This window comes from Cimex lectularius, unplaced genomic scaffold (assembly GCF_000648675.2).
Source record: "Cimex lectularius strain Harlan isolate CLEC.00 unplaced genomic scaffold, Clec_2.1 scaffold370, whole genome shotgun sequence".
Taxonomy (NCBI): Eukaryota; Metazoa; Arthropoda; class Insecta; order Hemiptera; family Cimicidae; genus Cimex; species Cimex lectularius.
Genome location: NW_019392885.1, coordinates 41,121 through 113,209, shown reverse-complemented (window position 1 = coordinate 113,209; position 72,089 = coordinate 41,121). Strand labels below are relative to the sequence as shown.

The following is a 72,089-nucleotide window of genomic DNA, read 5'->3' as shown; positions in this document are numbered from 1 at the left end:
TGAGAGAGAGAGAGTGAGAGAGAGGAGGGAGATATTGAGAAAGCAAGAGTGAGAGAGTTATGAAATGATATGTAAACCATGAAAAAAGCATCAGAAAAAATTTCATTTATTCTGTACGTTGAACTTATAAAGAGACAAATATAAAAACAAGTAATCATACAACTATTGTAGATATTGATAAAGGTGAAGTTAAAAAAATGTGTTATTACTGTTTTCTCCCTTACCTCCACAAATCCTTTGGCGGAATATTCATATCAATGCCATTGTTGACGGGTGAATTCAAATAAGGATAGTCAGTACAAGCTCCTAATGCCCTTTCTATTTTTAATGTAAATTCCCATTATATTCGTGGAACGATTCGCTTCGTCCCAATAGGCGAATTGTGTTCTCCGTTCATGTCTGAAATCCGTATCGGGACGTAATGGATAATGGAAAGCTTACGCGAATTCTTTGGCCCTAATACTCGAACCGTATAGTCAGTCAGTTTATGATTCAATTGTAACTAAGCTTCTAGGGTATTAACGAGGAAATCTAGTTTGATTTAAACCCTATGGTAAGGTCCATTATAACAACAACGATATAATAGAATCTTTTCATTTTGACATAAACGATGTGTTATTGGCCAACAATATTTTTAAAAACTGACGGGAAATATTAATGCAATAATACAATATTACGTTTTAACGATCATTTCAACAGTACATTCATTGTTTTACTTACATTTATGGAAATCGGAGGGGCGTCGGTGGCCGCAACGGTTTAGGCGTAGACACGGCGCTCGTTACTATAAGGTAAAGGTCGCGGGTTCGAATCCAGCGGCCCTGCATTCGAACCCGACATACTTACAAATGGGCTTTTTTCAAAAACATCAGCACCCCGAGGGTTGCTATAACCTCTGCTGTTGCAAACCATCGTAAAATAAATAAATATAATAAAATTTATGAAAATCAACCTGTACCAGCTGCAAGTAAAAATAATTTTTATAAAAAAATAAATAAAAAAAAATTACAAATTATATTTTGCCTTTTTCTCCACCACGTATCTTCTAGTTTCAGCTAATATTGGAACTAAATAACTATTGCATTATATTAAGATAAAAAATTTCCGTACCTTCTTGTTTTCAATTAGTACATTTTGAAGTAGTACATAGTACATTTGTACATTTTTTAGTACAACACTTTAAAAAATAAACTGCGCAAAAATGAATAGGGTTATTTGTAATTTATTCTTATTCTATTAATTTTAAATAAATTACCCGATATATTCTTGTTAGTTGGATAAAGCAAAATAGAAATACAAACCAAAAAAAGTTAATTCTTATTTTTAATAACGAATTTACTTTAGAATAGTAAACATGAAGATTAGTTGTTTTGTAAGCAACCATGCTCTTTAACCATGGAAAAACATTATCTTGATTCAGAAATTCGCAATATTATTTGAGAATGATTCATCGAGGTCACCGGCAAGTGGATATCGCAGATGCAGTTGGCGTTTCTCAGGGAGGAGTCTGTGAGTTCCAGTTTCTTCTGCTATCACTATACAGACAGAAACGCGACTCATCAGTAAACATAAAGGATTACAAATGGTGTTCTCTTCCAGGCGCTCGCTCCTCATATTCTCCTGAGTGGTATCCGATGTGAGTCCAACTTCTTACAAACTATTACGAATCGTTTGTGTTGATAAAGGCCTTGCAGGAACATCTTGTACTTCATTTAGTATTTGGCGGCACTATGGAAATGGTTCCGTCTGTCAGCAATGAAAATATTTCTCTCTCCCTTGGTGTCGTATTGCGCTGAGATCCACTACCAGGCCTCTTATTGGCACTTCCAGACGCTCTGAATCGGGCTGAAGCCCGGGAGACCACGTTCTGAGAAACGCCAACTGCCTCTGCGCTATCAACTTGCCGGTGACCTCGATGATTCGTTCTCAAATAATATTGCGAACTTCTGGTTAAAGATGCTGTCTTTATATGGTTTAAGTGAATCTGTTATTAAAAATGAGGATTAACAAATTTTTTGTTTTTGGTTTGTATTTTCTGTTTTGTTTTATCCAAATTACAAGAATATATTTGTTAATTTATTTAAAATTAATAGAATAAGAATAAACTGCAAATACATATCTCTATTCATTTTTACGCAGTTTATATCATTGACTGGTGGTTAGGTGAGGTCGCTTACTTGTTCTCCAATCGGTTGGTCATCAGAAATAAGTTGAAAGTGACATTCTTAGATATGTCAAGCTGTAGTTTCTACGTAGCACTAAACAAACGAATGTTTTTGTTTTTCAGCCTTACAAAAAAATGATTGATGGATCGCTTGAAATTTCATTCATTTTTGCCTTAGCAATTTTTTTAATTTTTAACTAGAACTGGATAGTTTGCTCTTAATATTAACGTTTTATTTTACATATAATTTCGGGCTTTTCATGTACTGAAAATAGGGATATTTTGAAATACTTCATCTGAACTATTCCTGAACCCGGTTTTGGCTACAGCTAGATAAACACAAAGCTATCCACTTCGTTCTTCATTCATCGTTCATGTAGTATCCAACATTATTTGTGATGCGAGGTCTCAGTCCCCCATTGATTAAGTTATTTTCTCACGTAATAAATTATGGAAATAAAAAGCTTTAATATATACTGAGCAATACAGAAATAGAATAATAGAAATTAATATATTTTCATGACCGATTTACAAATTTTTAATAAAAGGGAAAAATCAGGAAGGTGTGAGGTGAAGACTGGACGAAATCTACTCAAGGAAAATACAATAAAGATAAAACCCTTTTCAGTAAGCAAATACTCCCATCCTTGAATCTCCTAATTGGTTATAACTAACCCAGCCAACCAATTTGGATTGCACCATCAGTTCCCTGTGCAACAGTGTCATTGTGCTGTGGACATCATCCCATCCTGTCTTGATCGGGGAACTGGGTTTTGTCGAGTTTAGCACCTGGGTTTACTCTAGAAACTCAAAAGCGTCCTACTATCCTAGACAACACCAACCCCCCCAGTCATGCCCAGTAGACAGATAGTTTAGAGTAAAGAAATGATCCGATGTTACTTCAAAGACTACCAGAAACAGATTTAAACCCTTCTTTCACAAAAACTCTCAATAATGATGAGTGAAATCAATATGGGCATACGGTATAGAACTACGGGGTACAAAAACCAACTTAAAAGTATGTCATGCCATCCACCTTTGTACATGGAGGACGCGGGTGTCCCTCAGAGTAGCACCCAAGGCCCGTCACGGTACTCATTATACACTGCTAATATCCCTTCCCATCCCGAAACCTTTATCCTAACTTTCTGTAATGTCACTGCCATTCTATACTCCAACTGCAAGTCCGTTATTGCTCACTGAACCCCCAGAACTATATTCCATTGAATAATGGTACAAAATCTGGTTCACAGTATTACAAAATTCTGTCAAATTATAAACTTCACCTCTAAATCTAAATTCTCCCTCGACAACAAATTACTCAATACTGAAACCATTGACATACGGCATAGAATATGGGGTTCAACCAAATCTTCCAATCTCTGCAAAATACAGACTACAATCACGAACCTTCAGATCCATTGTCGACACTTATGTTTCCAGCCGCCCATCCACAATGATCTTAATTTCCCCTTCATAAAAGATGTTGCAAAATCTAGCTACAAAAAAATCCATACTAACCTCCAATCCCAATCTTTTCCTCACGTACAACAATTGTCCTTCCTATCTCTCCACAATAATCGTCCTAGACGTCTAGATAGAAAGTGGTCCCGTGTTCTTAGATAGTTTTTGGAGTCCTACCAACCATAGCTTAACTATCATTGGATAGTTTAAAAATCTGCCTCTTTGTCCATAATTTCATTTTGAATGTAAAGTACATTTGAACACACGAACACAAATTTCTCCTAATAACCTGTAATGGCCCTAAATTAATTATGTTGAATAATTTTAGTAGGTATTCTACTGAGTACTATTGTATTCAGTTGTATAACTTCAAATTAATAAAACTGTAGGAATTATTTATTAATTGACGTCTTTTATATTGTCAGGCATGCTGAGTTTGATACAATCTCGACCTCGAGGTACATTACGGTTTAATTACGTCAACATTAGAACTCCAACTATTCTCGTACAAAGCCACTCCCATTAATGGTTCACCACACTTCCAAGAACTTTGAGTTCACCTATCCTGATTTCCATTAACTCCTTCCTAAGTATTATAATTACCGTAGGCAATCAGAGGTTGGGTATTGGATGAAGCAACAATTCAAACGGCATTGCATTCAGGTATCAAATGTAGTGTTTGCTATAAAGCAAATAACAATATTGTGAAACACACACAAAAACAATAAAATTATAATTGTTCTAAGTTTTTGTCTTCTCACGAACATATAAACGGGACTCGAACGAAGGGAAATCTGATACTGCAATAATTCTGCTACTCCTTGTTACTTTTTCTGTTATTTTTCTCAATTTACATATTATACTGTTATTTTTGTACAATTTGTTTTTTTGATAGCCCAATATCAGAAAATACAGGCCATGTAAAAATGGTACAATATTTTTGGTAAATATATGTGTCAAGCCGCCTGGCTTGCGTACAATATTTGGCATTGAATAACCACTTGCTGCAATGTTACAATCCAGTTTTGCAATGAAAATACTTAGGACAAAGACCTAACGGGGCAAACTCCAATAAAACGGTATATGTCCTCTACTTCATGTAGTTTACAGGACGAACAACTTTATTGGATTTTTCTGACTTGCCAGGCGGAACATTTAGAGCAGGGGTGCTCAAACTTGAACTGCTGGCGATCTACCTCAATATTTTTAGACTACTTACGATCGACTCTGAGAGGCTGCAAGTGTGTGTGATGCAGGGTTGTCGTACATACACGATACACCCTACCTACCTAGGTAGGGTGTACCGTAGCATATATAGATATTAGCTTTCTGCACAATATAGGTACATTATTTTAGTCAAGGTTTGGGTTAGGTTTAGTTAGGTTCTTCTCTACAATATCAATGAAAAAACTCATAGTTATTCAAAATTGCGAGTTTATTGGTTGTTACAAAACAAAAGAGTTACATATGGTGTTAAACTTAACTAAGGAGTGGCTTTGGATGTTGAAGCGTGGCACTGCATGTCCTCAGCATACTTTTCATAAGATGGTACGTAACCACTGAGTGCTAATCGCAAGCATGATGACATATGATCGTCAGTTAGTCGATTGCGATATTTTGACTTAATTATCTTCATTTCAGAAAATGCAGACTCGCACAAGTAAGTTGACCCAAAAAATGCCGTCAGTTGAAGGGCGATTTGCCTTACATTCGGATATTTATCTTCAGATATAAAACACCAGAAATTTGTATCAGATGCTGTAGCTTTGAGATGTATATCTGATATAATCTGCACCAACTCATTTTCAACAGAACATGAGTTCATATTAAACTGACTTGCTATTTCAGTAGCTAATTCCTCAATGTTTTTACATGAAAAAGGATAACTCATAAATGATGCTATATTTTCCAATTTACTGCAATCATAAAAACGCATTTCGAATTGTCCCAAAATATTTGATAATTCAGCCTCATACGTATCATAATTCAACTGAGGAATCCTTGCTTTCAAAGACGGAAAATGTTTCAGATCCTTTCTTTTCAGTTGATCTATCATAAGTTGCAATTTACTTTTGAATGCGTTTACTGCGCTAATCATCTCAATAATAGTTTTTCCTTTACCTTGAAGCTCCAAGTTAACGGTGTTTAAGTGCATTGTGATGTCAGTCAAAAATGCCAAATCAGTCAGCCATTTTTCGTAGACTGTACTGTCTACTAGTCTAGAAACAACGCGGCTTTTCTTTGACAAGTGCCGCGCGTTCCTTTGATAAAGCCACCTTTTGCCGCAAGCAGTGTTATTTTATTACGTAATACATTTTTGTAGTTTAGTTACCTACCTACTTATTAAAAAATTTTTTCTTCTCGAGATCTACTCAAAAAGCACTCGCGATCGACTGGTCGATCGCGATCGACCGTTTGAGCACCCCTGATTTAGAGGAATATTCTCACCTCTTGTCCTAATTATTGAACTAATAAAATATTTTCAATTAACCTTTTTTTTTTTAATTTTGTACAATGTTTGCATGTATTGTTTATGTAATTCCTACCTTATTGCGAAGTTCTTCCTTTCCGTACAATTCCGGGATAGAACGTTTTTCAGGTTTTTAATTTTTTTATTTTGAGGACTGTCATAAAATAACAATAAATGAATATAAGGATTAACAAGCATAGGTTACAGGCCGGTTTCCAAGAAAACCGCTTAATTGAGACAGTTCTTTTAGGGAGTAAAAGACTCTTTGATAATTTTTTAAAATATTTTTCACCTCCTAAATCCCCACAATTGACTACGAAGTTGAATTGAACAGCTTCTTAGATGCTAATTCTGAATAAATGTATTTCACATGTTTGCACGCTATGTTCAACGTTCGTTCCTGGCCAATCCTCCTTTTAATAAACCCTATTATTGTGGATTTAGACAGGTTAACAAAATTCCAATGTCACAATTATTTAACCTATCATTCTTTGTAGCATTTTTAGGTTCTAGGTTGACTATGTCATCCGTATACTTGAGAACTCTTATAATCAATTTGCCTGTACAAATAACGTCTACTATAAAATCATGCAACTCATTAAAAAAGTGAAAATAAAAGCGGTATAAGAGCTCTTCGTAAACACTTTGAGTGAAAAGAAATACTTTGATTGAATATAAAAAATATTTTTTTGCATTGTATAAATTCACTTTTTTCCACATCCTACATGTATTTGTTAAATTTAAACAATGTTTGTAAATCCCACCCTGAAGATGATCTCAATAAAGATCGAAACGTTGGCACGATAAAGAAAATGTTTTTCTGAAACCTACGTCACACCGACCGCATCTCACGATTTCCGAATAATCATAAACTAACGGTCACTAATCACCACACATTCTTACAGATAGTGTTATTTATATAAGGTCAAATCTTTTACGCGCATGTAGATTTGAGTTGAGCCTATCACTTCTTCAGGACACCGGAAATTCCAGCTTTTGTACTTTACAATAAACTAATGGCAAGCTTCGAGAATCATCCATCCCGGGTGTTGGCAGTCCTGGGTCAGACCTGTCTTATCCGTCCCGCCCCCGAGGTTGGGCTCTAGGGGCTATCGACAGTATGGTCATTTCAGCAACCAAGTACCTAAAACCATTCTCACTCTCACTCACCCTTAAATACATTCTTCCTTATTTACATACCATTCACTGACTAATGGTGGTGGAGTACTTGATATTCCTCCATCACCCTTTACAACTACTTTGTAATTGACCTAATTGAGGTTCACTTTTCCGCTATTGGTGCTACATTACACATTGACGTCAATAAATACATTCACTATCAATACATGCTACTAGGGATTCAAAACTAACATTTCTATATACAATAAAACAACCCTGTTTCCTCCAGACCCGTCTGTGCCTTTTGTTTTGCCGCTCCTAAGCCATATCTAGCTTTTTGCGGCTTCTTGGCTTGCATTTCTATAAAGCTTTTTGGTTTATAGACGGAAGCTATGTTCTTTCTTTTGTCAATTAGCCGGTCGCATCTCTCTACACCTGGCTCCCCATGTTGTATGATGCACATTGAAGTCTCCTCCAATGTTAGCTCTGTTCCCTCTGTATCATGTAACAGGCGATGTCCTCCTCAATGTCCCGGCTACGTTCACAGTATACCAAGGCCACCAAGATTCAATGAAGCAGTATGCCATGTTGCCTTCACACTCCGGGAGGGCAATTGCCCTGACTTCACTGTCTAAAATGTAGATCACTGAGCTCACACGTGTTGCAACACGCGATTTCACCACTCTTGCCTGGTTTCCAAAGCTCTTGCGCCAAGAATAAGGCAACTCGTTGTTGGTGCGCCAGAACGCGGCCCTCATCAACGACCGCATGGGAACCATGGCAGTTGACCAATGCAATCTTCGTGTCTCTCCCTGATGTGGCACGTTAGTGAGTCATCATGGTGCTGTCGGTGCGTTGCTGTCTATCTCTACAGTCTGCATGACACTAACATTTGCTTCCATAAGTGGAATGTGTTGCTATCTAGCCCCGCTCGCTTCTTCCAGTGAAATTGACTCAGGCTGTGCGCCGACGTAGTCCGTCACGCATCTGGCCCTGGCCATGGCTAGCATGTGAGCCTCGCAATGTTGTGATCCAGCATGATGATTCTAATCTCTGGCAATTGATGCATTTCATGCTTTCCCGCTTGCGTTGTCGCGTGTGATGAGTGCCAGCGCATATCCCACATGTGCTCTTGTTTGGGACTGCTTGCAGATATATGCCCATAAGCTTTACAGTTGTAACATCTAGTGACACCATGANCCGCTGCTCCAAGGCGGCCGAAGTTTATTAGGAGGAGTCATGCCATGTTTCAAGTTGAGTTGACGTAACTTCGTGATTTAAATTAATTTGGCTTTATTTATTTATTTTTTTAAACAAAATTATTTAAATTTATTGAAGTAGGTAGGAGGGAAAAATTCTCTCAATTTTCGTACAGTAAAATCAGCTGGCACGGAAAAAGGGGAAAAATAGGAATTATTCCCTCAAAATTTCCAGCTGCGCGAGAAAATTTCTCTTAATGTACACTAAATATAAGCGACCAGCGGGGAGGGAAAAAGAGAAAAGGTAGGAAATATTCCCTCTTTTCTCCGTTGCTACGAGGTTTGTTGTTAAAAACAAACAAAATAAAATGACACTAAATCAAAATACAAATACAAATAAAACAAGGGCGTACCTGACATTTCCTTGTTGCGCGATGCACTGTCGCGAATGAATGGGGAACAATTCTCACCAACTAAAACGCTGAAAAGACTCCTTCAACCCATTAAAAATCTAGTCAAATGGAGAGCGACAAATGGAAATGCACCCTTCAATTAAGGCTGCTCCAGACATGCGTCGCCGAATGCCGATTGCCGCCGGAAATGCGTCCAATTCCCGAGATGCTCGTCTTTGCATCGCCAAATAGCGTGCCTACGTATATGCACATGCGGGTTTTGTAAACCTCCTAGTTGTTGCGGAAACAGGGAATACGCATTTTCCAAATGCCGTGGGAGTCCTCAACTTACTACAAATCGTGATAGACAACAGTGAAACTGTTATTGCTGCAGCTGCGGTTACTATTTTGTGCAGTGGCAACAAACTAATTGAAAAAATATATTTAATTATATTTTTTATATTTTTAATTATTGCTTTATTTATGAAACCATTTATGTTCTGTAGGAGAAGCTTCTCAAATTTTTGGTTCTGTTTTGTAAACATTGGGTCAATCCATTCCTAATAAGAAAAAACAATTGTTATTATGTAAATTAAAACATCTACACTAGTTAGCAATCGTTTATCAATGAAAAATAAATAGTATTACATAGGAGTATACGCTTACTGTTGATTTTGATAACAGTTGACAGTAGGATAAAGGTATGTACAGTTATAGTTGATTCCCGAATGTGTGGATGGTTTGAGTGCGTTTACTTCACGAATATTCGTGCCCTTTGAAGCGGACAAGAAAACCGACAAAAAGACGAGCACGGCGAGTACCGGATGCTGTTATTCGGCGAATAGCCGAGCGCCCATCCACACTAGTCGGGATTCAGCGAAAATTTGCGCTGCGTTCGGCGAATACCGCATGTCTGGAGCCGCCTTCAGGTTGGACACATACACGGGCTTTGGCCCAAAAGTAAGTATTCGTGTGTCAACCTCGCATGGCCTAGTCTTAATCGAGTGAGGATGACCGTTTAGGATCAACCCAAAATATGTTTTAATTCTGGAATAAATAACAACCGGAACAGGGGGACCTAGATACTCGCTGCCGTGCTCAAGAACAATTCTCATATTGGGTCGCATTCCTATGCGCTCTCTATATGGAGCCAAGGAGTTGTATAGATTATTTTGTGAGGATTACAATTAATAAATAAATTCCCCTTTTAATAAAAATTATTTCAAAAAAATCTGATTTTATGAAACTCATATTTGGATTTTGGAATTGAAACCTAATTAAACCGTTTAAAAATCAAAATTAAAAAAAAAATAAAAAGAAGATGCTTTTTACTTGAAACATACCTAAAATAATATAAATTATTAATTGAATGAAGCAAGAAGAGCCTTAAATTATAATAGCTGCGGGGTGATGCTCATAAAATATTGAAAGAAGCCATAAGAGCTAAGCTGTTAAAATAGAAGAATATATTTATTGTCATAATATTTCAGTAATATTAAAACCAACTTTGATCAAATATTTGTTATCGCGTTTATTACATTTTTGGCTTTTTATGTTACAGGTAAAATAAAGTATTCAATACCGTGTTGTCAGACGGTGGCAGCAATGGGATTTGATCTTTGAAATTTAATAATTCAGGAGGAAGGCGTAATGGTGAAGCAGGGCCTAGGCCGTGGGGTGGTTCTGTTGAAAGTCTGACGTCTATGAATCGATATTGCCTCATTCATCTGTTGGTCTTCATTCATGATTTCGCTGCAGATATATAGGTCACTGGTTTTCAAAGGACGTTTCGTATAAGAAGGATGCTCCTTCGATTTTCCCATTAACCCCTCGTAAACAACTTCCCTGCATAAATTGATAATTTCGTTTGTGGTTTTTTTCCCCGCCCACCGGTTATTTATATTATTTGCACGATAAACCCCTGCATATTTAAAAAGTACGGATATTATAAAAAAATGGATGATTTGTAGAAATGAAATGAGATAGAGTGGGAGACTGATCATACCTGAATGATACTACGTTGCCGTGGGTTTGTGATTCGTACTGAAATGAAAGATGACTGAACGTTTTTTAAAAGATATTATCTCGAAGTTATTAGATGATTTTGATAATTTTTTACACTGCTTTCATCTTTCAGTGATTAAAACCCTGTGATTTCGTCGGTTTTAAAAGGTTTAAAAAAAATTTTTTTTACTTGTTTTGTTTGATAAAATCGCGAAATCGAGAGTAGTTTTCGATGATTCGAGTCGAACTAAAATGAGCTCCTTACAGCATCAACTGTTACTTGACACAAAATTACAAAATGACATTGCTGACGTCTTGACTAAGTTCAGAATTTTTCTTATAGTGTTCACTGCTAATATCATTGAAATGTATGATCCTGTAACTCATATTTGGCGAGTATTACATCAGTTGAACAAAAATGACGGCTCTCGTTACCCCGTCGTAGCTGACAGTCTATTTCTCTCAGACATGTACGTCGTTGATGTAGGAACAGGAGCATGGACGGAGGAGGAAGCAAAAGAACTCGGAACTCGACTTATCCTATTATCTAAGGCTGGATGTTTCGAATTGTGCAAATAGTCAAACCGCGAGTTACTATCCGGTTTAAAAGATGTTGCCACGGAACCTTTCATGATTTCTCTTGAAGACATTTATTCGGCAAAGGTGAATCATGAATCCTAAAAAAGATTTATTTATTATCAAGTTTATATACTAACAGAGGCAATCATTTATCTTCGCCCCTTCATCAAAAAACTGTATTGGCAGGGTATATTATTTTTGTAAACCAAAAACCAGATTTTTTCCGTTTGTACTAATTGATTTTTTCATTGCCGGCTTAGTATTGTTCATTTTTGTTATAAAAAAAAGTGTTTATTTTGTATTGTAGCTAGTGTCATATTGTAACAACGTAATTTCTATTAATTTGTTATTCTTCTTCTTCTTTCAAACAACAACTCTCCTGATTCATTCCTCTACCTTATTATACGGGTGAGACTACTTCTTCGACGACATCACACCTTCAGAATCAAGATGACATCGCCCCCGTGAGACTGCTGCTTCGACCACATCATGCCTTCAGAATCGATAGGACATCGCCTGCATGAGACTTTGCTTCTACAAAGTAAAGCCATTAAAAACCAAGTGTCACCGCCTGCATGAAAGTACTGCTTCTAGACGGCACTCCTTCAGAATGGAGATGACATTGCCCCCACGAAACCGCTGCTTCTACAAGGTAACTCCATGATAATCGATGCGACATCGCTCCCACGAAACCCCCGTTTTGACTACGACACACGATCAGAGTTAAAAAGACATCACCCTCACGAGACTGCTATTTCGACTGCTACGTGTACGGAAACCATCACAAGACTGCTTTTTTTGCCATGCCATGCCTTCTGACTCTGAACGAGATCGCCTGCTGGAGACTTTAGCTTCTACAAAATAACGCCATTAAAACTAGATAACACAGCCAGCACGAAACTACTGCTTTTACGATGGCACCCTTCAGAATGAGACGCCATCACCACCAGAAACTGCTGCTTAGTCCACGTCACCCCCTTCAGAATCGCACATATTAGTCTCAAGTAATCAAGATGACATCTCCCGGATGAGACTCGTCTTCGGACATATTACGACTTCAGAATCAAAATGGCATCGCCCTTGTGAAACTGCTGCTTCGACCACATCATACCGTCAGAATCGATAGGACATCGCCTGCATGAGATTTTGGTTCTACAAAGTAAAGCCNACTGCTGCTTAGTCCACGTCCCCCCTTCAGAATCACACATCTCCAGTAATCAAGATGACATCTCCCGGATGAGACTCGTCTTCGGACATATTACGACTTCAGAATCAAAATGGCATCGCCCTTGTGAAACTGCTGCTTCGACCACATCATACCGTCAGAATCGATAGGACATCGCCTGCATGAGATTTTGGTTCTACAAAGTAACACATCTCCAGTAATCAAGATGACATCTCCCGGATGAGACTCGTCTTCGGACATATCACGACTTCAGAATCAAGATGGCATCGCCCTTGTGAAACTGCTGCTTCGACCACCTCATACCGTCAGAATCGATAGGACATCGCCTGCATGAGATTTTGGTTGGCTTCTACGATAGCACGCCTTCGGAATAGAGACGACATCGCCAGTTCGTTTTCGGAATCATCCCCGGACGAGGCCACTTTTCGTAGAACGCCACGCATTCAGAATCGATACCACAGCGAAAGCATGAAAGTATTGCTTCTACGACGGCACTCCTTCAGAATTGAGATGACATTGCTCCCACGATACCTCTGCTTCTACAACGTCACCTCTTCAGAATCGCCCCTACTCGTCTGCTGCATTCAAGATGACATCTCCTGATTAGCCTACTACTTAGATTACATCACGTCTTTTGAATCAAGACGACAGTATCACACTGACAGGAGCTACTGCTTATACAAGAACGCATTCAGAATCGCTTCCAAAAGCCAGCACGAATGTACTGTTTCTACAAAGACACGCCTTCAGAATTGAAATTGCATTCCCACGACGAAACCGCTGCTTGGACTATCTCAGGCCCTCAGGATCAACGGCATGTGACTGCGGTAGTACAACGCCACACCTTCCACACATTGCCCGTACATTATATTGCTGCTTTATTTCGACAAGTAATATCTGTATTCCTTCGGTCTGCGTATTCTGCCGTCTATATTCCTAGAAGATATCCTTCATCAAATATTGAAGTGTTTTATTATTATATGTTTTAGTTTTGATTTCACTTTTTTGATGGTAAGAAAAGTGGTTTGTGTTAATTAATTATATGTAGATTAGGTTAATAAAACTTTTTCTGCTTTTCAACACTGGCCATGATTTTTTTGCAATATGTGTGTGATGCATGTTTGTTTTTTGTGTGTTTAATCATGTCGAAGAAATTGTGCAAAGGAGTAGGGCAGATTCCGCCAAACCTATTATCCTGGAATGTAAGGAGCGTATTTTCCATTGAGATAAGTTTTTCCGAACTCCCAGATTGTGAGCTTTAAAAAAAAAAGAAATACGTTATCTTGGGGTTCTTGATAAAATGGGATATAATACAATATCATCTTTTCAATGCGTCGGTAAATTACATGTAACTTGAACTTAAAAATGTACAAAAATATTCGCGCAATGTTCTTTTCGCTAATATTGTTTTTATTGGTGCAAATTATCATATAAGCCAGGATTAATTAATCAAAGAAGAAAAAGGGACAATGCTAATCGCATTTACGTAACATCACGGTTTATTGGAATGTATACAGCCCAGGTTGAAATTCGACATTCTTGGAACGTAGGTTCATAAAACGAATGTAACACTTTCGTTGTACTTTTATTGGAATATTTGGAAGTTTCGAAATACGAAAGATTTTATTTGTTATTATTCATCTGGTAAATTTACTGACTTAATCGAATGAGTGGAAAACAGATTGAATGTTCCCTTCTACTTAGGCTGGCCGAAAACATCTTGCACTTTATTTACTTACAATATTTTTTATCTCCTTTCGACTGTTTAAATTTCATGAAAAAAAACCTATGTCCTTTCTTGAATAAATCCATCCCTCAGCTTGCTGGAATATGTAAATCAAGCTTCTCGTTTCATATATTGTAGAGGTAGGATAATAATATGAAAATCTAGTTCCTTTTATGCAATTAAAAAACATGTATAAAACAAGTGCTGTGGAATAAATAGTACACAATTTTTGGGTTCTTGTCAATAATCCATGTTTTGTTAAGACTGTTAACATGGTAGCGAAAATTAACTAAAACTTTCTAATCTATGGTACTAACCACTATATCCATACACTCTGAGGCACGGACTAATTAGGGTTAATTCCACAACAGTTCAATTAGGTTGCAGTAGAGAAGGACGAAGATAACTATCACCATAATCCTGGAAAAAATTTCCAATTTCTTTCTTTTTCCCCCTTATCTTTCTCGATCAGTCGCTCACTAATTATTTCTACCCATTCTTCTCTTACCCTCTCCACACGATCTCTCTCTTACACTCTCTCATTACTATCTCCAGCTCTCTTTCTCTCCTTTTTACCACAGCAAAACGTTTCATTTATGCAAAATGATTATTTATACGCAATATCTCTTCATCTTATGCGTCTTTTAAAATGAGGAATGTAACAGTTTGTGAAAACTTCATTCCTTTGTCATTATAATTGTAACTTATATTTGAAAATTGTACAAAGGATTGATAAATAAATAAGATAAATATGATTAACATTTAAATTCCATCCACCAAACAGGTTTACAAATGATATAAAATAGTGGATTCGTCTCATTTTATCGGAGTTGAGTCATGGAGAAGGAGATCTGTTGTTCTCCATTCCCTTCTAGCATCATAATCTGTAGGCAAGAGGTTCTAAATGTAAATGGAAAAACAGATTGGTTTACGTGCCTGATCTTGTTATGCGATTCGAGCTAAATAAGGCCCTTAAGCCCGGCTAATTGATCTACCCGGGAGATCCTTTCGTGTCTCTCAAATCGACTGCGGACGTACGTGATGGAAGTACTTAATCAATTTAGGATGTAATTTGGTCACACGGCTAGGCTTAAACAGGTATTTCCGATTGCCATTTTTCTTTCCAAGATGTTCCACCTGGTGGTCTTTGAGTACTTTATAGAAAAACTGTACAGTGACAGGAATTTGGATGAGCTGCTTGCTGGAAAAATTTTCTACATAGTTAAGCCATTTTATTTATCCAAATGAAGACTCGCTTCGTCAACGTTTTTGCTGAAGAATATTAAAGCGTTCTAGCTTCACCAACACCTATAATAAAGAAATCACAAACCCTATCACTTCGCCAACATCCGCTGAAGTATTATTATCAGCTTTTCAGTCAGTGTCTATACTGAAGAGTAATACTAGCGCCCAGCTTCGACAACGCTTTTACTAAAAAAAAATTGCTAGCTCCTCGCTTCCCAAACATCTGTACTGAAGCCTAAGTTCGTCAACATCTTTGCTGAAGTCTCTTACTAGTACCTTCGAAGTCTAACGTGTTTCCCTCTTCAATAGCATGTAGAATATTATTTCTAACGATTTTCGATAGGCCGTGTCTTCTGAAGAATATTACTAGATTACTACACCACTATACTCAAGAAATAATAGTTTCTTCCTTAGCCAACATCCATGCTGAAGACTGTTACAAGCTCCTTGCTTTCCTACTGTCAGAATTGAAGATTGTCACTAGCGTTCTAAGGTTCACCAACGTCTATGCTAACGATTTTTACTCCAGCCTAATATGTCAATGCTGAAGAATATTAGTCGGCGTAGCTCAGCCAATGGTAAGGAATAATATTAAGGAATATTGCATTTCGAACGTCGCCAAGCAGTTTTTTTGTGTAGCCAACATCCATGCTGAAGACTAATACAAGCTCCTTGCTTTCCTACCATCTGAATTGAAGATTATCACTAGCGTTTTAAGGTTCACTAACGTCTATGTTAAAGATTTTTACTAGAGCCTAACTCCATCCATGTCTATGCTGAAGAATATTACGAGGGGTAGCTCAGCGAATGGAAAAGAATAATTAAAGAAAAACACTAAATAATATTAATGAATTTCGTGCGTTACCAACCAGTTTTTTGCTTACCCAACATCCATGCTGAAAAGTAATACAAGCTCCTAGCTTTCCTACTGTCAGAATTGAAGATTGCCACTAGCGTTGTAAAGTTCACCAACGACAATGCTAACGATTTTTACTCGAGCCTAACATGTCAATGCTGAAGAATATTAGTCGGCGTAGCTCAGCCAATGGTAAGGAATAATACTAAAGACTATTGCATTTCGAACGACGCCAAGCAGTTTTTTGTATAGCCAGCATCCATGCTGAAGACTAATACAAGCTCCATGCTTTCCTACCATCTAGATTGAAGAATTTCACTAGCGTGTTAAGGTTCACTAACGTCTATGTTAACGATTTTTACTAGAGCCTAATCCCATCCATGTCTATGCTGAAGAATATTACGAGGGGTAGCTCAGCGAATGGAAAAGAATAATACTAAAGAATATTACTGAATTTCGTGCGTCACCAACCAGTTTTTTGTTTACCCAACATCCATGCTGAAAAATAATACAAGCTCCTTGCTTTCCTGCCATCTGAATTGAGAATCAGCTAGCGCTTTAAGGTTCACTAACGTCAATGCTAAAGATTTTTACTAGAGTTTACTTCATCCATATTTGTACTGAAGAATATTACTAGTGCTTAACTTCCCCAATGGTAAAGAACCGACGAAACGAAAAGGGCACTGTAAGTGTCAATCCAAGTAAATGGAACTATAATTCCCTACTCAAAAGGTTGAACTATACGCATCATCTGTAACCAAATAATTTCTTAAAATAATCCAATGAGAATCACACAACGAGTGCAAAATGCGTGGGAAGATATGTGGACTTAATCCAACCAAGTCCCCGAGATCGTTAAACCCACGATAAGCTATACGAATCGGTTTTTGCTGAGAGCTGTCAGGTTCCTCAGTACTAATTAGAGGCTAGCGCGCATGGGCATTACTGTAACAATGGGAAAAATTTCACTGCTGCCTTGGAAGCCCTATATCTACCACCAGTAAAGAATATTGCTAGCTCCTCGCTTCCTCGTACTGAAGCCTAAGTTTGTCAACATCATTGCTGAAGTCTCTTACTAGTACCTTCGAAGTCTAACGTGTTTCCCTCTTCAATAGCATGTAGAATATTATTTCTAACGATTTTCGATAGGCCGTGTCTTCTGAAGAATATTACTAGATTACTACACTACTATACTCAAGAAATAATAGTTTCTTCCTTAGCCAACATCCATGCTGAAGACTGTTACAAGCTCCTTGCTTTCCTACTGTCAGAATTGAAGATTGTCACTAGCGTTCTAAGGTTCACCAACGTCTATGCTAACGATTTTTACTCCAGCCTAACATGTCAATGCTGAAGAATATTAGTCGGCGTAGCTCAGCCAATGGTAAGGAATAATACTAAAGACTATTGCATTTCGAACGTCGCCAAGTAGTTTTTTTGTATAGCCAACATCCATGCTGAAGACTGATACAAGCTTTTTCCTTTCCTACTATCAGAATTGAAGATTATCAGTAGCGTTCTAAGGTTCACCGACGTCTATGCTAACGATCTTTACTCCAGCCTAACATGTCAGTGCTGAAGAATATTACTCGTCGTAACTCAGCCAATCGTAAGGAATAATACTAAAGAATATTGCATTTCGAACTTCGCCAAGCAGTTTTTTTGTGTAGCCAACATCCATGCTGAAGACTAATACAAGCTGCATGCTTTCCTACCATCTGGATTGAAGATTATCTCTAGCGATTTAAGTTTCACTAACGTCTATGTTAACGATTTTTACTAGAGCCTAACTCCATCCATATCTATGTTGAAGAATATTACGAGGGGGTAGCTCAGCGAATGGAAAAGAATAATACTAAAAAATATTGCATTTCGAACTTCGCCAAGCAGTTTTTTTGTATAGCCAACATCCATGCTGAAGACTAATACAAGCTCTTTGCTTTCCTGCCATCTGAAGTAAGAATCAGCTAGCGTTTTAAGGTTCACTAACGTCATGCTAAAGATTTTTACTAGAGTCTACTTCATCCATATTTGTAGTGAAGAATATTACTAGTGCTTAGCTTATCCAATGGTAAAAAGCCTTCAAGAATAAGAATCAAAGAATGCTAAAGTATATTATTGAGTTTCGAGTGTCGCCCACATCTATACTAAAGAATATGACTAGCTCCTCGTTTCGCCAATGTCTGTACTGAAAATCTCGTTAGCGTGCCTAGGTTCGTCAATATTGATACTGAAGCTTCTTACTAGCACTTCATCTTCACACTGAAGTCTCACACACGCGTCTTGCTCATCATTGTCTATATTTAAGAATTACTATTGAGTCTTGCTTTGTTAATGTTTATACTAAAGACTGTCTTCTGCGTCTCGCTTAGTCATCGTACATGCCGAATGGTCTTTCAACTCGAGTCCTGCTTGAGTACCTAGGTTCTTCACCGTCGATACTGAAGAATAATATCACTTTACGTGAACGGGCTGGAAAAGGCATTCCATATCCACATTTTGGCAATGCAAAAATATTCCGACAATTTGAGAAAACCCTTTTCTAAATATATGTAAATCCGTGGACTAATATCAATGTTTAAGTTTTGAAAATAATCTTGTTAATTAGTACGGACTAATGACTTCTAATAAAGAAAATGACAATTTTAACAGTAATGAATCGTAAAATGAGTAGTTAGCACTAATAAATTACTATTCCTTAACTCCAACTGCATTTGTCTATTGACTCAATATCGGATACGATGAACTATATTTACATTTTCGGTTTGATTTTTAAAGAGTGAATACAAGTTATTAATTTTAAACTATTTACACATTGCCCTTTTTGAGGATGCTCGGTCTGAAAAAGGTGGTTATTTGTTTACTGGTATAAACGAGAGCCAATATTAAAACTGTTGAAAGGTCAAAATTAATTAACACATTCATTTAAACCAATTATCTTTTCTATCGAAACATTCCACGATTCATAGACGTTAATCACGGTTGGATTATTAAATTTCGCTACGATGTCTATCTATTTCAATCAAAATTTCTGACTTCTCCGACGTTAATAGGACGTTAATAAACAACCTCCTACACACACGGGAACGCTGCTCCTCCTATGTCAATGACATATTTCAAATTTCTTAGAAAATTTGTATTAAATTAACATTTGAGACACCAAGTTTTCTTAGAAAATGTTAAAAAAGGTTTGGGTTCACCGAAAGAGGGTGCCTCTAATAAATACAGCGTACATAATTAAAGTCTAAATTGAATGAAGCGATATTAAAGAATATTAAAATATTTTTAAAAACCTGCATTTATTTTTTAATAACGTCAACCAAAATAACAACTCATTACGCCTGTTACTTCGAAAGTACTCTCGTTATAAATATGCCAACAATTGTCATCATCTCCAGCCGAACAATAACGGAAATGTACACATTAATCTTCCGCTCTACGGTCGTGGATCACCACGGGCATCCAATCAAACATCACATTCAATTGACCACCATTGGAACGACCAGGAAAAATTATACGGCAGTACAGGAAATCAATTTATCAACAATCTTTAATTACCATAGCAAATTTACATAATAAAAATCAATATGTCAAACGTGGACATCTGTTTCGCACGATATTGTTAATCAGTGATGTCACAAATTTCATTAAGATATATATAAAATATGAAAATAACCTTGGATTTCTTGTTTTAAAAAGAACTGTGCATTCATATACATACTATATATTGCGAAGCCCTTCGGAAGTGTTTATACGAATAGAATGCACTTGTTTCTGTTGCGAATCCTCGCTTATTTTGAGGTTTACGACGTTAAAGAATGATTATGGGCTGTAGTGCCTGGAATGTGTCTACAATTCTACAAATACATTCTATGGGATCGACCAGCCTTTACTATTTAATAGAGTCTAGGCTGTGGCAAGAAAAACAAATAATGCATTTGTACCAACGCCGAGCTTTGACCGATATTTTCTTCTTCTTCAGGGTCGACAGAGATCAATCTTAATTAATTTTACATACATATGTACATACCAGTGTTGACGCTATCAGATGTTGCTGGGGCATCTTTCAGGAAACATAACAATGTGTTTCGTACAAACATGTACAGCAAATTCCTAATTTTTTTTTTCCGCTCGGAATGGAAGAGGAGCTCTCTTGCGGCTGTTGCTCTTACATGTTCCCTGTGTGAGCTAGTCTCTCGTTTGTCTACCTACCTCGTTCTCTCTCTCTTCAAAATTTTCTCTCTCTCTCTCTCTCTCTCTCTCTCACCCTCCAAACCACTCTCTTGTGCATACCACTGGCGAAGGTGGGATTCAGGCCCGAAGTCCTACATACTGTATATACAGGGTGAATTGCTACTCGTGCTACAAACTTCTCCAGTAGATTCTTCACCCTAAAATGAACAAAAAAGTTCATATTGTCCATGGTCCGATTCTCAACCATTTCAGAGTAATTTCGCTTTTTATCGATTTTGAAAGATATCACGTCCTGGCGTCGGAAAATCGTGATATCTTTTAATCTAAACATTTCTCTTAAAATCTATAAGCACCGTTGAAATCCCCGTTAATTTTTAGAGAGAATCAAAATCATAATTCCATTGAAATTTTTTAATTTAATTTAATGCCCATTTAGTATGTAATGCTTAAGAAGTTTACAAACAGCTAGAAGGTCAAGGAAGAAAGACCCAAACGTTTTGCCACCTTCATCTTCTTATTGAAAAATTAACGGGGATTTCAACGGTGCTTATAGATTTTAAGAGAAATGTTTAGATTAAAAGATATCACGATTTTCCGACGCCAGGACGTGATATCTTTCAAAATCGATAAAAAGCGAAATTACTCTGAAATGGTTGAGAATCGGACCATGGTCAATATGAACTTTTTTGTTCATTTTAGGGTCAAGAATCTACTGGTGAAGTTTGTAGCACGAGTAGCAATTCACCCTGTATATATATATGTATGTATACATATATATATTTAAATAGATACTATATAGCTCCCTTATTAGGAAATCGTTATGGAAAGTTCATGCGTTTCCTGTCTTCGCCAGTACTCCGTCAAAATTAAACCTACTTTAACAACATCGGAAGATGCTTGAGTGATTGATTGTTCATTCGAATCTATAATAAAACTTTCAATCCTTTGTAAACTCATAGCATGCAGCAAAAGTCATGGTTTGTCTAATCTCCATTCATAATGAAACTCTCCGTAGTCATTACTCACACTCCCCACCCTCGAATGATCTAATTTAATACCGATAAGTTTGGATTTAGGCGTCATCATGTAACTATTCAAAAGGGTCATCTCATCTTCCCTTGAGATTGCTATTCTTGCTTATTTCTCCATATCGAACAGGCTTTCGATCGAGTCTCCCACCTGGGTTTGCTGTGAAAATACGAGGGCATTATACCCTCTATACTTTTCCTTATCTTCGAGTCCTACCTGATCAATATATACTTTGGAGAACTCACTTTTGTAAAAACTGAATCCGGGCGTCCTCAGTTCGTTACTGTACTTAGTATATTTTTTCATAACCCTTCCCATACCGTCATCTTTATCCCACAACGACACTGCTATTCTATCCTCCACTCCGACCCGTTTATTGCTCAACGAATCCTCCTCCAGACGCCCCTGAATGCCGTAAAGCAATGGTACAAACAATGACGAATCAAACTCAACACCACAAAATCCCAAAATATATCCATTAACATCCGTCGCATCATTCTACCTCCAAATTATTAGTACCTCTCCTCCTTCCAAGAAGATAAGAGGATGTACTTTTACAAGCGGCTCGCCTAAAATCCCCATACACTTAAAGATACAGAACAGAACCGAAGTTAAAAGACTACCTACCAGACAAGAGACTTCTAAAACTGCTCGCAATACTGAAGCCAATATAAACGTACGGCTTAGAACCATGGGATTCAAGCAATCTCAGCAGAATCCAGACCCTACAATTACGAAACCTTGGCTCCTCAAGTAAATGTTTCCTTCATAAAAAATGTTGCAAAATCTAACTACAAAAATACGACACTTATCTCCGATCCCGCTCTAATCCTCTCACTTAAAACTTCTTCCTTATCTTTGCCGAATTTCTTCGACGTCTAAAAAACGGCGGATCCGTGCATTCAGAGAGCAAGGGTGATTATGATTAATCAACATTTAGGAGTCTCATCATTGAACAGGTTCTCTTCTTGATTTAACGTTATGTTATCTTTCTGTAATCTATCTAACTTATTGGTTAACTTATTATAACTTCCATTCGAAACATAAACAGTAGGATAACATTTCATGTAGTCTTTATAAACGTTATCAAATGTTTACATTTATAAACAGGGCTCACAGGATGAGGTAACGACGAAAAATGAACAAGCCTTTAACACGTTGAAGTCGGAAACGGCTGATTATATGAAAGAAACTTGGCAATGAAAATTTGTCCTTTAAATGGACTTTTCCAAAAATCTTATTGTAAACTAGTCATCTCCACTCAAGACATCTCCTTTGTATACCACGAGGAACAAAATATTTAAAAAAATCGATTAAAAAAAGTCGATTATAATCAGGCAGAGCTGAAAATCTTCCAGTTTTGCCAACGGATTTAGAAGATGGGAATATGCCAATTAAAGTGTACTACAACTTAAAATAAGTATATGTTGTCGTTATCCCTCACATATTAGATTTTCAATCGAAAATGGCTTCTGATGAAGAAAATGGATGTTGAGCAATCGCAATTGGAATTGGTGAAAATAACATATTATAATGGACAAAAGTATTAAAGATGAGAGACGACTTTACTTATTAATAATATTTATAATTATTGGGAAGTAACATATGGGCGATGTAAAATGAAACTCTCAAAACAGTGTCAGCAAAGCAAGAAATAAAGGCTTTCTCTCTTAGAAACCTGTTGACAAAATCATCTCCCTTTGTTCTGGGTTTCATTTAAATCTAATATACGATGGGAAATAATAAAAAGTGGATCATAATGCTGTGAAGGACGCAGGGGTTGTTTCTTAATGATGCCAGCTGAAGGGCTTCCGGTTACCTGTTGAGCGTTTCATTCATAGCCCATCCGCTTGATATGAATGAACAACTGTTGAAGACGAAAGAATGAACTCGTCAACACATGTTTTCCACCCTCTATCGATCTGTAATATTGTTTCTACAGTGTTTAATTAAATCATGTATACAAGGACTCCTTGTTTACTAAATAGTTTGACTATATTGTAAAGTAGTGGAAAGGTTTGGTGTGAAAAACCCCGATGGTATTCTGAGATGGGATAAAAACTTTATGATAATGATATATGTAACCTAATACGTCTGCGTTAACCTCCGTATGAGAAATGAATGGAGGAGTAAATATTTTGGCGGAGGGGTGTAGTGAAACTTTAAATAATAATTCCCGTCACTGAACGGGGTGGTGGTTAAATGTGGATCGGGGTGGATTCGTGGGTGTAGAAAGGATCCGCCCACAGAGATTCAAATACATTTAACCCCGCTTTTTACTGCAGCCTATGAATTGGACCATTAAATACTTTATCAATATTTTGGTGTGGGGAGAAGGGCGCAGACTCCGACGGAATCAATGTGCCCGGCAGGACGACTCATCGCCATCTGGAAACGGAAATACATCGCGCTTCGGCCTCCGGACGATAATCGAATTCAGCCAGAAGGTGTTAAGATCCTCAACTGATAAGCCCGTAACGCGGTGCTTTATCGGTTAATCAAATGCACCAGCCGTCCGATCGACGCACGAATACCTCCAGACCGAACCTGGCCGTCTCCCGGGTTGGCCATTTTTAAAACGTGGCCGATGTATTTATTGTCTCTCCAAGAATATCGATATCGGAGACCGCTCCGGGTGAAAGGTTAAACTCAACAAGAAAAACAACAATATTTAAACAATCTAAACAATAAAAATAAAAAATAATATTTAACTACTTATGCATAAACCACGACGAGTCGAAAGAGAAATCGCATAATTTTACTCGCTGGGTGGAAACTTAAACATGTTCAAATAAAACTAATTATGTTAAAACAGTTAAACAGGCTTATAGAAAAGCAGTGTGAACCTGACGAGAACACCAAGTCGTTTGTTTTGCGCATGCCGGCAGTCCAGGAATGGCGTCCTGTTGCTGTGGCAGGGAGCAAAAAGACCCGAGACGGTAAAAAATGTCGAATCGATACATCGCAATGGAAGTATCGATGCGTTAGATCGATACGTTTCTTGTATTTTCGATGTCGATGTGTTGGTCGGATAGTAGAACGCCTCGATTTTCATCCCCCTTCCTTTTCAACCCCCACCAGAACCCACTTGTTTGACACCCCCCGGAGAGACCTGGAGTCCTACTCACACCTTGCGTGACTCCCTTGCCATCTACATCTATCTCCAATCTACTTGCGCCCCAGTAAGTCACACAAAAAAAGGTTTAGCTACAATTTTTTTTTCTTTTCGAAATTTATTGGACACATTGTTGGCAGTCTTAGACTAAATATATTTAATTTTTATCAATTTGTCAACTTTTATTTTATGCATAATTTTTTGTTTCTTCTTGAGTTTGAATTTTGGACAGAAGACATATAGCGTCAACTAATATGCAAATCATAAATGTGCATCTTCTTTTTTTGTAACTGTTTGGTTTTTATGCGAATGCTTGCTTTGCAAAAAATTTAATCTATGTACTGCAACTAGACTAAATTTAATATGCCTACTTTTAAGAACTGCTAGAGTGGCGAGGCAGTAAGCCTCACCAATTTTCTCTCTATTTTAAACATGTATGAACAAAAAGAAATTTTAATTTATTAAAAAAAACCTCTGTCTTTTGAAGGGCATACATTAGGTGACTACAGAATGTTTTTGCTTGGAACTATTTATGATTTTTGTTTGTGATGTAACTTCAAAATCTTTTAGAATGTAAATCCCGAACGCTGAGCTGCCTGCAAAACGCTTGCTTTATGGTTGATTAGGCGGCCAAGCGGGTAAAGTTGAGGAGAATTATTTCTAATTGTCTTCAGCGTTAAAGATAATCAATGATCATTAAAAAAATTTATTTTGAAAAGAATATACAAAACAAAGATAAAAGAGAAAACTAAAATTAAAAAAAATCATTCACGTCAAGGTGGTGATAAATGCCTCTGCCACTTTGCAGTCATTTGGGATTAGAAACTTTCTGCAGGATCTGTCGCCTGGAATGCAGTCAGCGATTTGTACGAAGATTTGAGCTAACGGGCGCAAAAATACGTTTCTCCCCTGCTTATCGGTCATATATTTTCCTTTTATATCACAGGAAATTCAATAACATGCCTTTCTTTGTTATAGATCATCAGTAACGTTTGGCTTATACCTCATTACAATATTTTAACTTTCAATTAAAAGTATCTCAAAAATTGTTAAAGAGAAATATGCTAAAATCTTGAAAATTTCTATTTATAAGTAGCGGTGTAAGAATTACAGGAATACGTAAAAGTTTCACCACCTGAGGCTCTTGAACGCTTCGTAAATACAATTAAAACGTATAATTTTTTATAAACGAACGGATCCCTGAATGACGGAACTGAAAAATTAAATGATATTTTCAGTTGCTTTACCGACGTTGTTTAACAACGACATTGGAAGACAACAAACGAGAAAAGAGGGAAAATAACAAAGCGTGACTTCTTTACAGTTACAACTTATTTAAATTTTAAAGAACATAAAAATTCATTTTTTTTGGATTCCCTTTGCGAGCAAAATTTTTTTATGAATTATCCCATGCATTTTGCGCACCTCATATTGTTTTATTCAAAATTCAAAAAATTCCATTATAAAGTAAATTAATAATTCCTTCCTTTTTCCTTTTTCACCAGCCATGAAAACCTTTTCAAAACTGTCTTTCTTATTAATGTTGCTCTGAACTTTTCTCACTACTTACAATCGTAAACTAAATTTCCAATCTTGAACTTCATCATTTGCTGCCAGCCCGAATTTATTTACGAGCGGTTGTTTCCGTACCCCGGGAAAGCCTGTGTCATCTTGAAGTTTAACCTAAAAAGATGCTGCGAGTTCGATGATCCAACAGAAGCGTTTATCCATTCAGTATACCATTTTTCCAAAGAATTTCTTATTGTGTTATCATCTATTAGATAGGCAGCTTTTCATAAGTTGTGTTATAGCTTGTTCTGTAGCTACCTCAGTTAGGTCCACTAATTTATTCCCGAAAATTGTGCCATTGTAAATTATTTTATTTTTTTAGTTTTTAAATATATGCAGATCTATAACTATGTCATTATAATTGCTTTTCTCATGGGCGACCTTTTTCTTTATTTCCGGGGAATACCAACAGTGGTCATTTCAGACTCCCAACTAATGTGAGGGCCGACGGAGTCTCAATACCCCACTTATTCAATTTAAAAAAAAGTCAAGTTATATAGACTCAGATTCAAAAGACACTCAACATAGACTCAAAAAATGACTCGCCGAGTGTGTCAGACGAGTGCAGCCGTGTTAGAGCAATAATTCTGTCGTGTTCATGACTCGCAAGAATTTTGGGTGAGTGTAGTTTTCATTCCAGAGCTCTACTTCACTCTTCTACTCTTGTTCTATGGTAACATGTCAAAACTCAACTTATTTAAAAATGGATAACATGAAACTGTTTTTTTTCCACGCTTATTTCTTTATTTTAATAATCTGTTCGACGTTCAAAATATTTTGTTTGAAGTGAATTAAAATGCCATCGATCTTTTAGAACCATTTAACTGGAAAGTATGTTTATTATATTAAAATCGTTTGGGACGATAAGTTCTTCCGCTTGTTCCGCTTTCATTGATTTAATAATAAAGAAATTGACAATTTAGGACGCAATGTAAATTGTTTGGTCTAGAAAACAACCTAGTTGATAAATTAAACAAATTGGTTTTAAATAATTAAATTAAGATTCAGCGTTTCTTAACTAGATCTACCTAACCTAATTAAAAATGATGGATTTTTATCAAAACAAGTAATTAAGCTAATCTACTTTCTTGAATTCATGTATTCTGGCATTTATTCAAAAATAACATAAAAAAGTCTCTTTATAATGAAAAAGTTGATTAGTAAAGAAGCATTTGTTCTAACAAAAATGCCTGATAATGGTAGTTCGTTAAGAATTTTCTATTAAAAAGAAAATAAAATTAAAATTAAAGGGGAATAAAAACCTGTGCTTACTGTTTAATAAAATTAACTGGATATTGTAAATTAGCCATGTATAAAATACACAGGATTTAATTAAATTAAGGAGGACAGAATTTATGACCTCATTATGTTCAACAGGATTTTTGTTTTTGTAATCTTTATTTGAAAACGAGTGAACACTGAAAAAGCTCATTTTTTGTATTTCCTTGGCTTTCTCAGACAGTTAGTTACCTCGGATTTCCAACGGCTTACCCGCAAAATGGCTTGGCCGGTAAAGTTGGGCCAGATTGTTAGAAACGGTAAGTAATTGCTTGTTGGTGCTTTAATGGGTGCTTGCTTTTAAAAATGAACAAAAGCTCTCTTTTAAATTGAGGTACCTTTAGCCGGGCTGAAGAATTTATTAAACTTTTATATTGTAAAACGTTCATCTGTTGTTATTTCCATATATCTTAAACGGTTGATTAACAGATCTTGCCAATTAAAATCGAGAAAATACTGAATTTTATATTGTTTATTGCTTTATTTTACAATAATGTGGCAATATTCTTATAAGGAAAATATCCTCCTTTAATTTACACTTTTAAAATTTCTCTTTTAAACTTTGAATTATTGCAATCAGGATAACATGTTTTTTTTCTCACGTGTTTTATGTTACGGACAACAAGGTCTGTTATTTGTTCCTATTAACCGCATTTGACATTACACATTTTGTTTAAATACACTGACAGGCAAAAAATTCCGTCCACTTTTAATATAACTTTATTTGTATATATATATATATTTTTATATATATATTTTTTAGACAAAGACTCAATTNAAGCGAAATTACTCTGAAATGGTTGAGAATCGGACCATGGACAATATGAACTTTTTTGTTCATTTTAGGGTGAAGAATCTACTGGAGAAGTTTGTAGCACGAGTAGCAATTCACCCTGTATATATATATTAATCGAAGTTTCACGTTTTTAACGTTTAATAATTGAGTCTTTGTCTAAAAAAGTTCAAAAAAATGTAAATTGCTAAGGAAAGAAGATAGGCAGATAAAATTTGTTTTTAATTTTGTTTTAGATTTTTAATTAACATTTCAATATCGCTTATTTCCTCCTCTTGCCTTAAATATATCTCGAAGAAGCCTCGGCATACTTTCTACCAGTCTGGCAATGCCTCTTTGCTGGAGCTTAGCCCATTCTTCACGAAGAGTCCTTTCAAGATCGTGGAGTGTATCAGGAAGTGATGGACATGCTCTTATTTGCCTTTTGAGGTTATCCCATAAATTTTTGATGGGGTTCAAGTCTGAAGAGCTGGCTGGCCAGGTTAAGACGTTATGCTGTTGAAGGTTCGTTTGTACTATGCGAGCGACATGTGGACGGGCATTATAGGGCATTAGAATAGGATTGTCGCTGATTTCATCGAGGATAGGCATCGCATGATTTTCCAAACTTCCCTCCACGAACAACAACCAACTCTGTGCGACTCTCCATTGAAATTCCCGCCCACACCATCACAGAGGTAGGTTGTAAAGGTGGGCTCTGGGAAAATTACAGGCTTCACACCTTTCATTTCGTCTTCTCCACACTCTTTCACGCCCATCTGGAGATCGTAGAGCAAAACTACACTCATCTGTCAAAATACAGCAGACCAATTGTCGAAAGATCAATGGCTGTGTTCTCGAGCATATGCGAGCTGTGTGGTATGGTCAACTCTGGTCCTCTTACGGTGCGAAAAGTCATCGGTCCATACTGACCATTTGAACAGTGCGTTCAGAAATTTGGACACCTCGAACTTTCTGGAGATGATGACTCGCTTGAACAACAGTAAGGTGTCGGTATCGCAAAATTCTTTATTACCAATTAAATCATTATCGTGATCGTGGGTTCGAATCCCGCTAGTGCCATTAGCTTTTTTTCATCTCAACTAAAAACCTTAATTAATTGTAATGATTTAATTGGTCAAGCGGACCACGAAATTAGTGAAATTAAACAGTTCATTGCTTCAGAATTCAAATGAAACTGAATAAACGTTTTAAATTCCGTAAAAAGTAAATATTGAAAAGTCCTTTATCCTTGTTTTGGATTAAGGATTAAGCGTGTACCTCTAATTCTCAATTTAAAACACCGCATAAACAAATATTTATTAGTAAAACAATGAGATTTAAAGGCTGAATTTTTTTATCGAGAAAATGAAAAAAAATCAATTGGGCCGAATTTGTTGCCTGTCAGTGCATAAAGGGTGATGTGCTATGAGATTAAAAAAAAAAGTTTGGGTCTGTAAATGAACAAATGAAGTTTTTGGAAATTTTTGCGGAAAAAACCGGAAAAAAATCAAGGATGAAAATTAGTATATTTGACTACATATTTATATATACAGATAGCAACCTGACTATTTTTTCATTTGTGTTAGAAGTGCGACACTGGGCTTTATAACCTTCTACAACCTAAACAATGTAATCATTTTGTCTTGTTTAGCTTGTTACTGCGTTTGCGGGGAAAAACTGATTATAAAAAAACCCGCTTTCACAACAGAAAAAAACAAATTTCTCTGTCACCTAAGCATTTTTCATTGAAATAGCGGTCGTTTTTAAAATGAACAGTAAATTGTCTTAAGAGCAAGTCATCTAAACCATTCAGTCCGACTGATAGCCGCTTCGCTGGTACAAACCTATAAAATTTAAACTTCGGAAGATCTATGAAAAACATTCGAAAATTCTCTGTGCTATAACAAAATTTCCTAGAAATTTGCATATATCACAAAAACTACTTCATTTAATACGCTTTGATATTATGCTTGGTAAAATCGGTACATTCTATTGTTGATGAGGATTTATATCAAACCCTTCAAATAACCACGGTCTCGTTGAAAATACAAGGTTTTAAGCAAAGAGGAACATTTATTTCTTATTGATAACAGAAATTTTTATTGAACGAAATACTACAAATAAAAATAAAGACATATAATTCCTCCCCTATTAAGATCCGTGTTAAGTGAGTGTATCGTTTCTCTACATCAAATGGTGTTTTAAAAAATAATCAGAACATTGGAATTTTTTAATATTGCATTTAGCTGCCCTAGCCTCGGAACTTGGTCATTTTCATATATTTTTACTTTTTTTCTAAATATTTTTTATTTGGACTCGTTATGACTTTTTTAGCGATATTAAAAAAATCAAAGGAATTTGTTTTATTTATTATTTGTTCATAATTGTTTAAAACGGTCCAGCGCATGCCTTCAGCTTTCTTATAAATATCCTCCAATTACTTTTGAGCTTTTTTAGGCTGTTTGACTAATTAATTTAACAATTCTTGCCTTTCTTTTCTGTCCCAAACTCAATTTTTTGAGAGGTCCCGAAATTGATCTACTCGGTTAGCGAATTAAGAGTTTCTCAATTTTCAAAACCCGATTGGATGAGATTTGAAAAAAACTGCTACGTATGTATAAGAGACGTACTTAAAAAAACAAATACGCGAAATCCTTCAAATATTTTTTAAACTAAGCAAGCCTGTGGTAACATTTCTGTTTAAAAAATTAAGTAACGAAACTTAAATTGTAAATGCGTATTTATTTGAGTCTATGCTAAAATGGTTAAAAAATATAAATTAAACGAAAGTCGTTTCATGTTGACCTGATGGTGACTACATAAAGATTAATTAATTGAAAGATGTTATTTGGTCAATCGGACCACGAAATCTGATGAATTTAATAAGTGAAATGAAGTATATCTTCACTAAAGCTCTCCGTGGCCATTTCATTTGTCGCCGAGAATCAAATATATTACACGACATTTGAAAAATGGCAAAAAGGAGGGAAAATTCGAAAGGTTGGGTTGAGATGGGAAGTTAGTGTCCGAGTAGGATCGAAGTGATTGAGCAGCGGCGTATTTAACCGAAGGTCGTGGGTTCGAATCCCGCTCGTGACACTGACTTTTTTATCTCAACCCAATACCTTACATAAAGATTAATTAAGTTATAACATTGCTGGGGATGATGTAATCATCAAAAGCTTGACAATAAAATGTTTTATTATTTTAAGCGAACTATTTTCCTTTTTTCAATATCCCGTAACCAAACTCTATCGGGTTACAAAGTAGAATGAGCGATTAAAGTTAAAAAAAAAATAGTTTTCTCAATGGTTTAATTAAATGTTTTGTTTGGGAAAAAAGCTTACTTTATAACTTTTTATAAACCAAAAAAATTATATAGAACTTTTTTGGTATGAAACTAAACAAACAGCGTATTTTAGCAATTGTATATAAAACAACAGAGAAAGAGAAATGTGAATTTAAGAAAACCACTGTTCCTTTTTCAAGATTGGCAGGATGGAATTTGAAACTATTTCTAATAATGTACACTTTCAGCAAATATAAACATCAGTACATTACAATGTTAGATATTATCATTTCAACTATAATGAATTTATTAGTTTAGCTTAGTAGAGAGGCCTAGATCTCCACTCGTCCTTTTTACATTACAGTTATTTTGTTAAATTTATAAAACTTCCTTTTTGTTGAATAGGATTTCCCCATCTCTCAGCGTAGTCGTTTTGTTTGCCTCATGGCTGACGTCCTCAGTATTTTTTGTATTCTTTAGTTTTATTTATCTTTTTTGATTTGATTATTTTTCTTATCTTTTTTGATGTGGTTATGGTTTTTTGGCTAGTTTATGCCACAAAATGGATTTGGGCCTCTGCGATGTACCGAGACACTCTTTTTAGCTAGGGTTTCTGCTCCCTGCCTGAAATTCCCTCATGACTTGGGACACAACTACATCCCAGTTTTCGGATTTATTTATATCCAGACAAGTTTAGAGTTGATGTTAGGCTCGGACTGTCTATTTGACTGGATTATTAATGTAAACCCTTGAGATGTTTGTCACTTATCTCATGTGTTCATGTTTCTATGGATTGAAAGGTGGTTGCGGTGGGGCACCATTTTTTCCCATTTACTTTTCTTTTTATTGATAGTGTAGAATGGTTTTTCAAATTCTAGTATTTTATCTGGTAAGAGATAGTTTTAGCCATGTCAGTTATTATAACCTTTGAGATCTTATAAACACGATAATAGATTTGTGCAACGAAGTAATTAAGGTAAAATAACTGAAGATATGTAGAAGGTTTTTCAAATTCTAGTGTTTTCTCTGATAAGAGATAGTTTTAGGCATGTGTTATTACAACTTTTGAGACCTTATAAACATGATATTTGATTTGTGCAACAAAGTAATTAATGTAAAATAACTGAGGAAGAAAACAACACATTGGGAAGCAGCCAAAAGTTCGGCAAGACCGAAAAGCCAGGGATTAGACCTATAATAAGAAATTGCATGTATTAAGAATTTCAAAGAAAGTAGAAGGTACTAATATATTTATCTCAGAGAATAATTATGATAAGAAAAATAAATTAGGTAAATCCGCAAAATTCTATACTCCAAAGGGGTCGAAGAAACATAACTCTTTTTGAATACAGACAAATGATCCGAAACCTAGACAAATAGTACTGGAAAGTTCTCCTGACGAGAGTAAAAAGAAAAGGAAGCCGGTGGAAACAGCAATCGACAGCACCAATACAGAGGACTTTCGTGTCGCGGAGTAAAATCACAACTCACCCTTCCCGACAAGGCTCAGAACCCTCACCATTCTAACGATCCAACAACAAACCAGATGAAGATAGCGGAAACAGTTAAGAGTATCGCTTACAATATTACAGAACTAGATGGCACACAAAGTAATGTTAAGTTCCGAAATATTCTTGAAAAATCTGATATACTTGTTCTACTTGAAACTTTGTTAATACACGAATTTAATTACGATTAACCTTTCATCACACCTGTCAAGCTTAGTAATATGTGCAATTTACAATTTTTACAATAGAACAATTTAGTTTTAGTTTTAGTAGTAACAATTTTATTTGCAGGAGTGAATATGTTATAAAGGTATACATTCCCCTGCTGCTATAGGTTTTGCACATTTTGTAGTAGTTCTTTGCTTTTATTCGTTATATGTTGGCCTACATATGCAATTTGCATATGTGATCATGGGTCAACAATCGTAAGTATGACCATAGAGACTTTGGAATATCCATTGTGCCTTTTATGTGTTCCACTTCAACCTTTGGACAAGTGCTATTAGATACTAAATTCGACTCCATTTTCCTAGAGAATGGCACTATTATTACCTTTGAAAGGTTAATGGGGCATATATTAAAACCCTTCTCCAGCCTCCATTTCAATTTTATGTTCGAGGTTTTTTCCAATAACACAATAATATATGCATCCTAAAGGTTACAATTACTTGTAGTAAAGTTATGCTGTAAGGAGGAGGTGGAAAATGTATGCAATTACATAATTATTTTAATACGTTTTAGTAACAGTCTGTATTATAATTTTAAAACGTAAGTTCCAATTATCACGTTGTTCAGGTCAATCTGTTTCCCGCCAATCTTTGAAAAAAATTTCAAGCCCTTTTATTAGGAGATTTCAATGTTTGTTTATTGTTTCGAACTGTTTTTTCGACTTTCGGGGAGTGGAAGTTTTTGGAGTGAACCCGAACCCAACTCCACCAGAGTTAAATCCTGTCAATAGAGTCCAAATTAATATGCCGAACCACGCCTTAAGCGATAAAATGCAAACGAGTTGCAACAACTGTTTGAGCCCAGACCTCTAGGCTTGCACTCCGTATAAATTAAAAGTTGGTCCTCACGATTCTCTTCTTCACTTTCCACATCAATTGTAATATTTAAATTTTCACGGGTGCGTGCTAACGGGCTCGTCGCGTAAAAGATGACCCCTTTGGCAGACGCCTTTGCTTTTAAAGATGACTCAAGAACGAAAAATTCACTCGATTCAGTTTTTGACAATTATTTGAAAACAAAAATGAGGTAGAAAATAGGGCATATTTTATTGTAGGCTTCTTCATCGTTTCTTTCAAAGATAACTTTGTAGTTGTCATTTTATTAATGTTAAATATTTAACGAATGTGATATGTTTTGTCGGAGTAAATTCTAAACTAGGCTTGGAAGGGAAATATTTTCAATTAATACAATTGAAATCCAATTGTTTGTAGGTAAAAAATCTCTCTCCTCCCCAACAATCTCTCAATTTGCTAAGCTTTAAGGACGCGAATAGCATTTCGATTTGAAAGGGTCTCACAACATCGTCTGTCACTCGAAGACTTGAAAGTCTTAGTCCTCACTTTCCGTCCTCTTTTTATCAGTTGTCTACCAATTTAATTTAGCAATCAGACGTGCGTTTTCGACGTCTTATTTAAAAATGGAGGAAATATATATTTTTTTATACGAATATAAAAGCCTAATATCTTGCCAACTTTACACTTTTTTTACCAGAAATTTTTTGAACCGACACTCGGCTTACTGGGCCTACGGCCGCGGGTTTTTCTTGTTTTTCAAATGCGTTCTGCCATCGTCAGTGAGAAGATTGATCCTTTGCCATGCCGGCCCGCCACGTGTTCACCGATTCGCAACACCCACCATCAACTTTCACAATTTTTTGTTGGGTTTATATTTAATAACTTAAAGGTAATTATTATATTATAAATTTAAACTGTTTATAATTTTTTTAAATACCGTACGTCCCTATAAAACTAAATTAAACAGGAAATTTATTGTAATACTGCAAAACCTCTTGCTAAGGGCCAGACACAGTGTCGTACTCCTTTACTTTGAACTCCTTCGAAATGAGTTCTCTCAAGAGAGATAACACATAACTGTCTNTCTTTCTTTTAAAGTCAATCTTTCGTGTGTCGGAAGCATGTTAGCATTAACAAATTTGAACTTAAACGAAAATCATGAATGAAAACATATAAAGACAATAGGATTGGATGAATGGGAGAAGAAGTTAACAAAATCACAGAAATATCGTCAGAGATCGTTTATGATACCTATTTTTTTTAACTTTTCTTATTTAATTTTACTTATTTGGCTTCTGGGGGCAAACCTCATACTAACTGTCAGGCTCATCTTATTCATATATAAAAAAAGAGAAATAATAGGCATTTCATACAAATGTGATCAGAGGATCAAACTAATCGCCTACATTTCCAAATAGTATAAATTAATATTAAACAATATATGCAAGCCTAATAAATTAATTGCAACAATACACTACTGTTTCTGAACAAATACATAAATGTGGTACTCACTAAATATTAATGAACCGTATGTAATTTGTAGATAAGAGTGGGATATTAAAGTGAATTAGATTTTATTATTTTACTTACCTAAGAAAAATGAAAAACTAATCTGGCCAGTCCTCTACTCAGAGTTTTGTGTGGTGTTAAAGATTGTAGGACAACACGACAGTGTCCTTGTCCTTTATTATAGTGTTTCCTATGTAGACGTGTTAAATACATATAAAATTAATGTTCATGCTTGTCCATCTGTAGCTGTTTTGTAAACGGAGGTGTCCCCTAAATGAAATCTCATCGGAGGTTACACTGTACCAGATAAATATTCAACTTGTCAAGATATGCAAATTGCGTAGCAATAAGAATATTGTGTAAGTTTTTGGTGTGTTACTTTTCTGAATCTAAAGGGTGGCATTAATTAAAATCTTATTTTATTGCTAAGCAAGAAGGGTACAAATATTACTTGTTGAACATTTAATGTATTTAATCAACCTTGATGGATGCATGGAAATATATATATTATCTGACCTTTACTTATTTTTGTTTTCAGGGCAAAAATGAGGGCCAAGCCTTTAAATACGTGCCTCGTTTGTTTATGCTGCTTCATTTATTCATCCGCTCTGCCCAGAAGCAAAGATTATAGAGATATGAGCTCGGAATACGTGCCAGGCGGTGACACTAGCATCCAATCGGATCCTCTTTCAAAAGAGCCAACATGCGAGGAATTGAGAGCCATGTGGAGATTTTCTAAGAGGCAATCAAGAGCGGCAGAAATTACGAACGAGATCCCGACATTCCGAGATCCGTTTGCATTCAATGTGTGGGAGGAATACGCAAGGCCGAGGAGCGCCGGACGAGGAGTCAGGTATAGGAAGCCTTTGATCTACGGAAAAGTCGTCCACCACCCCCAGTACATCCCCCATCCACCTGATAGGCTGAAAGCTTTCGAGGAGGTGGCACGACTTTTCGGCTCTCCCATTAATCCGGAAGTCTCGAGAAGAAAAACATCCTTCAGGCTCGGAGGAGGAGGAGGTCTTCAAAGCCACGTACCGATTCAGACCACCCAGTCGGGGAGTTTCCAACACCTCAAGGAGTTGATAAGGAACGAAAGGTTGAGAGAACTACAGGAACAGAGGATAAACGAGGACGCAGATCGTAACGTGGGCAAAATTCACTATGGGCGGATAACTGAATCTTCACCAAGAGTCGTGGAAAACGCGCTTATTCAAGACAAGGCGACCGGACTGGTACCGAGCAAGGGCATTGTGGCTTTTCCGAACATGTTGGGACCTGCATCATACTCTTACATAGACGAATATCCAATGCAACAACTTGAAATTCCAAAAGTTAAGCAGCGGTATCCAGACACTTCGGTAAGTACCGATCCCTTATATACAATATAACAATTGCTTATTACGCATACCATACCACTACCAATATCTATTTAATAGCTTGATTTTTGTTCATTTATAGATTGAAGCATTTGCTTTAATAAAGCAAGAATTAAAAAAAAAATCGTATTCTTATTTAACATGGCAGGGAAAATCCTTTAAAATTATTGATATTAGGGCTGAGGCGCAACATACAGCTTGTAATAAATTTATTTCTGTACCAAAATTGAATATTGTGGAAATGATGGTGCGTGGTTTTATCAAAATTACCAATTATTTTTATAAAGGTATAAATTTGAGTCGTTTCAAGTTTTATTATTATGATCCACCCGTTTCTTCGTGCATGTTATTTCAGTACCTCGACCAGTTTAGTTTATTATAATGGTTTTTCCCTATCATACGACGACATGCATAAATTTACTTAAATTGTATAATTTTTTAAAAGTAAAATTAATTTACCTATAGTTGTATAAAAAACGAAGTTACACTTCTTGTAAAACAGTAAATTACACTGAATTTGCACCCTGCACCAAAGGTAATTCTTTTCACCTAGTTGTACTTAATTCTCGTTAAATACCATGACGGTACAATTCCCCTTGAATTGATATTATTTTACATCGCCGCGAGGATGAATTTTTGCTGTGAACTTTCAACATCACGGTCGGAATAAAATAAACTCAATTTGCCGAAGCCGAACAAACAAACGCAAGTGGAAATCAATTCTATTTTTAGAGAGTCTGTAAATAGCGTCAATCTCGTTGAAATGTGCGGATTAATCCTCATTAACATCTTCTTTCAAGATGCAAATAACATACACCAGCGATTGTTGTTTCCAACAGTTGGAAGAGTTCGGTAAAGCCCGGATTTAAACCAACATCCCATCGACTGACAAATAACGAATTTCGTTAAACATCATGGCCACTGAACGGGTTGATTGTCTGTCAGTTTCAATCATTTCCAGACTTGCAGACTTTACGCTCGGCCGTGCTCGATTCATGTCGAAAATATAATCGAACAATTAATAAGTGAATTTTCTCCACATTGTATTATTTGTTTTAAACCGATTTGTAACCCGATTTTAAACCGATCATAATTGCGATAATATGTTGAACTCATAAAAATCAGGAAATTGCCGAAGTTCAGCCTTGAGATTTCTTTATTATTTATTACCAAAAAATATTGGCCATTGCCCCGGTTCCCGTTTCACGCCAGCTACGAGCTAGAATAATGGTTTATTAAATTATTATAAAAAATTCCCATTCAGGTTTAATTCTAAATTTTGGCCATTTATCTGACTATTTCTTGTTCAAGTACAAAGCTCGATCGGAATATTCTGCCACTGGAGTTGAACCCGCGGTGCCCGAGTGGTTAGAACGTCCGACTCGTATTTGCCATGCTAGCGGGCCTGGATTCGAATCCTGGCATATCCCATGTTTTTAATTTAGAATAATATGAAAAAAAGGCTTTTAAAGTGGTTTAACATTTAAACTCTTCCAACCTTCTCCCATATCATTAGTTTGGTTTTCGCCTTCACCATTCCACAGTCCCGTAAGTGTTTCGGGTTGTAGACCGTATATCCTCCTCCTTCGAGCGCAAAGAATTATTGTATGAGACCCTGATGTAACACAAGCGTTTGACCGTGTGTGGCACAAGGGACTCCTGTACAAATTAAAACGTTTCCTACTGAATACCCTCCGCTTTTATCTAACAGAGCGGTTCTTTTGGTCCGACAAGGATCAGATTACTCCCAATACTCTCCTTTGGCCACGGGAGTAACGCAGGGTAATGTACTGGGACCAACTCTCTATATCCTTTATACTGCAGATGTTCCCACTAAACCTTCCACCCTCTTTACATCTTTTGCCGATGAGACACCTGCACTATTCTCTCACCCACGATCCTGCACTTGCTTCGGAAGATCTGCAGGGACAGGTCACATTTATTCCAGTGTACACAATGGAAAATGAAGATAAATGAAAGCAAGTTCCTTCATGTCACATTTACACTCCGAAGCTCACAATATACTACAACGATCTTACCCCCAAATCCGACTGTGTTCGTTGCCTTGGGTACTAGACAGACTCATGCTTAACGTAGAATCGGAATATAAGACTGAAAGGACAAGACTTAAACAGACGCTACGGTTTACTCGACAAATTTACAGGACGACAATCCAAGCTATCGACGAAAAACAAACTTACAATTTACAAAACGCTACTATACCGATTTGGACATACGGTATAGGACTGTGAAGCACCACTAATCCTTCCAATATCTAATGTCTTCAATCCTTTCAGTGTAAAGTCCTCAGATCAATTATAAATACACCGTATTATATCTCCAATACTACCTCTACAATGACCTTAAAATCCTATTTATCCAAAACATAATACCTCAAAAATTTCCACGTTCTATAATAATCTCTCTCAACAGAACCTATCCGTACAATCCCATAAGGCGTCTCACGAAGAAATGGCCCCGCGACCGCCTTTCTGAGTAGTAGGAAGTGAAGTTTATTTTAGTGATGTTCAGTGGGAAAATTATATTTATTATTTGCTCCCCACATTGAAAATATGTAAACAGCTGTAAATATGTGCTATGTTCATCAGATTACATATTGTAACTAAGAATATTGTAACTAACTGTAATAAAATATTGAAATGAAGTAGTTTGACCACTCGTCCACAACACGCTATGAGTTAGACGTTAAAACCTCTCGTATGATAGGAATTATAGTTTTTATGGTTTGCATAAAAAATTTTTCTCTCAAATAATGTTTAGTTGTATGAATGTTTTTTGCCATGTCACCACATAAATGGCAACTTACAGGATCTGTCTACACTCGCGGATTTCGATGTCTCTCAAATATCTTTCGGCTTTCAGGCATCTGAATGGAACTGTAAAGGGTGTGAAATGCCGAACGCATATCACAGGCCTATCCAAGCTCAGGGGACCGTGGTGGTCGAGTGATATGGCTTCCGGACTCGATTTTGTCACGCTAGCGGTTCCGAGTTCAAATCCCTGCAGAGCGTATAGCTTTTTAATTAATTACAGTATGAAAATATATCGTCAAGTGGTTTGACCATAAATGTGCGAAACTCAACGTGTAGTTTGAACGTTAACCCCTGCTGTATGTCAAATTACTGTTTACTTTACTTTTTACCAACCCAATGAGGATAGACAGACTAAGTTGATGGCTAAGTATCAAAAAACTTTGTTTTGTTCCCTTGGGGCCATTAGGCAATTTAGGCACTCGTAGGCTAATTTGGAACTAAAAGAATACACTTGTATAGATGGATGATAGTTCGAAAGTCTGTAGATCTAAATCTCGAATAAATTCTTTATCTCCTGTACACCGAATTTGATTGCATGGACCATAGCTTAGAATATAGTCGGAAACGGTCTAAGCGGCTTTACTAAAGTATAATACTGCCCGTTTATCCCTACACCTACTCTCTATGTTTGATCCACCATTATACCAAAATGCTAATTCTACCAATTCCTAAAACTTGGAGTTGCCTTTCTTCCAAAGATCTCTGTCTTCTATGCCTGTATTACAAGTAAGGTCGTTATACGCCTGTTACGTCTGGGCTCTCCATAGCACTAATATTTTAGAATAGATCCGTGTATTTAAAGCTACCCCGGGCCTGCTTGGAACTCAATCTATTACTATTATTACTACTTTTTATGGCTGAAGTTTCACAGACGGCCTCAGCGTGCTGAATACGTTAAAGATCAACACAATTTGATCCTAATTATAAGGCAAAGGCAGTGCAAATTTTATAAGGGTGAAGGGTCATAGTGGCTATACGTACAATTATTGGGTTGATCTGCTGGCTAAATGGAGTGACCTCCACGCGCTCTGACCATGAAGAGAACAATCACTGTTGCAGACGTTATTTGTCAGAAAGAGCACAGTTCCACAAAGCCCAAGGGAAAAGTGTACGAGTTTCGTTAGAATGATTTGTCTTTCTAACTGTCGGACAGATTTGTATGAAGATCCGCCTTGTACACAACGTTCAAAGAGTAAATGCGGCATTATAAAAGGGTTATTATCGCGTGTCCAAGTTTTTATCCTGGCACGGCAAACTGAAATTTTTGAAATGAAGCACGATCGAACCTGCTGCAATAATATTTCCATAAATTCTGTTCAAGAGATAGTGATCTTTTCCCAGGGAGATTTCCACTTATGATAAGCTTGTGTGTTTCGTACTTGAAACCTCTCATAACATAACTTAAGTAGCGCAGCTTTTGCTCTCTCTCTCTCTCTCTCTCTCTCTCTCTCTCTCTCTCTCTCTCTCTCATCCTCTTTATGGAATTAAGGTACTCTCCAGCATATAATGGTTAAGTGATTTGGTTGGCATGACCGGTGCTGAATCGTATTGCACAGAATCCATTTTTCTTCGCCAATAGAGGAAAATGATAAGAAAATAATTTGAGCTTTGAAATTTTTTTATCGCTCAAAATGTCTGAAATCTCACTAGATTTATTTTTTTTAAATGTGCCTAAGGTTTAAAAAAATATGATAGATCAATACAGTCATGTATGATCGTCACGAAGGCCAAACCATTCTCCATTTATTATATGTATAAAAAAAATTAGCCCTTAAATTTATATGTGGCCTTACTTGCATGTAAAAAAGTCCCAAAGTGTTGTGTTTGGATCCAGTTCTCTCTAGAATCCTTTCTTTACCATTAAAAATTTTTTCCTTCTGCCTCCCCACCAAGAACCTTGGGATTATACTTGACTAGGCCTTGTCCTGGAAGCCCCACATCTCCTACATTTTCTTTCATTCTTAATTTATCATTTATCGTTATCTGTATGAATAAAATGATTCAAATTTATATATGGCGTGAATGTAGAAAATCCCAGGCTGTTGTGTTTGGATCCACTTCTCTTCTAGAATCCGTTTTTTACCATTAACACTTATTTCCTTCTGTCTCACCATGGTTTTACCCTTGATCAGACGCTGTTTTCGAAGCCTATACCATCCAGATTTAGTTATTTCCTACTCTTACGGTTACGTTGTAAATTCAAAAACATTTCTTACTGCGGATAAGTGTTTATTGCGATTAAATCCTCAATTGGATGCATTTCGGCTTAAAGCTATTGGTGTAGTTGCCCATAGGCTTTGAATACTTGGTTATGGGACAAAATACTTCTACCCGTGTCTTAGATATACCAGAGCAGCAACAAAATTGTCCTCTTCCCACTGAACTTTTCGTTTTCATCCGTGCCTCCAACATCTGGACTCCCTTCCACACATTAACCAACGAGGCTTGTTTCTTTCCACCTTAACGTTCCGTCTCTTGATTAATTCTTTTCTTACAATTTGGCACCGAAGATAATTAAATATCCAATCTTATTCCATTATTGTAGAATATTTTTATTTGTGTATATATTTTTATAAGTAGACATGTATGTGTATTTGTATACCCTTATCAGTCATGAATCTTGTTTTTGATTTATGATATTTCTATTCTAACAGATTCTTTGTAAAAGAACAATTCAGCGGCCTTCACAACGTTATAAGTTACCATAACCTTGTAATATATAACAAACGACAACTGATCAGATGTCCAATATTTTATAGTCTGGTCGAATAGTCCCACTTATATTTTTACAGGACTATATCGAAGAAATAAGCCCTCACCTCTCAATAGCTTCTCGACTTACTTCGTTTTTTTTTTACAAGGCCTTTATGAATCTTTCTTCTCAAGTGCACGGGGACCGCCAGTTTAGCTATGTTGTCCTCCATAATTCCCCTTGGAAATTGTAGTGTCTGTGTTTCCGTCGAGCTCGAGTCGTTTTCTATTAGATTTTTATCCCTTTATGTCCACGTCATTAAGAATTACTCCCTAACTTTTATTTATGAATATGAAACATGAATCAACAAAATAAATCTATTGGAAAAATGAAATTGAGATGTATTGTTATAATTAGAATTTAGATAAAAATCAATTATTCGTATTTAATTAAAATTATAGAGCATATTTGAGATTATTGAAAGGAACAACGGACCGAATTCAAATTTTAATTTAGATCATCTGAATTAATATGGATTAAAGTCTTGTTTTTAACCCTTTATGTTCCAGTCATTAAGAATTTCTCCCTTACTTTTATTTATCTACACTAAAAATGAATTAACGAAATAAATTTATTGAAAGAAATTTAATTGTATGGATATGTATTTTTATAAATCTAATTTAGTTAAAAATCAACTATTTGTTATTTCATTAGTATTATAGAGCTAATTTTATATTAGAGATTATTATAGATTTAATGAAAGGAAAAACGAACTGAACTCAAATTCCAATTAGGTAAACTGAATTGTTTTGGATTAAAGTTTCAATTTTTAATTATAAACTGTTGTCAATGTGTAAAATTTCCAAATAGAATTTCTTTCGATTCACACACATATAATTTTCTATCTGTATAAAAATATTTTATTAGCAGAATTAAGTAGGTTCTAAGAACATTTTGTGATTTTAAACTTATTACGATCTCTGCGTGGATTTTCTTCACATCGAGCAACTCTTGTCACTCATGAGTGTGAACAAATTTCAGTGCCACAACTCAAGCAAATTAATTAAAGAATAGAAAAATCGGGACCTGACCCAAATAAACTAAAACAACAGCCTTTTAAAATAAGTGTATTAAAAAAATAAAAGTGATCAGTGACATACGTATCTCCTTGCCATTTATATTAAAAAAAGATATGCCTTCGTTGAATAAGAGGTCCTTCCTCGTCCTCACGGGTCTCAACTAGCTCTCCGAGCATGTGGTTGGGGATTAGCTTATCCTAACCCAAAGGAAAATCACTGTTGTTAACAAAGATATTTTTGTAAATTTTTTGTTAAAGAATTTTTTTTTATCCTTCTTGGGGGATTTCAACCTCCAATAATTATTCCGCCTTGTAGCATTAAGAAATAATTGTTTAATTACAACATAAAGAAAAAGTTTAATGTATGACTATAATAAATCGATGAGACACAGCCTGATAAACACGTAACTAAAAGGAAGGAAAAGTAATTTTCACTACAAACGTGGGACTGGAGTTTGTTAAAAAATATACCATCCTGTTTTCATGAAAATGCTAATAATATTTTCCATCTATGATGTCTTAGTCTACCAAGAACTGGAATCAATTATCTTATAATTGTATTTTTCAGTCTACATTTCTAGTACCGACGTTTTTAACTTGTTACATGAAATTTCTTAATGCCGTATGGTTTTCATTTCACCAGAAAAGCGATTGAAATAAAATCTTAAGCTTTTGGAACAACACCTATCGAATAATATTTATTTGTTTGTAATTTATTAAATTAATATTTTATATGCAACCCTACCAAATAAGACTTGAATGTTATCTGACGCTATTTGAACCTATTTCTACATATTTCAACCTAACCTATATTGTTCTACGAGTTCTATCATTGTGTAAAAGCGTACTTGTTTTGTTGTATATATTGAAGTAAACAAAAATTTCTAGGTGGGAGGTAGACATAGATAGATAGATAGATAGAGAGAGGGAGAGAGAGAGAGAGAGAGAGAGAGAGAGATGTGAGCGAAATTGTTCTGCTGGGTTTATTTGTTCAATATTTTCCATGAAGACAGGCACAACTTTGTAGTTTCCCCAACTCCATTTGTCGCCATCTGCGGTGACCCACCAACTGACGTAATCCTATAATGCGGTGTGTCGTCTGAACTCGGTGGTTCGGGTACAGCATTACTTTCCAACATGAAAAACCAACTCGTAAAAAGTTTTTTTTTGGTCCTGTTGTGTTGTATACTGTGAGTCTTCCGCTTGTCTTTGGTTTTTGGATAACAACATTACACCTGCGAATATTCATCATGAGAGTTTTTTCTATCTAACACATTAAATCGTACAATATGGCGTAGGAATCATAAACGCAATGGCCTTCCTTGTGAGACAATGAGCTAAATATACAGGGTGACTTGCTACTCGTGCTACAAACTTCACCAGTAGATTCTTGACCCTAAAATGAACAAAAAAGTTCATATTGACCATGGTCCGATTCTCAACCATTTCAGAGTAATTTCGCTTTTTATCGATTTTGAAAGATATCACGTCCTGGCGTCGGAAAATCGTGATATCTTTTAATCTAAACATTTCTCTTAAAATCTATAAGCACCGTTGAAATCCCCGTTAATTTTTAGAGAGAATCAAAATCATAATTCCATTGAAATTTTTTAATTTAATTTAATGCCCATTTAGTATGTAATGCTTAAGAAGTTTACAAACAGCTAGAAGGTCAAGGAAGAAAGACCCAAACGTTTTGCCACCTTCATCTTCTTATTGAAAAATTAACGGGGATTTCAACGGTGCTTATAGATTTTAAGAGAAATGTTTAGATTAAAAGATATCACGATTTTCCGACGCCAGGACGTGATATCTTTCAAAATCGATAAAAAGCGAAATTACTCTGAAATGGTTGAGAATCGGACCATGGTCAATATGAACTTTTTTGTTCATTTTAGGGTCAAGAATCTACTGGTGAAGTTTGTAGCACGAGTAGCAAGTCACTCTCAAACATTAGCAATCCTTGAACCACCATTTTTTCTCTTTTTGTCATCAACATCTTGGTCTCACAACCACTAAATAAGAAAATGACGAGTGCGTTGGAAGCGTTATTAAATCAGGTAGTTTTCCTCAAATTTGCTGCCTTCTGAGACTAAAATTAGAAACTCTGGATTACTTTATACACTTTCCGATTTACACAATTTTCCACTCTTTTTGTAGTTCTGGCTGAAATAAAACACAAAAAATTAGCCCAAACATTTTGCCACCGTCATCTTCTTATTGAAAAATTAACGGGAATTTCAACGGTGCTATTAGATTTTCAGAGAAATGTTTAGATTAAAAGATATCACGATTTTCCGACGCCAGGACGTGATATCTTTCAAAATCGATAAAAAGCGAAATTACTCTGAAATGGTTGAGAATCGGACCATGGACAATATGAACTTTTTTGTTCATTTTAGGGTGAAGAATCTACTGGAGAAGTTTGTAGCACGAGTAGCAATTCACCCTGTATATATTAAAAAGCTGGGGTTTGGTATTCCCCTTGCACTGCAGCCAAGCACTTTTCCTAGTTTATTAGTTCAGTTCAATTGACTTGATCGTTATTTTAAGAGTAGTGATTGTCATTGCTGCAATTTTTTTTCTTGGTTTTCATGGTACCCTAGGTTATATCTGGTTGGTTTATATATGAAGATAATACGGATAGCAGTCTCTTCCTTTTTATTGCATAACCTACAGATGGGGTTATCTGTAAATCATCAGATACCTGTAACCAATAAGTCCTATCACTCCCATGAGTTTCATCCGAACTGCAGCAATGTCATTGCCAGCTTTGGTTAATTTTGTGGATGACAGGTTCTTCCTCCTCATTGCATAACCTAAACATGGTGATATCATTGAATATACCCGTGTTGTGTAGGTATTTTAGATGCCAGTGATCGATATATAGCCTATCACTCTTCTGAGTTTTACCTATAGCACTAGCTAGTATACTACTATCTAGCTATTATAGCAATAGGATTGCCAGTTTTGGGGAAGTTTGTTGGATGAAAGTTTCTTCCTCCTTATTGCATAACCTTTAAACGTGTTGTTGTGTGTCTTCTCAGATGCCTGGTAGTTTATCTTATTGTAGAACTGTGTTTACCAATTTTAGTGTAAATTATTCAGCAATAAGTTAAATATGTCTGATACATATGAAGTTGTTCCATTTCTCCTTTTGTTTTTTGAGGATCCATGTTGAGATGGTTGAATCTGTGTTTAACCGTTTTGTCCCAATAACAGATTTTGAGTTTCAGCATATCTTTGTCTGCTTGTACATCACCAAAAATTCGTTGTGCCATAGTGCTGATGATATTGCTAGGTTTTTATGTTTACTCAGGTTTTGGATGTTTTTATGTTTTTACTGTTTTGGGTGTAACATTTTTACGAGCAAGGGCTTGGCTGTATGATCTTAAAAGAATTTTTGTTAATGTAAACTCTTTTAAGGTTTTCTATAGCTCAAGTATTAATAGCACAAATTTCAGCTTGAAAGAACAAGATACAATACCCTAACGAGTTTGATTGCTCATATTTGGCAGAGATTAGACTCGGTTCCTTCATTAGTTTTGGACCTATTATATTCCATATAATTCTATTTGATTTCTCCTGATGTTTCCTGATTTCTTCTTTGTAGTCTGTTAGGGAGTAGTCCCTAAACTTAGAGTGTTGCAGATGACGTATCTAACCTGGAGGTATATAACATCTCATACATTCTAACTATACCATATGCCGACAGAACAATCAGAAAATATAATTATACCATCGACATTGTTCGTAAAATTGTACATTTTAATTGAAAGCTACACAATAATAATCAACGATTATTATTTTATGCAATTAACATTTTTTGTTTGTTATTAATAATAAAAATAACTGAATTTTAAAAGTTAAACTTAGTTAAAACAAAGTCATAACCGCACTCCAGTAGGTCAAGTACGGTTTAATTAAATTGCCACGGTTTGTCCGCGTACTTCCACGTTGACAGCAGTTTGATTAAAGTTGATCATTTCCTGTCTACCCTCCCTCGATATCGGCATTTTAAGACATTTCGGGTTTAGTCCATCGTGATTGAGAAGGAACTTTTTTTTTGTGTTCGCAAGTATTGTTTTTTGTTGTTGTCGTTTTAAAAAGAACGTTTTTGATAGATTGTGACGTTCAATTTGGAAAAATCCACAAGCTGATATAATTGACTATATTGATTTCATTGATGGATGCTTTGTTTAAAGTAGAAAAGAAGATTGAATACGGTTTTGAGAGAGTGGATTGCCATTGCTTTAGAACCAAAAAATTTAATGTTTATGTTATGTGATTTGTTTCTAATCTAATTAATTTCAATTTTAAAATTTTGAGCTTTCAGACCAGTCGGGATTTTTTCGAAATTTCTTTGTTTTCAGTTTAGGAGGTTTGTGTAGGTGTCCATGGTCGAATGCTTAATGGGACTTTCTCAGCAAAACTTCATAATCATTTCTCTATTGTCTAGTAAATAAACGTTGCCGAGTCTTCACAAACTTAATGCAAAGCCAGTCAAGGCTGAAGTCATCGTTAACAAAATTTCAAAGCCAACATCTACATGGTATGTTGCAGATATGCTGCTTCTCAATATAAAATATAAACGTACATACGGACGAATGATTAAATTATCCATCTCATACTGTTCCACAGTTCTGCACGCTAATTAAAACGAAGAAGGCAGAAGAATGCGCTATTATAGAAGAACTCCATCCCTTGTTTATCAGGTCAATTCGGCATAATTTACGGTTACCTCATTCGTTTATTTAATTAAAAATAACTGACTCAAGATCTCTGCAGATTACTCCCTTACGATAATAATATAATTAATATGCCATAATTTGTACGAACGTAAAAACTATGGGTGTTTCTTTTAGATAGCCCTGGTGAATTTTACTGAAAAAGGCGCGTCGGTTAGACTAAACCGTGATGACAGGCGAAAGTTTTGCGTGGTTTTGCCTTTATTTTCCACTTCTTTCCATATAATTGACGTATTAAGTACACTCGCTTTCTTAAGGACAAATAATATAATTCAAATAAATATCTGCGGTTGGTATGTAACTGCACTATACAAAAAAAGTAAATATAAAACATACAGAGATGATTAATGGTGGATGAGCGGTTAAGTGGCCCAACTCATATTTAACCAAGCTAGGGAGTCCTGGGTTCAAATCCCGGCATAGCCCTTGGCTTTTTAATTGAAAATAATAAAGAATAACTATAGTAACGTAGTATGACTCTCCTCCGTGACACAAAACAGTTGGATCATGCAGTATTGCAGGAATTATTTTCACAACAAAAAATGATACCATCATTTTTTCATAATTTTTTTCACTTCTATAATATAATATAACCTTGATGCAATATTTGATATATTTCATATTTTCATGACGTAGTTCAAGAACAGATCGAGAAGGGAGTCGGGGTGAAAATAGTTTTTCAAAACTTAATATATGCAAGTTTAGAGCGCGTATACCCAGGGATGTGGAGATATTTTTAAAACACTAGATGTTTAAACTCACACAAATCCACACACACAAAACTTTACAATATCCTTCGGATATTGTCGTATGGCATACATAGGACATACGTATCACGTACAGCCGTTATATTCCATGTTTTCGGCGAATTAAATTGAAGCTTCTCCCTATCTGCCGTCTCTGGACATCTGGATCTGATCAGTAATTCCAATGAGGAACAGCGCGTTTAACCCTTTCTTTTACATTGCTTAAATTACACATTTCGTTTGAAATGAAAATTATTCTAACGAAGAAAGGCTGTTTATAAGGAAATAACTAATTTACCCCTAGTTTTGAACTGTAAACTCAATTCTGTTAATTAAACAATTACTTTTGAATTCTTTAATTAAATTGGTGTTCTTCTTTGCTTAAACTTATGCTAAGAGTTTGAATAGCTACTTTTATTTATTGTCACATCATGAAGTCCAGATTCTTATATTGCTTAATACAGATTTATGAACTGAATATTTTTTAGTTTAATTATTTTGATGTGTATGAAGTTAGTTTTCTCCTACTAAGAAATTAAAAATCATTACAACATAAACATTGTTCCCTTTGCAACTATTCAGATAAAAGGATAATGGGAAGCTGCTGTGATGGTTGCGTGATACACATACATACATAAACATACGTAAATACATACATACATATGCTCTGATATCATTAACTAACAGTAGAAGTCATATCAACCCATCGGGGTGACTTTTTTTGGAAAAAAGGCCAGTTGTAACCTTACAGAGATGATTTCATTCAATAGAAATGACGTATTTACCATCCTTGGAATTCGTTTTGATACGCCTTCTTATTTTTGTCGATTAACGGTTGGCAGAAATGATGTCGACTTCCGCAATTCTGCCAATGTTTTACTGTCGTGAATAATGAAACGATTTGTACCGTAAGCATTCGAATGATACTTCCTTTATAGTCCAATTTGAGGGGCCTTCGAATTTTCATTTCATCATTTTAAAAGGCAATTGACCCCTCTGGTGAGAATTCGCACTACCCTTTAAGCCGGGAACACTTACCCGATGCTACGCCACGCGACGCTACCCGATGCTACCCGACGCAAATCCAAACTCCAATTTTCCATAAGGTTGCATTACCCCCGTGCACATGTGCATCTGCCCGATGCTATGCCACGCTAACCTACTCTATGTTCTGCGATCCCCACTGTCCAAATTTTCGTCGGGTAGCATCGAGTACAGTCGAAGACAAAAGAACCGGACACTCATATTTTTATTCAAACTAGGTCTATATTGTCGTTATATTACTTACAACATACTTATTTTAATATAAACCAAATTAACCGACATCAAAAATTCATAAGTTTTTATAAAAATTATGATGGTTAGGAAGAAAATTTATCAAAACACCGGAATATCATTGCTAAGTAGATTTTCGAGGATTACAAGGAATTAAAAGCATTTTAATTAATTTTTTTGCGTTTACACTTTGTGCAAATAAAACCTGTCTTGGGGTGATGTACATCCCTCATCAACGTGACGTTACTAGTAAGTCGTGTAATTTCTTTTTAAATTAGAGGCGTTTTTTCATTACTGTACCTTTTTCTTAGATTTTTTTTAGAATCCGTATAATTATGCCCGTTAGGGGCATTAAAAACGGGAAGATTGGTTACTGGATTAACCGAGAATAATTAATTTACGGTATTTTATATCATGAAAAAAGCCTATTTTGATTACATAAATAACAAATTGATCAGAAAATTATCGGCCTTAAAAAACGCGTTAGTTGCAAACTCGGTGTAATTTCGTTCGAAGAACTGCTAATTATCCTATCTTTTTAATTTTTATTTCCTTTTGCATGGAACACTTGTTTTCTCACAAAATGACCAGTTGTGGTGGGCTAGAGAATGGGTGGAATTTCTGAAACATACTAAATTTTTTTAATGGACTAACACAAATAAATTAAAAAATACACAGACGGCATTTGCAGTCACAATCATAGTGGGTCTTCAAAAAGAGCTAGTATCTAGCATGCACAACACACGTGTATGTCTATATAAAGAAATAGATTTGGTTTTGTATAGAAGGACTGGAAAATCCTCGCAGGACTCTTTTTTTACAAGGAGAACTTCTTAATCTATATGATTGACTATGTTTTCACAATGCAACTTAAAGGAAAGCGAAAATTCCATTTTGTGCCCTCTTTTCCCGATCTAAGTAAGTTTTGAAAGGACATTTAATCGGCATAAGCCGAAAAACAGGAATAGTTACCTTATTTATACTTTACATTTTAAAAAGTCTATATAATAGATTTTTGGTAATAATTAATTGCGATAGTTTAAAAATTATTCTGTATGCTAAATTGGAATTGCATTAGCCGAATGGTTAATAATGGCTGTCCCTGAATTCACGCAAGATATAATTTTGATAGAAAACAAATGTTTATTATTAAAAATTGTAGACTTTTTATTGATTCATAAAGTACACAGTGTACAGTGTGTACACAAAACTACACTAATGATATATCGGGTAAATGGCCTCTATGGCTTTTCTGGCACATACGCAATCTTGTGCTGAAATTTTTCATGATCGTTTTGCATAATGTGGCTGAATTTCGTTGATACAGCACTCAGTTTCTTCCTTCAATGCGTAGGTGGTTACGCTTGTTATTATAAACCTTACAATTCAATAAAACTCCAATAAAAAATCCAACGGTCTTAAATTCATGATCTGGATGGCCAATCGATCGTCAAAACGGGAAATTACAAGACCAGGAAATGACTCAAGGATTGTTTCTCCGACTGCAAAAACGTGGGGCACCGTCTTGCTGGAACCACATGTCGTCAACATCCGTATCTTGCAATTTAGGCACAAAATACTTCATATCATGTCGCAATAGAGAGCACCATTCACTGTTATTGCTCGACCGCGCGCTCTCTTTTCTTTTTTTTTTTTTGGTTTTCGTTGGTGACCATTTATCGAACAAGTTAGTTGTACAATAAACCACCTCTAGCCATTTTCAGGATTCAATTCTATGGTGAATTATCGTAAAGTTGCGTCCGACTGGAAAAATGCTGCACGCTAAATGAATTAAAATGAAGAGTATGGAAGATTTTGCTGGTATTGAGGAACTCCATCCCTTGTTTATCTAAATTAAACCAAGCCAATTTAGGGCCACCTCATCCATTTAATTAATTAAAAATAACTGACTCAAGGTCTTCGCAGATTACTCCTTTACAAGTAATAATATAATTAGTAGACCATAGTTTATACAAACATATAAAACAGCTCAGGTGAATTTAAGCGGAAAACGGTGCTGCGGTTAGGCTAAACGCGTGACGCAATGTCAGGCGAATGTGCTGTCTATTTCTCCCCTTGTTTTATATAAATGTCGTATAAAGTACTCTCTTTTTCTCAAACACAAATAGAAAAATTCATGTAAATATCTAGAGAGTATGTAGCTGGTATGTTGCTGCACAATAAAAATATACGCATACGTATCGCGGCGGATGAGTTAAGTCGTCCAACTCATATTTAGCCACGCTAAAGTTTCTGGGTTCAAATCTCGACTTGGCCCATGGACTTTTGATTGGGAATAAATTGGGCATTTATGAAGTGGTTCTTTCCTACATCCGTGGCAAGCTGGACGTGAAATCCTCCTGTATGAAACTTGATTAAGGGAATTAAATTACTTTTTATTTACTTACTCTACAGTAAATTAGTTTAGTTTTTCTTAGGCATAAACTTTAATTTCGGTAGCTTATTACTTATATTATATCTCTTAGTTCCAATTTTATTCGGGTGTCATAATTTTTCGAAACTTTTAATTTGCCGATAAACCGATTATATAAATGAGAGATTTAACTTTTTAGGTTGTTATTTGGTAATGCGCGTTTTTCTTTATTATTATTATTTTTCGAAACTTTCCCTTTTTATTTTTCCTCCAAGAATTATGTATTAATTTGAGAAGAGGATCAGAGTTATTTTCAATTAGTAGTAATTTAATAAATTTTTTGGAAGAAAATTAAGGATAGTATTTGTATAAACAATCCAAGCTTTCTAAACAGGCTTAAAAAATGGCACGATAAAAATAATAACTTATATCAAGTCGGAAGGTTTGAGCCCAGTTTTAATTGCGAAGGTCTTTTGAATCGGACCTCGATACAGAGTTGTTAACAATAAACATTCGCCTCTGGACATTTCCAGCTTTTACTTGTAGGCCCTTGCCCACAATATCTAGGATTTTGCCTTTTCCCTGCCGACCTCCGCGAGACGCCGAGTTAATAAAGAACGGCTGTTTGCGCCAGTCCAGCCAACAGATGTGTGTAAGTGCCGATTTGTCACGTCTGGTAAACAGCTGCAGAACAGTCCGACGGCTCTATTCCCAGGAAAACTACAGAAAATAAACTGGCCTCTTTATTGATATTCATTCCCTATTTTTGCTGAAGTATCTTTACTTGGTTTTGTGAGAAAAAACAAATATCCCTCACATTATAGACAGTGGTGATTTAGCAAAAGCAATAGAGCCTAGCAATTAATGCTAATCTTAATTTATCATATCAACACGACTTGCAACTGTTATCTTTCAAGAAGCATAATGTTTTCCAGATAATCTTTACCGTTTTTTCAAAATGTATTTGTCATTTTGTCATTTACATTCCATCTTTTTTTCTTTTGTTTTTTTCAGTGCATTTCATATTCGTAGCTAGGAGTTTTTAAAAATAATTATTCCTTCATTTTTGGTAACTAGCTTAAGTTTGTCACACAATTTTACATCTTTCTTTGTATAAAGATATTTATTTATTTGCGCCTGGATATTTTTAAACAATACCGCTCTACACATGTTTGCTTATTACTGGCCTAGAAAATTTAAAAATAATCGTTTCAATTTGAAGAAGAAATTTGAAGAAAAGTGCACCAAAATCTTCAGGGCTCAAAGTGTTTGTTTTCTGCGAAGATGTGGGACGTGTTGGTCGGGCACTCTCAACACAACCCACAAGAATGACACATCTACGCAGAAAACAAACACTTTGGGCCCTGAAGATGATCTCAATAAATATCGAAACGTTGGCACGATAAAGAACATGTTTTTCTCAATCCTACGTCACCAGACCTCATCTCACGATCTACAAATAATCATAAAGTGAAACGTTTTTCTACTTGGTTAATACATTTGAATTTTCACTTAAGAATTGAAGTCGTATTGACACTTGAGCTGAAGTGGGAAAATTATCGATCTAAATTAATAATCTGCAAAGGAAAAGTACAAGGAAGGGGACTAAACTCTAAGATCTTCCAACACGCGTTATATGTATTTTTTTCTTCACGAGTTAATACTTAAACCAGACAGGCGGACAAAAGGCCCTAATATCCCGGCAAAAGGATGTAAAAATTATTGTTCAGGCTCCCGCATTATTATAATCTCCGGGAGATGGGCGGCCGGTTACGCGTGGGCGTAACGAGAGGGATTTTCTCGGAAGGGGCCTCTTTCGAGAGGGCGGTAAAATGGTAGAGACACACGTTGATTTAGGGCGCCGGACTTGAACAAAGAAATCGTTTATTTTAGTCATAATAATTTCAATGCCCTTTGAATCTGTTCGTGACATTGACTATTAAATTATAAAAACTGTCGTCATAAAACTTTTCCTTATTATCGATTAAAAAAAAAGAATCAAACATAAACACACGCACGCAAGGCTTATTATTACAAAAATGATACAGCGTTTATAAAATTACAACATATACTTATAGAAATGTTTTCCATTCAAACTATCAGCGCTATAAATACAAAACATTGTTAACGGACCTCTAATTTTTGAATGTTTTGTTTCGTGCTTCGTTAATATTAAAATGGTAAATATGCAATTTTCGTTTATAAAAGTCGGCCAGTGTCAAATTTTATATACCTTCAATCAAATATGAACATGGAGACACACTATTTTCTTGATATATTATTTGTGATTTGGTCATAGCCCAAGTTGCAAGAAACAGCATACGCGAAATATTTTGCCTGCAGATACCGCATTGAAAAGCTGGCCCAATGAACATCGCCATCATTATTTGTTGACGAAGTCCTCAAGTTAAGGGGGGACCGCGGTAGCCGAAAAAAAAAAAAAAAAAAAAAAAAGTCCTCAAGTTTATTGTGGAAGAAAACCCCTCTCCAAATATTTGAGGCCTCGGCACAACTGGAATATAAGTGGATGCCATCGATTTTTTTTCTTTTTGCCGAGTGGGTAATACAATAAGCCTTTGCCACTGGACATTTTAGGATTAAATTTTGTGGTTATTTGTTTAAGGAAAATAGGAAAGTCCTATTACAAAATGAATGAAAACGAAGAGTGGCGATTTCGCTGTTATAGAGGAATTATATTCTTTGTTTGTCAAGTAGATTCGGTTTAATTTAGGGCTACTACATCCGTTTAATTAAGTAAAAATAACTGACTGAAGCTCTTTGCAGATGATTCCCCTAAAAATAATTTTATAATTAATATAACATAATTAAAGCCGGGAACACACTTACCCGATGCTACGCCATGCGACGCTACCCGATGCTACCCAACGCCTTGCCACGTTTTGGTGGGGTGTGCACATCTATCCGACGCAAGCACACGTCGCGTACAGTCCACAGCGTTTATCACAATAATCACTAACACAATCGCAACGTATCTTTTGTTCTTAATGCACTATTTTGAGCAAAACCTTCTAATAAATTGTTAGTTAAATTTTATGAGCACAACCATCTAATAAATTGTTTGTTAAACTTAATTGTTTTAAATAAAGTTTCTCCTAACCATCATAATTAAACAATATTTATAAAAAATTATGCATTTTTGATCTCGTTTAATTTGGTTTAGATTAAAATAACATGTTGTAATTAATATAACGACAAAATTACATGTACTTAGTTTGAAATAAACTACAAAAAATATGAGTGACCTGTTCTGATGCTACCCGACATTACAAAATCGTGTAATTTTACGAGCAAAACTATGAAATAAATTGTTAATTAAATTTTATGAGCAAAACCGTGTAATAAATTGTTCCACTTTTAGTATATGTACCGCCGAAGCGAGTACAATAAATTGTTAGTTAAATTCATTATAACAAAAAATCGTATTACGGTGTTTTGATTAATTTTCTACCAAACCATTAAAATTAGTTTTTTAAATAAAAACTAATTAATTTTTAATCACAGTTAATTTGGTTTATATTAAAATAAGTATGTTGTAATTAATATTACGACAATAATACATGTAGTTTGAATAAAAATATGAGTGTCCGGTTCTTTTGTCTTCGACTGTACTCGATGCGACCCGACGAAAATCTGGACAGTGAGGATCGCATAGCATCGGGTAGATGTGCACGGGGGTAATGCAACCTTATGGAAAATCGGAGTTTGGATTTGCGTCGGGTAGCATCGGGTAGCGTCGCATGGCGAAGCATCGGGTAAGTGTGTTTCTGGCTTAATACGAACATAAAAACTGTGTCCGTGTCTTTTAGAAAACGGCGCTACGATTAGGCTATACGCGTCAGGCGAAAGTGTTGCCTATTTTCCCCCTTTTTTAATATGTATAATTAAGGGATGGTTAGGGATGGTTTTAATAGCTTTTTCATCTCATCCAAGCCCTTAGTTAAAAAGTACAATTAATTAAAATATACCTGTTTTCTTAAAAAATTGTAGCACCTGAAACTAGAATCATTTTGTTACTGAATTGTTTAATTTTTTGGAATTAATAATTTAGTTACTCATTGGGAAAAATAATATAAATCTTTTGAATAAATTGATTTTGATTCATAAAGTTTTTTAAATATTTCTTTAACGTCTAAGAATTCTACAGTAAATTCATTTTCTCAGCCTTTCAAGTCTTAGTGTTTGTATCAAAAATGAATTTTTAATGGTATATCAGATGCTACGTCGTTAAAGGAACGGAGGGAATTCTACAAAGAACGTTATTTAAATTTATTTTGTATATGGCTCTTTCTTTGTTTTTTTTTTCAAGTTCTAATCTTCATGCAACAGTTTTTAAAAGACAAAAAACCATAGAAGATTAATAAGTATTTTTTTACCATATTAGGGGGTCTTTTAGGGAGATAATATGATGAAAATTGGCATGTTAGTTAGCTAAAAAAAACGTTAAATAGTTTTTTCACAGTAGAGTAAATAATTTAACTTTTCATGTAAAGTGCTATTTTTGGTCTTGAGCGAGCATTTTCGTAGAAAACGTTTTCTTCATTGTGAGGGAAGAAACGAAGACAAAAAGTCCTATTATTTTTTCTAAATCTTATACGTTGCGGATTTCAATTTTAAAGAGAACTCGAACACAGCTCGATTTGTATTATCTCTAAAGCTTTTTAATGTCAAGAATCAATATATTTTTTTAAGAGCTTTATTTGAAGCTCGGTTCCAATAGGCTTTGTTGAATCAATAGCACTGGTCTTAATTCCTATCTGGCAAAAAATAATAAAAGAAGAGGAATAGACAGCAGATAGATGTCCGGATAATCCTATACCCTAGTGACTTTAAGAGTGGCCGCATTAGACAAAAGCTCATTAAATCACGGATTTACTAACGTCTATCACTTATTGGGCCTTGAGAAAATCGCCAACATGAAAGGTGAAATACAAATGCAATCCAATTTCTTATCGGTGTTTCCTTTATAAGATATTATAGTAGTACAATTGGGTTGAATTTATATCCAGCATTATCGTTTTCACGTTCACACACATCTGGAAAGTATGTTTTTTTTGTACATAAACAGTAAAAGTGTATCTCAACTAGCGTATAAATTTTAAAAAATAATTGGACCTTGTTTATTATTCTTTTTACATTTCTACTAAACGTCAGTAGATTTTTTTCAATGGTAGGAATGATGCTGCTTAATCATTTTTTATTTTATTTTTCAAGGTTTTATTTTCAAGCCTATTCTCAATACGTCTCGTGCAAAGGGGAAAAATAATTCATCTTAAACGGATCTTATCGTGTTTCATTCGGATAAAATATTTTTGGTTCTTTGATGAGAGTTCTTTGAAGAGACCTTTTATAAATCTGCGTTCTTTTATCGCGTTACACAACAGTATAAAATTGTCACAAAACAATATTAATAATCTTTTCGGTTGGCCCAGAATCCATTTAAAATTTACAAGTGAAAATTATTCTTTTCTAAATAAATATCGATTAACGGTCACTAATCACCACACATCCTTTTTTAAGTTGTATTCTTGGTGTTGCATCAGTCTAATTGGGCTTTAACAGCGCGAAATCTAAGCAGGTCTGCAGGCATTTCCGTTTTTACATTGCAAAAAGTTAATTGAAACTTATTGAAGTTGGTGCAACAACTAAAAGTATTTTGTACTCAATTTAGTTGGTTTGCTGCTCGTAGTGAAAGGTAACTCAAGAGTTATTATCACAGAATTCTACGGGACATAGTTTAACTTTGCAGCTCCATCCAGCCTCTGCTCGTTCGGAATTTGGGTCGATTTAATGTGAATTAAAACCTCTTGTTTTATATAATAGTATAAATTATTTACATATTTCTTTCAAGCTCATAAATTCTGTCGTAAATCCTAAAATATAATTTGTTATGTACGGAAGGTCAAATCGTGTATTTCATAGGCTTGAAGGAAAAAATGTGAAAAATTCTTCGCATTGAAGATGTTGAAATGCTCCAGATTGCTGAGGCTAAACCGCAATATATCCCCTCGGGACTTTTTTTTATCGACACTTCATTTTTTCATAAATGCCAAGTGAATTTCCTCCAGAGCTGGTAAATAAAAACCAATGAAACATTAGTTTTTAAACAGTTAAGGTTTTTAATCAATATTTAAACTGGTGTTTTATTTTATTTAACGATTGCTTATAAAACTTATGCAATGTCCAAGGGGCAGAAACAGCTAGGCGTGGCATCTCAGAAAAGAACGAACTTTTCCTGTTGCGTGGACTCTTTTAACTTTTGCCTGAAAAGAAATTTTCTTAAACATGTTATTTATTTGTAAACATCGGTTTATTTGTACATATTAGTACATGTTACAATCATATGCGTCTATGTTATTTTCCCGGTCAAAACACTGTGGCTAGCTCTGCACCCGGAGGACTCAGCTTAAGACAAATTAGCCAACGCTGGCTAGGGGAATTGCCAGGCAAGGATATTTAGAGACCATAGTCGTTTTAAGGAATGTTGAGGTTAATGATGTAAAAGGATCATTGAAAATGTGTCAGAGTACTTTTAGTTGTAAATTTTGGATGTGCTGGAGATTGGATAGAAGAAGGTCGCAGCAATGCCCTGCATAGAGTTAGTTGAGTTAGATATAGACAGAGGTAGTTTTCTATAAGCTTCATAGTTGTCCTTTTCTTCTGACAAGTTGTTGTCAGTAGCTCTTTGTTATTGATGTACATTGGAAAAGGCTTTTGTTTTAAACATGTTACTGCACGCTGTGTGCATTTTTCTTCATTTCCATTGTTAAGTGGTATTTTACATGACTGTATGTCCTATAAATATATGTTATAGGGTTCTGTTGAGTTGGATTTCCTCTTTGTCTTATTTGGTTGTTTTGTACGAGTAGTGTTTTGGCTTGTCTCATGCCAGGTACATGTCCCAGTATTTATCGTGTTTATTAGTAAACTCAGATTCTAGTTGTTCTTTTGAAACTCGTCTCCTCCATTCCAATTGATACCCTGGGTAGGATATCACCTTAGCCTAGGATATTTGTAGATCCCAGTTATTTAGGGTATTCAGGTAATCCCAGATAAGTTTTGCGTTGATAAATTTGTAGAGCCTGTAGAACTGCTTGGCTATCTGATAGTATTATTAAAAGATGATATTTGAAAGATAGTTATGGCGAGGCATATTTTAGTTTGTACAGTAATTTTAGTTTCAGGTTTATTTCCTTCATCAGGCGTTTTGTCTTTAGACCGTAATTATTCCTAACGATCAACTCTTCTACTTAAAAAAATTTACTTTAATATATCAAAAGTCTAGCATTCCGAAAAATTTATTTCTCAATATACAAGGGGACTTACGATTGTTTATACATAAACCAAACGTTTTTATATTAAAAATTAATACAAATTTATATTCACAATGTAAATGTGCAGTTTAACCATCCTTTCAGCCATTGTTTTTTTCAAATAATGGTGTAAATTATATCGATAAATGATTTTCATATTTCAACCGGTGTCTCAGAAAAAACGCTAATGTACATTGAGTGTAGGCATTTAATTTTATCAAGGAAGTAGGGACAGACGGCGATCCTCTTATAATTAATTCCACTTCCCGCTCAGTTAACGTTCGAAGTTACAATCAGATAAGAGATTGAAACAGTCATTGTAATTGAGTTCCGTGAAATAGCTCCAACTCTACTTCTCTTTCTCTCCTTCGATTCCAGTCTACTTGTTACAATTGAACAACTGGATGGCCTCATTCCGAGGAAAGAAAAGCTTTTCTAAAACATTTTCCACACCAAGTTCCAAACTTTATGATTGACTCAAAAGTTGAACTGTCAGAATTATCTGTTTAACATTTTACAGGCCTGTTTACAATTTTGTTTTTATATGACATAAGCAGTCTTCTCCCTACCACGGCGTCGTTTTAGTTCTCCCGCTTCCGCACCTTTATAAACCAGAATAGATAATTTTATATGTTGTCTTCTTGTAAACAATTAAATACGACAATATTTTTTGCAGATCTAGAGTTTGAACGATTCACGCTTTTTTGTCTTTTGTTGCGTGTACGGGATCAAATAAAGGATTGGTACTAATAGCAAACGCATTTAGTGCTGTGGATCATTGGAAATGCTCCTATCTATGACCACTTGGAAGGGTATATCAATGGTGGGTTTTCTTCTCAATTTGGTTAGTCCCGTTGGCATTATGTTCGTACACTGACAGGCAAAAAATTCCTCCCACTTGTAATATAACTTGATTTGTATATATCTTTATATATTAATCAAAGGTTCACGTGTTTTAACGTTTAATAAATGAGTCTTTGTCTAACAAAGTAATAAAAAAAAATGTAAATTGCTAGGGAAAAAATAAGACGGACAGATAAAATTTGTTTTCAATTTTGTTTTAGATTTTTATTGGGTTGTCCGGAAAATAATGCAGGATTTTGGTATTAAACAAAAAAAAAGAAACTAGTTACTTTAAAGCAATGTTCTTTAATCAAAATAATTAACGTGTTGGTAACTTATTAATTCCGTCTGAGTAGAATTCAGAATTTTTAGAATTGATAAAGTCAATAAATGCATTTTCCAGTTCCGTTTGATTTTTGAATATTATGTGTTGTAAGTAGTGGTCCAGGTGTCTAAAAAAATGGTAGTCAGTAGGCGAGAGGTCCGGAGAGTAGGGTGGGTGAGGCAAAGTTTCATAGCCAAGCTCCAATAATTTTTGTGACGTTACACGTGACACATGTGGTCGAGCGTTGTCATGCAACAAAATGGGCCCTTTCCGATTGACCAAAGAGGGCTTCATTACTGCCAATTTCTGATGCATGGTATTAATTTGGTTACAGTATGATTCAGCATTGATGGTTTCGCCAGGATTTAAGAAGCTGTAGTGTATTAAACCAAATGAAGCCCACCATACCGTAACCATTACCTTTTTTTGATGAGTTATCGTAGAGAATCCACTTTTCGTCACATGCAACAATTCTGGCCAGAAATGGGTCATTTTTGTTTCGACAAAGAAGTGATGCACAAACATCAAAGCGCTGATTTTTTTGGCGATCGTTTAATGAGTGTGGAACCCAATTTTCGAGTTTTTTCACTTTTCCAATCGCGTTGAGGTGGTCAGCAAGTTCTCGAACAGTTGTTTTGGGGTTTTCTTCCACCACTGATCGCAGAACATCATCATTAAGAGAGGAAGGCCTTCCACGACCTTCTTCATCTTCAAGGCTGAAATCTCCCTCCCGAAATTTTTTAAACCACCTTTGCACAGTGCACTCATTAACACAACCCTCGCCCCAGACTTGGTTAATGTTTCTAGCCGTTTGGGCTCCGCTTCGGCCGAGTTTAAACTCGTAAAAGAAAATCGTACGAAATTCTCGCTTTGACATTATAAGGATGACTGAATTATTTCCAAGTAGCGGAATGCTACAGAGGTAAACAAACAATATCATTTGGAAGAGGATTAATAAGTGTTGACATTCATACAAATGAGTAATCCTGTAAACGTAAACAGAATATTTTATATAGATTTTTTTTAATGAAAACTTAAAATCCTGCATTATTTTCCGGACAACCCAATAATTGACATTTCAATATCGCGTATTTCCTCCTCTTGCCTTCATTACATCTCGAAGACGCCTCGGCATACTTTCTACCAGTCTGGAAATGTCTCTTTGCTGAAGGTTATCCCATTCTTCACGAAGAGTCTTTTCAAGATCGTGGAGTGTATCATGAAGTGATGGACATCTTATTCGTCTTTTGAGGTTATCCCATAAATGTTCGATGGAGTTCAAGTCTGGAGAACTGGCTGGCTGTCCAGGCTAAAGCCGGGAACATACTTACCCGATGATACGCGATACGACGCTACCCGATGCGTTGCCACGTTTTGGTGGGGTGTGCACATCTATCCGACGCGAGCACAAGTCGCGTACAGTCCACAGCATTTATCACAATAATCACTATCACAATCGCAACGCACCTTTTGTAATAAATTGTTAGTTAAATTTTATGATCTAATAAATTGTTTGTTAAACTTGTTTTAAATAAAGTTACTCCTAACCATCATAATTAAACAATGTTTATAAAAACTTATGCATTTTTGATCTCGTTTAATTTGGTTTACATTAAAATAACTTGTTGTAATTAATAAAACGACAAAATTACATGTACTTAGTTGGCAAAACATGATGGTCCAAAATTTCATCCACATAGCGAATGGCCGTCAAAGACCCTCCACGAACAACAACCAACTCTGTGCGACTCTCCATTGAAATTTCCGCCCACACCATCACTGAGCTACGTTGAAAAGGTTGGCTCTGGGAAAAATTACAGGCATTGTACCTTTCATTTTGCCCATCTGGAGATCGTAGAGCAAATCTATGGCGAAAAGCCGTCAGTCCATACTGATTTAATCTTCTTCGAGCAGTGCGTTCAGAAATTTGGACACCTCGAACTTTCTGGAGGTGATGAATCGCTTGAACAACGTAAGATGCCGGTTTTGCAAAATTCTCAAAGTCAAAGAACGGTCATCCTGTGGTTCTGCTACCCTAGGGTGTCCAGAGCCGGGACGTCTATGATAGGACCCATTTTCTCGAAAACGTCTGACGACATCCCACGGAGTTTCGCTGGGAACTCCGATGGCAATAGCCGAATACCTGATGGAACGCCCGTCATCAATTAGTGCCACACCACGCGCAACATCCTCAGCACTAAGTGGCATTTTTTAGTTTAAAAATTGAAATTGAAAAATGAAAGATAACAAAGATGAATTCAAATGAGGCTAAATAAACATTTTAAATTCCTTAAAAAGAAAATATTAAAAAATCCTTTATTCTTGTTTTGAATTAAGGATTAAGTATGTTTACATCTAATTGATATTCTCAAAGCATAACCAAATATTTATTGGTAAAAAGTGCGACAAATTAAGGGCAGGATTTTCTTTTATCGTAAAAATGAAAAAAAAATTAGTCGGGTGGAATTGTTTGCCTGTCAGTGTATATTGGCCTAAATCCGCCCTCTATATTATTTCAAAAGAATGGATTCTGTTATATGTGAATATTATGGTGATAAGTGTCACATTTGCAGGAAAAATAAATCCTGCAGAAGTAAAGAGATTGGTTTATCATCTCAACTCGGACACAATTGGCGGATTTGCAGGAAACCGACTTTCCAAACGATATTTACACCTTCTAGCTGATCATCAAAGATCAAAGAAAGATTTGATAAGACCAACAAATCACACGTTCCATCTGGGGGGACTTGGTTATATCGAAGAGGGAAGCTGATTAAACTGAAACAAACTCGATCTTATCCCTAAAGGACCATTTAAAATAATAAGACAAGTTTCGAACAGTATGTTCTTGGTGGGCACGGGACAAAGCGTCCTGAAGGATATATTCCATATTTTCTTTTCCTGGATGGTAAAAATTAGTTTGACGTTATACCTGGCAAATAATGCAGAAGATCCCCTAATTTTCTATCTGTTTTAGCTTTAACTTTAAGGTTCTCTAAAGATTTATGGTCTATAATCACAGTTAATTCGCTTCCTATCAACCATTACTGCCATTATATAATAGCTTCTGTAAAGGCTAAACACTCATGAATGGCTTTTTTTTCTTTTGAGCAATATTTAGTTTTTTAAAAAGTAAGCTATGTGATAAAATTAATTATTATCTTTTGATTGTTTTAACACGGTTCCAAATTCTTCACCACTAGACTAATTGTAAACACATTACTTATAACATGACTTACACACATTGCTTATATAATAGTAACACATTACGTATTACTGTGCACACTTGTTTCTTAAAGTTATATAAATTAGGAAAGGACAGGTGGTTAATAAAATATATAATCGATATAACATCAAGATCTCTTCTATTGTGAAACCCAGAATGTGAAAATAATCAAGCGCTTATAAAAGTAACTATAGTTAACAGAAAGCAGTCTACAATAATAAGAATAATTATATTTCAGAATAATAATAATAAGATGAATGAAAGTTGTATGTAACGTAAAATATGTATCTCTTACTTTTTGTGCAAATTATGCAAGTATTCTAACTTCCACGTTTTCCAAAAATCCTGAACCATTCGGTCTAGAAGTGTTTATCTAATTAGTCTATTAAGCAGAATATCAGCTACGTCGTCCACGGGTAAATTCTTAGGGGATATTAAACTAAAAAATGGGATGGAGTTAAAGCTGAAGGCTCGGATGGGTTTGAGCTGAGGATTGAAAGGAGGAGTGAATTTAATAAGGCTTCGATTTGAGAAAGAACTGTAGTCATTTATTTAAAAGAGAGTATTTTTTTACCTATGGCCTTGGTTAAAATTGGGCTTGACAGCTTTCACGTTGGACTACCATAAGCCCCCAAAATGGGCAGCGGACGGAGGATTTAATTTCCACTCAATTTGTCGGTGCGCTAACTCGTCACCAAGAAATTTATTATATTCATCGTACTTAACCATTCTATACCTATTTGAGTGCGGCTTTGGCTCCGACAAAGTTAGTTAGAAAACATTACTCTGCACGAGCCTCTCCTAACCAAGAAGCGTTTAAATGCGGTCAAGAATATCTGGGTGGAAAGATTTGATGCTAGCTCCCGATGAACGGCCTTCGCCGTGAGGCATATGAAAGTACACAAATAGGCTTTTTGTGGAGTTACCTCTTCGCCTACCCATCATGACTAGAAATGGACCAGCATAATCTACTCCACTATACATGAAAGGGGTTGCCATATTTAATCTTTCTGGGGTGAATTCGCACATTAATGGGAAAGTTTGTTTGGGATTACATTTAAAGCAAACGTTGCATTTATTTATAATGTATGTCACTGTGTTTCGTCCGCCTAGTGCCCAGAATTGTTGGCGCAGGAAAGATAATGTCAAATTTTGACCTGTATGAAAAAGGGACGTACTATCAAGTCGACAAAATGATCTTGTTTAGGCAATTAAAAGAGGTGTTGTTGATCAACATTTAAATCCGCGTTGGTAAGTCGACCCCCTACCCTTATAATATTGCCTTACATTAGGAATTCAACTTTTGAATAGCGGGCGAGCAAAGCTGATTCGATTTTACACATCTAATTTCATCTGCAAAATGAACCTTTTTTATATATTTAATTAAAGTTAGTTTAGGATAATGCGGATAAATTTGAGTACATGAACCATAATCCTAACTAACATCAAATAGGAAGAATTAGGGTCAATAATATATGACAAGAGTGATCATAATGATTTTTTATGGAAAGAGCGGTGACTTTTCGTTCTTCAGGGATGTTATTAAAAATGTGGAAATTCGTCGAAGGCCAGTTCGAATAATCCGTTATAAACAAAGGAGGTCTCCTAACAAGGTCCCAAGCGAGAAACTGGGGCTAAAGCTTTTAGATCTAGTTTGCCTATGAGGTAGCGCAATTTATCAGACCGCGAGATTCCTTCTATTTGTTGAACAGCTTTAAAGCTTTGATAAAAGAATGGCCATTAAAATTGTAAACGCGGTTATACGATTAAAGAAACGGTTGAAGTAGTCTTACCAACCACGGGTGTCTCAGGTAGGAGCAAGTATGCACAGGTTCGAGTCAGCTCAACCAGTATGCGACGCAATTACAATGTAATTAATTTGAAATAAATTGCAGGACCAAATGTACGGTTTTAACAGTCGGAGGACCACCCGAATTTAATCGGTCGAAGAAAATGTATTAAATAAAATAAAACTATTTTAAAAATAAAAATGATTGAAAGGTAAAATAAAGAAAAAATGAAATAAGAAAAAAGACTCATTAAGCTGTGGTTGTGGCAAACAAAAAAAGGTGGGCAGGAAAGAGGACCCAGGACCGGTGAGAAATAGGGTTTTTGGTAGGACGGCCCACTTACATGCAAAACATACCTGATATGAATCGATTTAATAAGTCCTTTATTTACACGATAGTTATTATGACGAGATGTTGTTGCATATATATATATATATATATGTGTGTGTGTGTGTGTGTGTGTGTAAGAAATACAAGTTAAGTAATTTATTTCTCCAAAATTTTGAAAAGAATAAGAAAATCCGGGCTAAGTCTAAATGTTTCTAGAGGAGAATGTTCAAATTGCCTATAGTCAGTAACAGTTACTCTTATATTCAGGAAAGAATTTTAGTCAATGTACAGATTGAAGTTTGAGGACAGCAGCACTGTAGGGAGTCCAAAAAGCAGAACCGTATTTAAGCATTGATCTTGTTAGCGATATGTAAAGAACGATCGTGGAGCAGAGTGACGAGATAAGAAACCCAGGATTTCTAACCCGGACGACTTAAAATGTTCAATGTAGGAAGTAAAGTTTAATTTTTTTTCAAAAATAACACCATTAAGCGACTATTTCAGAAAATAGAGCAGTATTGGTAATAGGATAAATTAAGATATGAGATTTTTTTTAGTTAAGTAAGAAGTCCTAGAATAGTATTTGTCAGTATTAATATTGAAAATATATCATTTTTTCTAGAATTTTATGATGGCGTCTTCCATCTGGCTTTATTGCTTCCATTTTTGAATAGCATATTTTGTACATCAATGTGTCTATTGAAAAAAATTAATAGTTTGGAAATGAAGACAACGACCTGTTCATTTATTTTGTCGAACACCAACGTTCCCTTTAATTCGGAGACTGAAAACAGCAGCAATAATTAACGCGATGAAAAATACATCTTGCAAGTATAAAAAGTTTGAATAATGGACGGGTAATTAGTAACCATGAAAAAATTGTCCATTTACAGGCCATCTGTCCCAGCGTAATTGATCTAAAAACGACACGTCGTGGGTATAATTCATCACCATGCGAAAACCATTTCCCTAGAAAAACCCTAGAATAGTCAGAATCGATAATCGTCACAATGAACATCTAGCGTGTTATATGATGAGCGCCCAGCCGGATACTCTCTCACACTGAGACAATGAATCCATTAATAGATCTCTCGGCCATAAACGCTTCAAACGACTTTTGAGATTTTCAGGAGTGTTGGGACAAGTAATCTTTTGGACAAATGGATTTGAATGGATCAGGGTGGTGTTGGTAATTGAAAAAATCGGTCACTTTGTCAGTTAGGTGTAAGTTAGATCTATAAGTTAAAGAGTAGTTTGTAGCATCGGTCAGTTTCCAACCTTTTCAATCGAGTATGGGTATTCTACAGGCCTTTTGTCAGTGTATTGTCTCCCAGGTGGAGCACGATATCGAAAGTTAGATTAGGTTTTCCATCTAAATAAACGGCAGGACACGTGTATTTTAAACGGTAAAGATAATCTATGTGAATTTATTTTCGTAAATGTTTATTTCACATATGCTAGACCATGACTACATAAAGCTTAAATGGAATTAGACGTTTCTTACTAATTAGAGAAAGATCATTATGGTATTACATGATTACTGTTACATCAGCAAAAGAGCACGTAATTTGTTTGGGAGAACAAGAAAATCAGTGTGTATATTGAGAATAGAAAAAGGCCTAAGGTTACCCCCTGAGAAATACTCACTATACGTAAGTTCGTAAGAAGAAAATGCCCTGAGAGATCTGGCATGGCCAGTCAGATAGGAATTAAATATGAAAAATTATGTGAAAGGAGGACCTTAAGCTTCCAATAGAACTAGGACACCATTTTCGAGCAACATCGAGAAAGACACCCAAGCAATATTTTTTTTTGGTCAAGAGACGATGATATAGTATCCACAAGGCTACCGTTTTATAGTGGAGTGAAGCCAAACTGGTAGGAAATTTTCAAGGATTTTGCTTACGGCAGAAAGGAGACTGACAGGAAGGTGGAAGCTTTGATGTTTGGCAGAATTAAAGTTAATTTTTATGGTAAAAACATTTTTCAGTACGAGCAAAACCAATTGTTTTTGTTACAATTGCGTTCCTGGTCCAAAATGTAACAATATATTTAAAATAATTATCTACCTCTGTTTTACTCACCCACAAACACAGATCGTATCCTGATTGAATTATTATTTAAAATTAATTACAAACAATTAAAAATATAAAACCGTTACATTGGGTGCCTCGCCTTATTTACATAGATGTTCGCAAAAACTGCTAAACGCATGGCCTGGAGGTAGAACGCAGATCTTTCGCCTTTACTCCTTCCGTTTGCGGCCTTCATTTCTTGTGCAAATAAAAATAATAGATAAACGCTCCAAAGTACCAACATACTAAGATAGTAAAGTAAAGCTATGGATATATTTTTCCCCTATCTGCGTATTTAAGAGCAACCGTTTCTCGAATTCGTCTATCAATTCTATTTCTATCACTCTCTTTCGCTCTAAAAGTTACGACATTTCGTCTTTCAATTATCCTATAAAATTAATCATATAAAAATAAAAAATTAAGAAGAGTGCCTTCCCTTGTTTTAGATCGGTTTGTGAAAACGATGTTAGACTTAGGCTAAATGCATGACCGTTTGTGTCTTCTATTTAACATGCAAATACAAATAATAAATTAATAAATAAACATTCCAATGTACCAATATTTTTTTGTTATTATATTCAAAGAGAATACAGCTATGGACTTTGTTGTTTTGTTCTGTTTTTTCTCGAATTGTTCTGTTAGCCTGTTAGTATCTCACTCCATTTTTTTAATACGCTCGAGCTACATTTCGTCTTGCATTTATAGTTTACTATTAATGATATAGAAATACAAACTGACGGTAGAGTTGTGCTTCTCTTTGTTTTAGATCGGTTCGTGAAAACAGCGTTAGATTTATGCTAAACGAATGACCTAGAGGTCGGGCGGTAATGTTGCTTCTTAACCCCTTTTGTTCGTGTCCGATATGTTTTATGGAAATAAAATCAAATAAATGCTACAAAGAATTCATCTATATAGTGTTATATTTTGCTACGTCAATCGAATTGCTATCAGACTGCAAACCTTTCTCTCATTCATGTTTTCCTTCCTCCCTCACCTCTCTTTTTCTCTTCACGCCCATTCACTCTCTCAATATCTTTCTAACTTTTCTAACACAAACATTACTGTACACACAAATTAATGTTTGCGACGTTAATTTACATTTTTAACATTTTTTAATCAACTGGGAACGTGGTTTCAGAATAAAAAAACCTATTGTCTCGAAACCTGGCCTGGATATCTTGTATAATATTTTCGATAAGAATCATAATTGGTAATAATGTTGTGTGTCGTAATATTGTAATTCAATGATTGATGTATAATGGAATGTAATAATCCTTCGTCTGAGAGATTATGATATAAATCCTTGAAAGCGAGCAACGTATGGGTACCAAATGCGATTTCATTTGACAATATAATGTAGCACTTCATTAACGTTTGACTTGAAATATAGATACTTTTCGTTTGTTTATTGATTAATGGCAAGTAAAGTTCGTCATGCACTAAACAAATATTTTTAAATAGTTAATAGAATGAACAATATATTCATGTTTCGTTTTGTTCTTAAAACTAAAAGGTATAGAGTATTTAAAAATATTTTTTATTACAACCGTTCTCCCATTTCCATCTGTGATCCCAAGTTGTGTCGGCAATATCACATATCCTTCCCTTCTCTGTCAAGTGCACAATCGTGCCACTGACTTTGACGTTAAGAGCGACATTGTATGGCCTGACTGTAAATAAATGTTTCACCCCGGAGACGAGTTTTGTATCACTTCTGTGTACGGTACGGCTCATGCAGATGCTTAGGTCGATGTCATTTTAATAAAAAAGTTGCGATCCGAGTTGAGCGGATTTTTTTTTGGCCCCAAAGCATAATTTAACTTGTGACAGGGACAAACAATAAAAAGTAGCCTAATAACCTTAAGCTTCGTCGGTATTGGAGGAGGTGGGATACGGAAGTTTAATTAATTATGAAAACTTCCATATTGACGTTTCCTAAGCCAGAACTTCGGAAACAATTTAAATCTGGGACTGTGCCCTCCAAGCGTGACGAACTCTTGTAATTATTCTTCAAACCGAAATGGAAATTTGTCAAAAGCGAGGATAAGATAAAAGTTAAAATAACCTGAATGTTTAAAAAATCTAATATTCATGTTCTGTATAAATGGATAGAATACGATAAATAATAAATACAGTAATTAACAATAACAAGTCCCTTTTTTTAATATTTATATATTAATTTTTCACAAATTACCAAAATAATGACTAAGATTAATTTGTCTAATGATTTATTTTCTAGTTTATAATAATAATGGTACTATAGTTTTCACAGTAATTCAATTATTGTTGAAAATTAATTATTGTATAGTTTAAAAAGTTGCAGGGGCGCCTCGTATTGTTTCCAATTATTCCTAATGGAAATGAAAATAATAAACAACCACTCCAAAAACAGCTATATTGTTTTTTATTGTCTTCTTTAATAGCAACCGTTTGTTGAATCGGTCTCTTGGTCTGTCTGTGTCTTGCACACTCTTTTTCCTCTGGCTCGCTCTTTTAACATTTTGGCTTGTAATTATTGTTGAAAATTAAATTATAAAAAAAGAATATTTAAATGAAAGATTTAAAGGGCGTGTCGTCTTGTTTTAGAGATTCATCGGACTCAAAAAACATTGTACGGAACAAGAGATATGTAACTTTTATTGAAGTATTCCTGATTGGGAACATTGGGCTGTAGAAAAAAAAAAATATATAGCCTATAAATGTAAATATGTATCCTATAAAATATATATTTTATATAGCCTATAAAAATATTTTTTTTTTCGTCTACAGCCCAATGTTCCCAATCAGGAATACTTCAATAAAAGCAACATATCTCTTGTTCCGTACAATTTTTTTTTTTTGAGTCCGATCAATATACCAAAAATATGAAGGTATATTGCATTTATTTATTCGAAAAGCTTCGATAAAAGAAAACCGATTTGTTTAATATCAACATTTCTATTCAAGTAGTAGGTTCCGGGAAAATATAACTACACTCTTAGTATATAGGAGGTCACGTTAAAGCCATCCTTACATGAAAAAGTAGGACGTTTATTCGATTACTAGTGTCACTGGTGGACTAGCCGGGAAACATGAAAGAAGTATTATTTCTGTACGCTTTTATACAATGATCTTAGACTATGAAAGCAAATTGGGTTACACGACATAGTCATAAAACCTGCATAAAGGCAAAAAGTAATATGTTTTGTTCATCAAAGAGTGAACTTATATGTTCATTTCGAAACTTATAGTTTTAGCAATCATTCAGTCGTTGTTCGCTTAATCCGCTGATGATTGTCCTCGCCGTTTGTAGAAAACAGACTTGTTTCATCAGGACAACAAATAAGCAAGCAATTAGAGATGATTTGGTCG

At 35.4% G+C, this 72,089-nt stretch overlaps 1 protein-coding gene across 1 annotated transcript; it reads left to right on the top strand.

Moving 5' to 3' along the window:
• Positions 1–24,705: 24,705 nt before the first annotated feature.
• Positions 24,706–37,108, top strand: LOC112127707. The gene is made up of 2 exons (XM_024229050.1): positions 24,706–24,809; positions 36,231–37,108. The coding sequence occupies exon 2, from the start codon at positions 36,238–36,240 to the stop codon at positions 37,081–37,083; it is 846 nt and encodes a 281-aa protein (XP_024084818.1). The 5' UTR covers positions 24,706–24,809; positions 36,231–36,237; the 3' UTR covers positions 37,084–37,108.
• The last annotated feature ends 34,981 nt before the right edge of the window (positions 37,109–72,089 follow it).

Coding starts and splice junctions, on each gene's coding strand:
- LOC112127707 (XM_024229050.1), top strand. CDS start 36,238: ATGAGGGCCAAGCCTTTAAATACGTGCCTCGTTTGTTTATGCTGCTTC.